The sequence below is a fragment of the Nicotiana tabacum genome, chromosome 16, assembly GCF_000715075.1.
Source record: "Nicotiana tabacum cultivar K326 chromosome 16, ASM71507v2, whole genome shotgun sequence".
NCBI lineage: Eukaryota > Viridiplantae > Streptophyta > Magnoliopsida > Solanales > Solanaceae > Nicotiana > Nicotiana tabacum.
Window position 1 is genome coordinate 94,376,051 of NC_134095.1, and position 72,089 is coordinate 94,448,139.

At 38.2% G+C, this 72,089-nt stretch overlaps 2 protein-coding genes across 2 annotated transcripts; both read left to right on the forward strand.

Annotated features, from left to right (window-relative positions):
* Positions 1–11,200: 11,200 nt before the first annotated feature.
* Positions 11,201–18,978, forward strand: LOC107814551 (E3 ubiquitin ligase BIG BROTHER-related). Its single transcript, XM_016639986.2, has 7 exons — positions 11,201–11,665; positions 13,905–14,226; positions 14,324–14,373; positions 17,037–17,078; positions 17,178–17,299; positions 17,375–17,483; positions 18,749–18,978. The coding sequence occupies exons 1-7, from the start codon at positions 11,399–11,401 to the stop codon at positions 18,794–18,796; spliced, it is 960 nt and encodes a 319-aa protein (XP_016495472.1). The 5' UTR covers positions 11,201–11,398; the 3' UTR covers positions 18,797–18,978.
* A 6,345-nt stretch (positions 18,979–25,323) lies between these two features.
* On the forward strand, positions 25,324–26,962 carry LOC107814550 (large ribosomal subunit protein P1). The gene is made up of 3 exons (XM_016639985.2): positions 25,324–25,488; positions 25,755–25,976; positions 26,763–26,962. The coding sequence occupies exons 1-3, from the start codon at positions 25,417–25,419 to the stop codon at positions 26,811–26,813; spliced, it is 345 nt and encodes a 114-aa protein (XP_016495471.1). The 5' UTR covers positions 25,324–25,416; the 3' UTR covers positions 26,814–26,962.
* The last annotated feature ends 45,127 nt before the right edge of the window (positions 26,963–72,089 follow it).

Genomic DNA, 72,089 nt, shown 5'->3' on the forward strand with positions numbered 1-72,089 from the left:
CCAGCTCGGGTAACCACGGAATCTTCGCATTTCACCATGAGATAGAGGGCTCTATTGTGCTCAGTGCCCTCCATGGGCAACTCATCATCAGAAAAAGTGACTCTGTTTACCTCAAATATCTTGTTAGCTATCTTTTCCAGGTGGTTTACTGAGATTTTGTCAGGAACGTGGACCTCATTCAGGATCTTCATCAAAGCCCGACGGTGCTCGTCTGAATGGATTAATAATGACAATAGTAAGATCTGAGTCGGTGTCTTCCTCAATTGCTCCACAATGGAATAGTCCTACACTTTCATCTTTCTCAAGAATTCCTCTGCTTCTTCTTTGGTCACAACTTTCTTCACCAGCACTGGGTTGTCTTTGGAGCTTTTAGCTTTTCTCAATTCTTCGGAGGCAAAGCATCTCCCCGATAGAGTCAAACCATGGGTCTCGCAAACTTCTTCTTTAACTTCTTTCCCCTTGTAAGTCACTGTCACTCGTTCATAATTCCACGGGACCGCCCTGTTGTTGACTATTGGTAATTGAGTTACCGGCTTGATAATGACAGGGTCTATGTAGGCACCTTCCACAATTACAACAGGCTTGTTCGCCCCTCCTGGCACAACCACTTTCGCTCTTTCATGTTTCCCTGCAATGTCACTTAAGGACCCATTCTTGACCACCACAGATGGTTCACTATTTGCCCCATTCAACTTGATCACAGACTTCTCACTTGTTGACTTTTCAAACGGCCTGGCTTCACTGGATCGAATCATCATGACAGTTTGCGAAGGCTTCTTAGGCTCCCCTTCCTTATGCACTATCCCAATCATATTTGTCTCATGATGGACTGGCAATGGGTTCTGGTTAATATTAGGTGCCTCCAGAGCTTGGACCTCAATCCGATTAGTATCAATGAGCTCTTGAATAGCTGTTTTCAATTGCCAGCATTTCTCTGTGTCATGCCCTGGAGCACCAGAACAATATTCGCAACTCACAGAGTGATCAAGATTCCTCGGGGGAGGATTTGGCAATTTCGGCTCGATCGAACTCAGCATACCAAACTGTCTCAACCTGTGGAACAAACTGGTATATAGGATTCTCCCAATGGAGTGAAGGTTTTCTTCTTTTGCAACTTCTGGTTCTTAAATGCTTGGTTGGGCCGGAAACCTGATCCAGGAGGGTTTCGATAGGCTCTTGGGGGTGGATAGGCATTTTGTGGAGTTGGGTATGTATTTTGTGGGACTGGTGCACGCCATTGTGCGTGGGCCAGAAGTTGGCTATATGTTTGGGCATGGTGGACAGAAAAATGGGGGACTGGTGGTGGGTAGTAGTGTTGTAGTGGGCTATATGGAGTATGAGGGTAGGTTTGGTGGTGGGGTCGAGGCTGGTTATAGTAATGTGATGGACCCTTGGGTCCGAACCAAGCTCCTGAATCAAGCGTTGCTACATCCTCTTTCTTCTTCTTTCCAATTACTCCCCCAGTTCTGCTTTGAATGGCCTGGGTGGTTTCCTTAATAGCCGACTAACTCATGATTTTGTTTGTCTTGAGCCCTTCTTCTACCATACTGCCCATCTTTACCACTTCATTAAAGGACTTGCCTACAGCTGATACCAGATGACCGTAATAAGTAGGTTCTAAGGCCTGCAGAAAATAATCCACCATTTCACTTTCTTTCATTGGAGGGTCAACCCTTGCTGCCTGCTCTCTCCACTGAAAACCATATTCCCTGAAACTTTCATTGTGTTTTTTCTCAAGTTTTGTCAAAGACAGACAATCCAGAATAATCTCGAGATTGTACTGGAAGTGGCAAGAAAATGCCTGGGCTAGATCATCCCATGTGTACCATCTTCCGTGATCCTGCCGAGTATACCATTCTAGCGCTGATCCACTCAGACTCTGACTGAAATACGCCATTAGTAGCTCGTCTTTCCCGCCAGCTCCCCTCATTTTGCTACAAAAACCTCTCAAATGCGCCACTAGATCACCGTGCCCATCATACAAATCAAACTCGGACATCTTAAATCCTGCTGGCAATTGCACATCTGGAAATAGACATAGATCTTTGTAAGCCACACTTACTTGACCTCCCAACCCCCGCATGTACCTGAATGACTGTTCTAGGCTTTTAACTTTCCTGAACATCTCCTCCTATTCGGGATTTTTAGATGGTTTTTCAGTTTTCGCAGGGAGGTCAAAATGAGGAGTGTATGAATAGGGTTCGGGAACCTTGAAAGTGGGCTCCGGGGGGTAATACTCGTTGTCGTGAGTCTGGAACAGAGGCTCACTGGAGGATCGGTGTAATGCAGCAGGTGGAGGTACCACAAAAACAGGAGTGACTGGTGGACAAGGGTACGGGACTTGTTTGGGTGGTAGAGCTTGTGATGTATGGGAAGTGGTGCCATAGCACTGTTGGTAGAGAGGAAAGGCCAGAGATGAGTTCACAATGGGAGGTTCCTGGGTTTGAGCCAATGGAGGGATAAAAGCAGGGTTGGCGGGGTAAACTGGAGGTGGGTGCCCTTTTGCCCATGCTTGGTACATTTCAGCCATCTGCTGCTTCAGCTTATACAACTCATCTTTCAGATTAACCTCTGATTCTTCCACCTCTTTTGACGGATTGACAATACTTGCCTCAAGTTCCTAGTTGGCCATGTTCAGCTTGTTTTTAGATCGGGTGTTGTAGGAGTGAGTTGCCAGAATGCCAATCAAACTAACCACCTGCCTGACTGGAATCTCATCAATAATAAACTTGTTAGCGATTAGGGCTTTAACAGATAGGCAACCACACGTTTGAGGAGTGAATGCACCTAAGCAGTTAACCGTTTCTATTATGCATTTGATCGGTTGCTTGCGTCATTCCGGCTTTTCCTTATTTCCATTTGCAACTTCTCTTTTCTCTCTTTTTTTCTCTTCTCTTTTTCTTTTCTCTTTTTTTTATCTTTTTCTTTCTTTTCCTTCCTTTGCTTGATTTCCTTTTTACTCTCTCATTTCCCTCTCTTGTTTTGTCATTGTTTCCTTCTCACGGTTTCTTTTTCTCTCTTCCTTTTCTTTTCGCACTTATTTTTTCTCTCATTTTCTTTTCTTCATCTTTTTACTTATCGCTTTTTTCTTTCTTTTGGGTTATGGTCGAATCCTATAGAGATTGCCTATGTATCATGACCTCGCATGAATCAGACCAAGCGTAGTTCTGGAGAAATAAATAACCAAATATTTAAGGATTTTCAATTTTCATAAAAAGCAAATGTTTTGATTACAAAGACTCAAAACTAACAGACTCCAAAAGCAACTAACAGACTCTGATGAAAAGACGCAATACAGACTCCAAAAATAAACTATTATAATCCAACAAAAGAAAATACAAACTCGAAAACAACTGACGGACTCCAGCAGAAAGAAAATACAGACTCAAAACAACTGACAAACTCTAGCGGAAAAGGAAATACAGACTCAAATGAAAATCATGAATACATTAATGCTCCTGGTGCCCGCGGGACATCATTAGGTCTCGTCGCGGGCCTATATGCAAGATCCCTTTGAAGTCTATCCAAGTCACTCATTATCTGTTTAACAAATGTCATCACTGCCGCGAAGAAGGTAGTGCGAGTCATATCCTCACAGGCTTGGAACTTCCCAACAATGTAATCGGCGGTGGTTCTAATTCTCTCTCTTTTGACACCTTTTTTCTTGCAACAAACGCCCGATCTGCTGAGCCATAGCTTCCAAAGTTTGCTCGGCCACATGATTTTGCTCCTGAAGTTGTTGCAAATCTATTTCTAATTGTGCCAATGCTGTATAACAATGTTCTCTTTCAGCCTTGAACTCTTTCGCCTGTTTGATCATTTTGTTCTCCGCGGTACTGACCTTCTTTTTTAACCCTGCAACCTCATTGTCATACTTTTCTTTCAATTGCTTAATCAGGCACGCTCACTCATTCGCGTTCTTAGCCAATTGCTTTCGAGCCCTGACTAGTTCATTTTCTGCTTTGTTGAGATCAAAACTGTATTCGCCCACTTTCTACCTCAGGTTATCTATAAGTTTTTCATCTTTGGCACTTCGAGCGGGGTTTTCTGCCGCTATTTTCATTTTCTGAATTTGGGCTCGAAGGGCCTTGTTTTCTTTGGCTAGCTTTTTCTTTTCACATTCGTCCACCGCGGCTTGCAAGCTATTCTCAAATTGAAGTTCTTTGACTTGTCTTTCCAACTTTCCGATTGTGGCCCTGTACTCATTCTCCTTGGCCAACCAAGCCCACTGTTCTTGCGACGCCTCAGCGAATTCCTGAATGTGAGGCTTTTTGGCTTGTCTTTCTGGTTTGGCCTTTGCAGTGTTCTTCTTTCTATACCAGGCAAGATAGGTAGGTAAGACTTCGCCTCTAGATAGGTCACGCACTCGAGTGTTCACCGTCAAATACTGGCATTCGTTCCAAATAGAACGATTTGTTTCTTCATGAAATTGGCCGTCGGAACTAACCTCGACCGCATAAACACTAAGATCTTCATCTGGGTGCATCACCTGACACCTTCCCAACTGTCTCATCACCCGGTAAGGAGCGTAGGGCTGAATACCTCACAGACCCATTAGGAGGAAGTAAGGACCAATGGCGGGCATATACACAATTTCAACAGGAAGCCAACCCAGTGTCCATTCTATTTGTCCCGCAGTGATGGAACGAAGGTGGGATACCCAATCTCCAAACCCCTCTGGCAGCTTGAACCCTGAAATCCTTGTGTCAAACTCTTCAATGCAACTTTTCTCTGTGGATCTGTAACTCATATACTGAGGGAGATGACACAGGTGCTCGATCATCCACATCTGTAATAGCAAATTGCATCCCTCGAAGAAATCTGCCCCGGATTTACAAGCTATGAGAGCTCGATATATCTCAGACACTATCATAGGGGCAAGAGTGCTCTTGGCGTTGCAATTAGGACCTTGACGACTCCAGCCACCCGCAAATTGATATTCCCGTCTTTTTGGGGAAACACCACAAGGCCTAAGAAAGCTACCATGAAGGCGAAATGCCTATGCTCATCCCATTTTGTTTGGTTCCCTTTGCTACAAACCCCGCTTTCCAGATCGTTGAACCCTCCTACATGCCCGTACCTCTGGTATATAAAATGTAGAGTGGAAAAACCACCCTCCAACTCGGAGTACGGGACTCCCTTGCTTATCTTTAGCAAATCCATGAATTTGTGAGAGTTAACGGCTCTTGGAGCGATCAGATACTTATGCCTCAACCCTTCAGTACTTTCCATGTAACCTGCTATCTCTTCCAAGGTTGGGGCGAGTTCAAAATCCGAGAAGTGAAAGACGTTATGGGCCGGGTCCCAAAAAGTAACCAAAGCCTTTATGATATCTCCTCTAGGTCTGATCTTTAACAACCCGGTGAGACCTCCCAAATGTAGACTGACCTTATCTTGCTCCGATTTTCCCAGATCCTCCCACCACATATGCAACTCCAAAGGGATCTTGTTCCTAACTGTTATCGGCAAACTTGGACTCATGCTCATTCTGCACATTTATTAGGGTGATTAAGAAAAAATCAAGACTCATTTGACTCAAAGACAAAGTTGACACACTTTTTTCCTTTTTTTTCTTTTTTCCCAAATTAAAAATAAAATCCGGTTTTGCAAATACGGCCTTTCAGCACCTCGAAGACGAAGATTTTAAGGTTGTGTTGGCTAATCGGCGAACACCTTGAAAAATGACCACATGCGGCTGTTCTTGCAAAAGTAGCCTTCCGGCGCCCTTTTAAGGACATTCGGCTATTTTTGACAAGAATGACATCACCCTAATTATTTTCAAATAAAAGAAGTTTTTATGTTCTTTTGGGCTATTTTTGCAAAAGGGAAGTTGGACACGATGAGGGTTGCCTACGTATCCCACACCTTGTGAGAATCAAACTGACGTAGTTCGGGAAATTTTGACAAAAACCAACTTTCTTTTTTTTCTTTTTTTTCAAAACAAAACAAAATTCTTTTTTTCAAAATTTCGGCAGAGTTTCAGTATATTTTGGGACATTGGTTTTTCAAAAAAAAAAAAAAAGGTGATTATCTCACTTAGCTCTCACACTGCTATTTTCTTTTTTTCAACTTTCTCCTATTATTCAAAAGTCGGTCAGCATGCAAATCCGAAGCAAATAAATGCACAAGTAGCAAGTAAGATGCATCAGGATGGTCTTTTTCATTTTTGGTACACCTGTCCTAGACAGACCCAACCCCTGTGTTGAGTCTCTAAAGTCAAAATGCACATGATGCAAACAAACGTTCCTACTATGGATCCGGCATGAGGTATTGTTATACTAGGTTTAAAAACCTAGGTTTATTTATTCTAGACTTGGCTTACCCGAGCGGACAACTCGAGCCGGGGGGGGGGGTGCGTACCGGTAACCAAAAGATCATCCGGCTTTGCAACTTGTCCGAACCTCATCCTATTTGGGATATGAAACTAATATAAAGAAGTCACAACCAGCGTGCACTCCTCAGGAGAGAGAAGAGAGGGGTTTCGTAGCAGTTTATGTACAGTTCAAATAGTATCAAAGCGGTAAAAGCAGCATTTAGCCAAAACATGTAATAAAATCAGATAATAAACATAGCCAAATATAACAATTATTCTAAGCTCGAATTCTTGAACCCTGAACCAGAGATTCTGGGTTCGATCCCCAACAGAGTCGCCAGAGCTGTCACACCTCCTTTTTTACCTACCACACTCGGAAGGGAGTATAAGGGAGTTTTTTTTCCAACTTAAAGTGACAATCGAAACAGGATTATTTATTTATCAGATTCAGAGTTGCCACTTGGGATAATTTTATGGTGTCCCAAGTCACCGGTTCAAATCCCGAATCGAGGAAAATATTGACTCTGTTTTACAGTCCGCGAACACAGAAATCCAGGTAAGGAATTCTGTTAACCCAGGAGAAGGTGTTAGGCATTTCCGAGTTCCGTGGTTCTAGCACGGTCGCTCAACTATTATAATTGGCCTATTATCTGATTTTAATACATGTTTAACCTATGGTTCAATTTTATAGCTGCTTTTATTCATTTTTAGGAAGATTGCATCGTCACTTAAAATATGTCTTGAACCACGTCACATAAATGCACCCGTAGTCTGCAACACATTTTATATAACATTGTTGAGATTTGGATTTGGGTCACATAAATGCGCACCCGAGTTTAGGAAGGTAAATTACTAAAATAACGCGTCTAAAGCAACTACGCGTTTGCAACTTTGTGAGGGCCACAAAAAATTCGCTAAATGGCATGCCTCGATTTCTAAGGATAAAAATATTAATTAAATGAGGGCCATGCATTTGAAGACTTTTGTTTGGCACGACACGCCTCGAATTTTCAAGAGGTTTCTAAATCAAATTATGAGGGCTATAAACTATTTTTATTATGGCACGCCCCGAAGCTAAATTAATCCTAGTGTTTCTAGCCCCTTTTTTAATTCTAGTGTTTATATTAACTAAACGGGAAACCTTGTGTAAAAGAGAATAAAACAGAAGGAAACAGATTCATTTGTTAACTGGGTCATGCCATTTCAACTATGCGGAGGAGATCTGAAGCAGGCAAGTCCAGTTGCTATTTGAAAGCACTTATGCGTCCACATATACAAGAAGGAATGGGCTCATGCAAAGCCCACACCAAATAAAACAACATTTTTGCAACTAGGCCTGAAACTGCACCCCAGTAACATGGACTAAAGTTAATAAATGGTGCAATTATATTTCCTCATGGAATTCTGAAAAATTAAAGTGATTACTTGATACACTTACAACTTTAAACAAATACAATGCACATTCATGGTGTTAAATTTGGTTCCTAGAACAAATATAACATTGATGCTATGACCATTCTCAAACAATAAACCTATCTCTTGAAGTCTAGCAAAATCCATAGTAGCAAACATAATTACCAAATAAGAAAAAAACACAGTCCTGATTTCATGCTTAACCATGTTACTTTAACAAATTCAAACCATCCCCTAAAAAAACACTGACTCTCATAATTTTATAGAGATATGAAGCAATCATATGTAGCCTACACCTGAACTTCTATTACAATAAACTCATGACACATATATGTCAGAATAACTATTTCAACGACTTTGCAATCCATACGCTCAGAACTTCAATTTACTTGAATCCAACTTCATACTCATACACTCCCAGAATCAAACCAACGAGCACACATAGATTTACTCTACAAGATTTTAACAACATGATAAAGAGCTAGGCTATCATGCAGAATTTAGGTTTTACATAAATAACAATACAAAAATAAAAAAACAACAGATGAAATAGACTTGAGATACAACTTGTATCCAAAGTATTTCACATTCAAAGCTTAGATTCACATGTTTACATGTTGTATATGGTTCCAAAAGGTACCTGAAAAGTAAAGAAAGTGAGAAGAATGAGGGGCCAGCAACAGCAAACAGTATCAGTAGTAATGCAACAGTATTAGCAGCTGAAATGAACCCAGACTTCTAAAGAAAAACCAACTCCAAGCGATTCAAACTAGACCTCTAACCCTCACTCAAGCCATTTCTTCACCCAGATACAACTTTGGAATTTTTTAGAAAATTGTAACTTAACAACAGATTCAAAGAACTAAAAACCAAAATCAAAACTAGTTCAAGCAATTTTCAGCATTTTTTCGGAATTTCAAAATGAGATTAGTTGTTTCTAAAACTCAGTCTTTATTTTAGCTTTCTCAGTCAGCCGTTCTTGAATTTTTGCAGAACTTTTTTTCTCCTAAAACCCTTGCCTTGAATGCCAAGTTAAAGAGCCTTTATAGGCAAGTTATTTAGGGCTGCTTCAAAGTATCAGTTTTGCACCTTGCCCCTTTCAATATTTTCATTTTAGCTTAGCAAACCTTAGTCAATTTTTAATTTTGCTTAACTACTCTTAGTTCAAATGTCAGAATTTCAGAATAGTCCCCCTCCCCAACTTCCCAGAAGCTTCCCATTCAGTTACACAATATTTCCCTAGCCTAGAATTCCCAAATTGCCCCCATGAGCCCCTGTTGTTACCCCTGAAACCAAAACCAATATGAATCAAAGTTGACCCTAGGTTGAATTAATTCAAAACCCAGCCCAAACCATGAGCCTGTACTAACAGCCCACTCTGAACTTAATAGAAATCTTCCAAACATACCAACCCCTTGAAACTCAGCAGAAAACAAAAGTTCACTTAGAGATGCTCGGAAAGCAGTTATTTAGCTATTAAGATGACTGATTAATCACATTATACCCAGGATATTGATATGCCAACCCGTTTGATTGAACTTAAAGTTATACTTAAACTAAAGGGGAATAAGGCTTAGAACCATGGCTTTAAACATTAACAAGAATAAAAAGAAAAGAAACGGAAGAAGGCCGGTTCAAACATGAAGCAGACGATAGAGACGAAAGAACAAAGAACAAATACCTCGATGGCCATACGGACAGGGCTTGACAAACTCAACGATTCCGACTTGACTCGAAACTGGTATTAACCTTATGTTCCTTTTGAGAACAAACGAGTGATACTCGTTTCAAGCCCAATCGTTCATCAGAACTCGAGGACTTGAGATGTTTTCTTCTCCTTCGATTTCAGATTTGAAACAGGTCCGATTTGGTGAGGATTTTGGGAAAAATGGTGATGGATTAGGATGCAGGGAGGGGTGATGGTTGCATGGCCAAATTTTGGTGGTGATTAAAGCTATTTCGCCAGCGATAATGGCAGACTTGCTTGGAGATGGCGTTATCTGATGAGGGAGGTGAGGGGAGGGTTTGTTTGGTCTTAGGTCTCAATGGGGAATCTCGAACAGTCTTATTCGAGATGGGGAAAGTTTCAAGGCCGTTGGATGAAACGAAATCATCGGTTCAGATAAAGGGATGGCAAAATGTCGTCGTTTAGTTTATGCACGGGTTTGGACCAGATTGAGGATGGATCTAGGCTGGAGTTGGGCGGGTATTTGGGAAAAAGAACGATTTGGGCTTGTGGATTTTGAAATAAAACAGGCCCAAAATCAAATCCCCTCTAATCCTTCTTTTCTCCTTTTGTTTTTCTTTTCAAATTCAAATCTTTTTTCTAATTTCTTTTAAATTATAATTAAAAATAAAACCTAAATTAATTCCTAATCAAATTATGCTATCAAAGTATATTAACTAACTCTAAATAACAATTACCACAAATAATTAAGAACAAAATTAAAGGGAAAACTACCAAAATTCAAAATTTAAATTAAAAGTGCAAAAATAACTTTTTTTGTGATTTTTCCAATTCTTATAAAACAAATAATTTACTACTTGATTCAAAAATGTAAAATTAAATCCTAAATGCAAATGCAGCATATTTGTATTTTTCATGAATTAAAACAGGATAAGCGTGCACAGACAAATGCAAACAATTTAACAAAAAATGCTACAAAAATCTACGAACTTACAGATAATGGAAAAATTTATTTTGTTTTGAATTTGTGGGAGTAATTCATATAGGGCAAAAATCACGTGCTCACAATTATTTTGGAGTGTTACATACTTTTCTAGCCAATATATATAGATCATACCTTAATTATACATAGTTATATACTTATTATGTATAATTATACGTATAGTATACATCAACCAGTTATTTTTAGTTTAAAAAATTAGATAGACGACAATTTGGGTTAATTATTTTATTATTATTTTGGTAAAGAAAAGGAAATATCATCAAAGTTTTATGAGAGTGTTTGGATTGGCTTAAAAGCGGGTCAAACCAGCTTAAAAGCATTTTTGGGTTTATTTGAGTGTTTGGATAGACCATAAATTTTTTTAAGTCAAATACTTTTAAGCTAAAACACGCAAAACCAGCCTTTGATACCGCCTTAAATGTGTTCCCCCGTTTAACATCGAAGACACCTAATTAAAATGAGCGAACGACAACCAACAAATTTGATTTTCCAGACCAACACAAGAACAACGTGTTAGTATGGTCAGCTTCAAAGTTTCAAATTAAATGAGTTACATTTTTTTAGTCTGTTTTAAAATAAATGACATATTTTTAAATTTAAAAATAATTCAACTTTAAATTATTTAAAGTTTTTACGTTTGAACTTTTAAGTCTACAAGTCTAGTTAAACTATCCCATCTCAATTAAACGGGAGGGAGTATTTTAGTTTGGAAAAGGGGAGACTGCCCTGGCACGTCAAATTCCCAATTCAAAAGAAATACTAATGCTTTCCCTATTTCTTCCGTATTTATTCTCTAATCATTCATCCCTCCGTCACCAAACCCACACACCATCCGCTTTCATCTACGCTTAAGATTTCTTCTTCTATATAACTTCACCAAAAATCCGAATATCCCCCTTCCAATTCCCCTCTTTACCCTTCTCCCAAACCCTATTAAATACCTATTCACGCTTTCTCTCTGGACCTTTTCCGTCGCCCATAAATGGAGAATTCAAAAAGTAATAACAACAACAACGAAGCAGCATCAGCAGCAGCTAAAAGCACAACCGTCATCGCGGCGGCGGCTGATGCCAACAACCAACAACGAGTAAACCCCGATGGCGGCAATAGGCCAGATGGGGATAGTAGTTTGCAAGTTGTGGAAATCAATGCAAATGGGGAATCGGGTGTTTCTGCTGGGAGAACTCCGTTCACCAACCTTAGTCAGGAGGATGCTGATCTTGCTCTCGCCCGCACTTTACAAGAGCAGGTTTTTGCCCTATCCACATTACTTGGCGTGAATACTGATTAGGTTTCAGCTTTGAACTGAAGGAGTTTTTTCTTTTTTATTTTCTTCCTTATTCCCATAGACTAAGGGTGCGTTTCTAAACAATGGGTTTAATTTCAACTCCAACATGTTTTGCTTTGTATTTTTAAATTAGGATTGGGGTTATTTTACATCTTAAAGATTCAGCTTTTGTGACCCTAGATGAGCATGTTGTGTATATCAGGATCTTGGATGATGTGATTTGCTATATACAACCTATAACTATATTACATCATGTGTTTCGTACCTTCCTATATTTAGAAATAATCTAACTTTAAATTTCTCATGTTACTTTTAATGAGATGATTTATAGCCGCATAAATGTGTATGCCTTATTTTAGACCATAAGTTTCAAACACTTTCTTTTTTTTTAAACTCCGTCCCAAGTCAAATAATGCCACACAAATCAGGATGGAGGGAGTATAAGATTCTGAATAGAAGTTTGGTGCACATGGGAAAAGAGTACTTTCTATAGTATCTGAGAAGTATCTGAAGTCATTATGCTTTTATTTGAATCAAGTTTGGTGCCAAGTCATTATGCTTTTATTTGAATCAAAGCTTATAACTTTTATTTGAGGTAAAGATAATCTAAATACTAAAAGCCCTTTGTAGAATGATGGTAGCTCACACTTGATTGAAGTGACTTATATAACATACTTAAGAGTCAAATTTCTAAAGCATTAAAAGAAAATAAGTTGTTCACTGATAGCTATCATCATCCCAGATATCAGGCCTGTGAAAATTTTGGTCAGTTTGGTGTCAAAATTATTGGCTTCTATATTCGTTAACCTGAGGTAAACTTGCAGCTAATTTTGAATGAAAAAATAAATGTCGAATATTTCAACTAGCATTCTTGATTTTTAATCCTTAACTGAAGCATCAGTGTTGCGATGCCTAGAAGAGTAGTGATTGAACAAGAGGCTTTGGCGAGATGATTGTGTGTGGGGGGGGGGGGGTTGGGGGGGGGAGTTGCCTGTGTAGAGCATCCTTGGTTTTAAAAAACTGGTGCAGTTTGCCATTGTGATTGCTGAGATTCCAGACAATCATGGTTATTTAGAGGAACAAGATGGCAGACAGATTATAGGCTCGTGGGCTGAGACAAGCCCATGAAAGTATTCTGGCTGGGAAAATAAGTTGAAGACAAAGCCGGAGAGCAAATAAAAGGAGAAACTGAGAGTTAACAGGAGGGGTTTGGAAAAGCCAAAAAGAAAGAGGATCAAGAAAAATAAAGAAATGCGAAAAAGGAAAGCGAAAATGAGAAAAGAGTAAGAGGGAGGGGAATATGGGGAGAGGAAAATGAGAAAGAGTAAAAGAGAGGGGAATACGGGAAAAGGAAAAAGAAGCTATATAGGAGAGAGGTTAAATTTACTACTATATGACAAGAGATCACATTACATGCAACAGACTTAATATAACATCATAACTCCAGTTTTTTTGGTTGGTTGAATCGCTCTTTTGGGAACCACAACCGAATCGAATAACTGAGTAATGCTTATACACACTCCAGTCAAATATGCCCAAGCAGTGTTATCAAAGGCGCGCTTAAAGCACACTTAATCCCGGAAGTAAGGCTCAAAACATGTTGAGCGCTTCGTCTCGCATATCAGGTGCTTTAGTGTTGTCATCAAGGCTCTAAAGCATACTTTTCCTTGCCAATGAGCGTAATCGTGAAGAGGCGACACTAAGCAGTTGATATTTCACTTTATCGTAAATTTTCTTCAATTTCTTTGTCCGTATATTTGGTATTCATGCTTATAGATATTAGTCTTGGATTATACATATATATTTGTAGTTTTTCTCCATTTGTGCATTTCTTTGTTAAAGCTGCGTTTTGCGCTTAAAGCTCCAACAGACTTTAGAAGCTTTTTGCGCTTTTTCGCCTTTGATAATATTCGGCCCAAGTTATATTTTGACCAAATTCAGAACGCTGAAGCTTTTTATCTGCAGCAGTACTCTTCATGCCGAACTATATTACTAAGATGTTTCCTGACTTGTTGCTTTCTGGTTGTGATCTTGAAATATAAAAATGTAAAGGTTCATTTAACCTCCTTTGGAACTTGATAGGGATCAAATGAAACTGGATTTTCTCTTGAGTTAGGGAATGAAATCTTCTGTGACTTGTTTGTCCTTTTCAGTCTTTGCTTATAATTATGAGGTGACGCCCTTATGTTTAATCTTATAGGAAAGGGCTTATATGATGCTTAGCATGAACAGTGACGGGATTGATTTCGGGAGTTGGGATGGTGGGAGCTATGACCATGATGAGGAGGATGATGAAGATTTTGATGATCCAAGCGAAGAAGAAGATGATAGTAATGTAGATGAGGATGAAGAAGATGCATTCGATGTGCATGCTCATGATGAAGCTGGCGAGGATGAGAACCAAGGGATTGAGTTAGACCCATCGGCTTTTTCTAGTGATGAGGCCTATGCCAGAGCATTACAAGATGCCGAAGAGAGGGACATGGCAGCAAGATTATTGGCCCTTGCCGGGATAAATGAAAGTTAGTCTTTTTGTTGAAACTTATTCTTACAGTTGTTGTTAGCCCTTTCATTCCGTTCTGTTATCTTGTAAAATATTGACAAATCTATGACTTTTAGTGTATGTTGGACAAGCTCAAGATGGAGAGGATCGTGGTATTAATTCCCAGGTAACAATCTGTTATAGAATTCTAATGGCTCTAATTAGCATTTCTGGCCAGCGTAACAGTATTGCTTCTGAATATTAAATTTATAGTATCTTTATATGCGTCAATTCATCAGAATTTTCATATTCTTGCATCTTGAACTCTTTGAGCTTCCTTTTTCATAAGTTCAGGAAAGATCAACGTTGATAAATTTTGAGATTGGTAATACGTTGAATTCATATAATCTTCATCTTGGATAATTGCATCCACCTGTTCCATTGAAGGGACAACCCCGTGCAGAATATGTGTATGACAGTTTTTGGTATTAGTGTAACAACAACAACAAAAAACCAAGTGTAATCCCACAAGTGGGGTCTAAGGAGGATAGTGTGTTTGCAGACCTTACCCCTACCTTGTGGAGATAGAGAGGTTGTTTCCGATAGACCCGCGACCCAAGGACAGATGAATCTGGTATTAGAGTGATACTTAAAAATAAAAATAAGTTGGGAAGTTAAAAGATTTGGTACACACACAGAGTCACACATACTTATATTTGTTTTTCTTTGTGATGCATGCACATATATTTATGGAATTACGTTTTATCATAACATTAAGTGTATTGCAGTAGTTCTATTCTATTAGTCTAGATATTGCCAGTACAACCAGTCATCACCAACATTGTCACCACTGCAATAGCCCAATAAAGTTCTACTCCTTCCTTCTATGGATCGTATAACAACACTATTGCATATACTAAAAATTTTGTTACTTAAAGCATGCCAATAGGGCATTACTGATGAGAGAGGATTTCCTGTCAGAGAAGCATAAGGTAAGCCTGTTCCCAAGTAAGAAAACAAAATTTTGATTTTCGATTTAGAATTTTTGAATCTTCGTTTGAAAATATTTAAATGTTTTCAAGATGCCACTAATAACCGGTGATTTGCAAGTGCTTTTCCTTTAAATGATTCAATTTAGATAGTTGCTTGTGGCTCCGGTAGAGACCAGATTAACAGGTATTACTTCTACAGAATCCTCCATTGCCAATAAAGTCATGAGCAACTAGGTCAAGTCTTACTGTAACAACTTTAAATGCATTTGGAAATATTCTTTATAGAAAGGGTATAGATCTAAATTTTCGCACAGTCTAAAGACGAAAGGTGTTAGAAAATAGAGAGAATGATGATTTGATGAGATAATGAAATGCAAAATACTGCTATTGTAGGTCGGAGATTCATAATCTTATATAACCAATGAGAACTTAAAACTAAACCTAACATGCTAACACCCTAATACGCTAATGCTTGACATTCTAACACGACCCCTCAAACTTAAGATTGAGAAAATCTGAGTTTTCCTTATTTGAAAAGTTAGGAAAGTAAATAGTCTTTAGAAGGCTTGGCAGAAAGTCACCTTAAGCTTCTGATCCACCAACATTGTGCCAGGACTAAGATAGATGTGTGAGTATACAAGATTAGATAAGATTAGAAATGATCACATTCTCTAGAAGGTTCAAGGAGCACACATTGAGGATAAAATCTTAGAAGGTTGCTTGGGATGGTTTGGTCATGTCCTGCGACGCACTAGCCTGTAGGTGTAAAACTATGGTGATTATAGGTGTTAAAATAGGACGAGGTAGGCCTAAAATCACTTGGAATAAAGTTATCTCAAAGAACCTGAATTCCGAGGGATTTATTAACACTTAGCAAAAGATTGGGTACAATGAAAAAAAAGGATATATATTTGCGATACATATTCGTTGAGAATATGTTTTTAGACGTTAGCACTTTTACTTTAGGTCTTATACTCATTAGTAGTGGTTTGACCTTTTAGAAATTTATACATTCAGCAAATATACAATACTTCTAATACTTTTTATTTTTATTCGCTTAATATTGGCATGAGATGATTTAAATGGAGTAGCATGGGCAGTGAGGATTCGTATAGCTGACCCTTACCTGTTTGAGACTGAGTACTACTCCCTCCGTTTCATATTAGATGAGGTAGTTTGACTCGGCACGAAGTTTAAGAAAAAAGAAGAAGATTTTTGAAACTTGTGGTCTTAAAAGCTTAAGGGGTAAAAAGTTTGTGGGTCCATGATATTTGTGTGGCTATAAAAGCTTTTCATTAAGGGTAAATGAGTAAAATGAAAGAGTTTAAAGTTGAATTATTTTCAAATTTAGAAATGTGTCATTTATTTTGGAACAGACTAAAAAGGAAAGTACCTCATCTAATATGAAACGGAGGGAGTATTTGTTATTGTTGTATGGTTTAGTAAAAATTGTGGTAGATCTGCAAATTTCATATAGCAACTGATAGGTCAGATGTGGTATATCTTATGCGAAATCTTATCTCATGTTTACTTTAGTTGTCCCCAATGAGTATCAATGATTGCTATTTTGATGCATTTTTGAAATCGAATTGACGGATTCTTTCAGCAACTGCCAACAGAAGCAAAATTAAATCCCATAGGCTGAAGATTTCTTCTATCATGTTTTGCTTTCTTCAGATATAGACAGGATAAACATGTATATTTCTTCATGTTTACTTAAGGTTATCTCAGTCTGTTCATCTACGACGCCATCATTTTCTAGGCATAGAATTTCTGCATAATGGAGCGTGAGACGAACTTTGTGATTTCGTATTAAGTTTGTGTAGTTAACCATACATGTCTATTTTGTTGCTTTTAGGATGCATGGGAGGATGTCGATCCTGATGAGCTTTCTTATGAGGTACTTCAGTTTGTTGGATTTGTTGTTTTCTCTTTTAGACATCTTTCATATATTTTACTTCACATGCTTGGTATTGTTCATTTGTCTGTACTCATGCAGGAACTTATAGCACTGGGTGAAGTTGTTGGAACTGAGAGCAGGGGTCTTTCTGCTGATACAATTGCCTCTTTGCCTTCAGTGAACTATAAGGCACAAACTGCATCAGACGGGACCACTGATTCGTAAGCTAACTTATCCTATGCTGAACTATTTTCTATATGTGAAGGTGCTCACAACTTGACACTTTTGCGCTCCAGGTGTGTTATATGTAGATTGGAATATGAAGATGGTGACCAATTGACTGTGCTATCCTGCAAACATTCTTATCATTCTGAATGTCTGAACAATTGGTTACAAATAAACAAGGTATTGCAGCCCCTTCTCTCCCTCTTTCTTCCCCACTTACAATCCTTGAACTGTGAATGAGACTCATATATTGCAAATGGATATTGCAATCTTAGCAGTCCTGTGTGCTTGCTATATGATATCTTTGCTAAGCCATTGACTATCTTTGCTTTGTAGTGTTTGAGTCAAAATGTCATGTCTTCCTATTTTTTCTGTTTTGTTGTTTGTAGGTCAAGTCTCCTCTACCTTCTGGACCTTCTTTTAGAAACTACACCAGTTTTGTCTGATATGTGGCTCAAGCCAAGTCTTAAATTTTTTTGCTTTAGCTCCATCATGGTCTGCTGGTATATGTCAAGTTACTTGAACTCGTTTGCTGAATGTTAGCTGTGCTTCTTTTACAAATGCAGTTCACAGTGAGCTAGATTGTCCTCTCATTTTATAGAATTTGGGTAACCTTTCTATGTTGGATGGTGATAGCTGGTTGCTCTACTCCTCTTCTCTTTCCCTTTTTTTTAAAGACTCTTGCAGTGACTTAGATCCTGGGCTTGAATTACTTCACTTTCTAGCTACGTGCCAGACCAAATAGGAATTAGACTTCTTATCCCATTTTGTGTGACACATTGGAATGGATATGATGATTAAGATGTTGGATTCCCTTGCACATTGCATCGTTTTGTGTATTAGTTGAAAAAAAATGTTAATAACTGGTAGTATATTCACTGCATTAAATAGAATTAAATCATGGTTTTGACTTTTGATTTCAGCTTCAGCTTAAATGAATTTAAATTGTTGAATTTTATGTTTATCAAATTATTATGATGCATCAGAATAGGGATAACTGCCATATGTTTTGCTCTCAAGCTTACTATGAGTTTCTCTAGTCAAGTAATAGAACCTGCTTTTATGTGATAACCACTTGCAGAAAAGGGGGTAAAAGGTGTAATATATGTAATATAGAAGTAGTAGTTGTTTCCTGCCTCAGCCTCTCTCTCACATGGTTCCTTCATCCTGTGTGGTCTATTAGTTAAAGTTGTGCTTAATGATCGCAATAGCAGGATAATACTAGCTATGTCCGCACACAACTTACTCACTGGGTAAAAGTCGTGTGATCAGCCCATGCATCCTTTTGTTCTAACCTATATTTACAGATTGTTCACATATTCCCTGTCCTACTTGTTGAATAATAACATAGTGTTACTTTTTAGTGCTCATTTTTTAGATTTCTATATAAGATTGTTATTTCCAGGGCTGCAGTTGATTGTTGTACATGATTTTTGTGCATGCAGGTCTGTCCAATGTGTAGCACTGAGGTCTCCACCTCCGGAAACAGCTAGCGTTATTGTGCTACTGAATTGAAGTTAGTAACTTAGTTCAATACAGTCATTGATAGTAACACAGAGACTAATATCTGCTTGTTTGACCAAGTCTTTGATCACTCTTGGCTGGCTTCTTTTGTTCTCTGTTTCTCATATATCATGAATGTACCAAGTTCTAATAATTCCCTTTCTTCTTTTTCCCTTTTGCCTTTTAATTTTTTCCCCCACACCCATCTCATCTGGCAGTTGATGGTATTTGAGTTTTACATCACTACCTTCTTCATTCTCTCTATTGAAAAGTATGCTTTTAAGTTTTATTTTGGAGGTTTGGTGCGGTTAATATGAGCGGACCTAACATCAAAAGCTTGACAAATTCGAGTCTTCGCGAAAGCCTTTTAGTTTTGATATTTCATATGTTTTTATATTTTCTTCTGTGCTATTTTAGTCTCTTTACGCCTTATTCATTAAGATATTTGTCGTCACTCAATGCATTCGTTACATTTATTTCGTTGTGGTTTTGTAGAAATGATCCCGGGGTGTCAACTGTGGGCGGGCTGGGTTAATTTTGGTGGGTTAAGGTAGGTGAGTCAATAAATGGGTGGGTCATTGACCCGTATAAAAGTTACTTGGGTTAAGATGGGTTGGATCTAGGGGTGTAAGTGATTTGGTTCAACCGGTTATTTTGTAAAATTTGTACCATACTAATTTTTTGGTTATTCTATTATGTATAACCAAAATTGGACTTTTCGAAACCGTCCCAATTATATCGGTTTCTTTTTGGTACGGTTCGGTTAATTTTCGGTATTTTTTTAAAAATGTCATGTAAAAGTCACTAGTAGGAGTAGAATACAATAACATACGTACGTTTATAAGGCATAGCAAAACTTCCTTGACATTTTTACATTTGAAAGAGTGATGAATTATGAAAATATGAAAGATGGCTAGAGTATAGATCCATCAACTATTCTACAATGGCGTAAAAGAATTAAACTAAGCAAATTAATAAATAAAATAAATCACACTTGGAAAGATAGTAACCAAGCTGGGATTGAGACTCAAGCATAAAGTCTATAGAAGATTGAATATTCAAATAGGTAAATCTAAATCATACCAAAGGAACCATATTCAATACTTTGTAGTTTGCTACTCATAATCGCTACAATACCTTATGTCTTAATTTGCTAGTGAATATATATGTTGGAAATAATTTAGTTTCAATTGGAGTAGCATAATAGGTTTGGGAATTAGGATTTTGAGTTTAATTACTTGTTGGCTTGTAACTGTTTTCACAATTCCAAGACCAAGGAATAATTTAATGCTTTATTATTTTTAAAATTAATATATAAATATATTTTTCACATGTAAATTTATTATTTATTTTCATAAAATAAAAAGCCTACCCTTATTATCGGTACAGTTATAGATTTATATAAAAACTTACGGTTTTATTAAAAGAAACTTAAAAATCGGTTCGGTACGGTACATTTCAGCCGGTTTAGTCGATTTTTAAATATCCATTGACACCCCTAGTTGGATAATGACCCGCCTAAAATTTGTTTGGCTAAAATGGGTAAGATTTAAGATATGCTAAAATTTGGATGACAGGTTCAAATGAAGGAATAACGTGAGCAAAGCATTGGTAACAATATGTACATCTATATCTATCTATCTATATTTATCTATCTATTTATATCTATATTATTATAAAAGCATGAATAAAATGTTGGATTACAAAAATATTCTTTTAATATTAAGCATGATAACTCATAATAAAAGGACATACTCGGAATTCTAGACATTAGCCTTGTAATCCTATTAGTTTTAGGACATAATACTACACGTTAGGAATCCTATATGATTACCTTTAGGAATCGTATTACTATAATTATTTTCAGGCATAAATATATAATACCATGGGCGGATCCACGCTGAAACACCCATTGTCTCAGAGTTCGAGATTATATATTTTACATGAAATTCTAGGAAATTTGCTATATAATGAGAATGAGCACCCACAAGCAAAACTTGGGTCTGGGTGCTTTGGTTTTAAGAAAGAGTTAAGGTCACTCTTAGCTCTATGTCGGGCAATTCAAACTCGACCGAAGCACTTTATTCACTATCCTTTCTTTTCCATTCTTTTGTCTTCTTTGCTTCTTATTTATTTTCAAGAAGCATGTGAATTTATTCTGTTTTACTTTATCATCAGACAATTGATTTTGAAAGATTGAGCTCTTTTTGGGGAAGGGGTGGTTGGTTAATAAGTGAAATGATCATTATTTAAATGAACAATTCAGTCAAAGATTTGAAGACGAACTATATCGTCGATATTAAAACTTCGTTTTTTTTGGATACAAAGACAAAAAATTTTGCTCATTAAAACTAATCTTGCACTGTGATTTTGATTCTTAGAGTTTGCAATTAGACTTATTCTAAACTGAAAATACACTATTTATTTTCCTTCCTTGAGTATCATAGAATTTGTAACTTTATAAAAGAATGAATAATTATTTTTGAAGAGAATGCACATGAAAGTTACTTTCAACAAAGTGAGTGTAAGTAATTTTTTTTACTAAGATGTATCAAAACATTTAAAAAATAAATACAAGGAGAAATTTTGGGTGCGACGATTGTTGAAGTGTGCATTCATTGTCTAAAAGTAAAATTCTTATTCAAGTTAAAAAAAATCTTAGGGTACATAAATTTATTCCATTAAAAAAGCGTTAGAACACAAAATAAAAAGGTTAGTATATTATTAAGAATCAAAATGCTATAGAAGTGTCCGAGGAAGCACAATCAAAACCAAATTCTAAACAATAACAAGTTTTCAAGACTATATTATAAAGAGTTGACTCTGGTATAACGAGATTATTCTTTGTAGATGCCTCCGGCAGAGTCGAAATAATATTTCTATATCATGCATTACTCGCAAATATCATATCAAGAGGCATGACAATGCTAGCAATAATAGCAAGTGGTGTACCAACAACGATTTTATTGTGAGGCCACCCACTTTAGATTTGATATACCTCTTCAAACAACTTAAATAACTATCACAAATATATCAAAGTAGAGCAATGATGCTAAATTTATAAGGAAAGCAAAATTGATAATATAGGATAAAGCACTTACGGCTAAGTGTCAAACAATCAAAATAATTGCCCAGAGTTCTATAGATATATTGGATATTAATGAACCGTTTGGTGAAAAATTAGTGGTTTGAGAGGTGATTTCTGTCAAGTACTACCAGTAGTTCATTGACAAGAAATATAAAGTAAGAACAAATCCAGTATTCAGTGTCTTCTAACTTCGTATCGGGAACGAAGAAGAGCATCTAATAAAAGATGATTTGGTTCATCCTCAACACTTGGTTATCAATCCTAATGGTAATAGTAGTGCATTTAATAAGAAAAATATTCTATCATTAGTTTAAAACGCAATTTGTGCAAATCGCATGATAGAACTAAAAAAATATCTTAGCTAAGAGAAATGAATATGTTGATCAACTAAATAAAAACAAAATATTTTTCAGTTTGACTCAGCAGAAAATGATACCAATAGTTACTACCAAGAAGAATACTTAAATACTTTAATATTAAATGGCCTTCTACCATACATGTTTGTTGTCAAGTTTCTTATTTCTTATGTATGTTATTGTCACCGTATATATAATAGACTAAGTTGAAATAGTTCTTTCATTGTATATAAGTTAGTTTTGAAGAAAAATATGTCCGTCATGCTACTGAAAAATTCAGATACCACCGAATAGCTTATGTAATACCACACAGATTGTATATAGAAGTTTTGACAATAACGTTATATATGCATAAATTATGATACTGGTTAATGTGCTTCTAAGTATATTCCTATCCCTGACTTCAACTTTCGTCTTCCGCAATTAAGGAATATCCTTTTAAATTTGTGTGAAAATATTTTTTAGTATGTTTATGTTTTTCAAATATAACAAATAAAGCATAAGGACAAACATCATAAATATTGGACTATATTTACTGCAATATATTTTCTTGCACAAACATTGTATGTTGTACTTTCAAGAGGGATACCAAGATCGACAACAAGAGGTTTGGTTAAGGCAAAACAGCCAACGCATTAGGAGGAAACATGCACAAAAAAATATTGTCCACAAAGAAATATTCGCTAAGATACCATCACATTAAATACTTTTATATTATAATGTCTAATTATCTAGCTAACATGACCATATCATTTGTGTAAGTTTTGATGATATCCTTTTAATTTAAATTCATGTATTATATTAATATATTTCTGCATTTAGATGATTGTTGTATTATTATACATAAAATTTTTCTCATTAATTAAATTTTATTATTCCTTCACATAAATAAATATTTAAATCATTACGTGCCATTATTAACGTGCAACGCACGTTCATAGATACTAGTACTATATTAAAAGCACGAAGACCCTTAGAAAAATGTTGTTCGCATTTTTTATCCTTTAAAAATTAATATTATGTTGGACAAAATTGTAATTTAAATTATTTTCCTAATATCTAGGACAATAGAATCAACTAAAAGTTTAATTATTATATCTTTCCTTATGGGACTAAGTAAGAAATCCTAACATTTAGGTTAAAATTAATTAAAAAGTTACCAAAAAAATCCAACTTCTAAGATTCTGGAAATAACGTGATGGATAAGTGGTGGAAGATATCTGTTTTTTTAACTTTTTTCTACTTCTTACATTTAATATTCTTTTTGGTAAGTAAAAGAATTTAATTTACCAAGTAATATTTACAAAGTATAAAAAGACTTTACAACCTGGACATAAATCCCCGCATGCCGTATTCTCTAAATCTTTAGCTGTAACTATAAATCTATCCTGCTTTGCAAACAAACTAAATTGTACAATTAATGTTATTCTTATCTTTTAATAATATATTATAGTAAATAAAAAGTTAATTTTGGGAGGAAAAAAAGAACTAACAAAAAGCTGAGAGCCCCTAATTATAATTTAGTTTAATGGTATTATATTTTTTTGTAAAATCTTGTATCATTTTCAAGTACTTCGGTGGTATTTTTATTGGCTAGAGACCTGCAATTCACTTGAAAACTTATTTACTTTTTACTGAGTTAGTTAAATTGGATAAATAGTTTTTAGAAATTTTAAAAAAAATTTCTTAATTTTTATTTTGTAACTCAAAATATATTTTTAATAATATTTAAGTGATATTCAAAATTTTACGCTCATTAATTCTAAGTGCAAATGTACTCTTAATGAATTATCATTAATTATTTTTTCTTTTAAAATATGTATTCTAAATGAGTTGTCCTTCATTATTATTCTTTTTTGAATTTATTTTGACGAAGGACAACTCCCTACATTGTTCATATTTTAAGTTATTTATCACAAAATATTAACTCAACATTAATCAATTTTAAGTATTTTACATTTTCATTATTAATATTTAGGAGGTACAAGGCCAATCTTTTCATTCTCAAACTCTAAAAGATCAAAAGATTAATCTAAGAATCGTGAAAAAAGTATTTTTCATATTTTGCTTTAGTATTAATCACAAAAATAACAATAATTTTCATAAAATATTTCCGCATAAGTCCTCATAGATCACAATAAGACATTTGAAAACTTCAATTGGACATGATTTCATTATCTATTGAGCTAGATAAATACAAAAATATCCATTATTTTTTAAAAAAAAACTTTAACTTTTATTTTATAATTTTATATAAATATCTAATAATATTTATATAATTTTCAGTTTATATTCATTAATATGAGTACAAGCACAAAACACGTACATTAAGACTAGTCAAATAAAAGGAGGCAATATGACATCTATGTATATTGAGAATCTCGATTTTATTCCCCTTAATTTCTTCTTAAAAAGGTAAAACCTAAAGAAATTAATTATTTAAAAACTATATATGAACTAATTGATATAGTAAAAGTAATCTATTAGCCATAAACTCAAAAAAAGGTGGTACTAAGATCCTGTTTAAGAAACTTAGGATATTTATATATTAGAAAAATACTCTAGTTGTCAAGTGCCGAGAAGAATAATTAAGTGCTTTCACCTAAAAGTATGTTAATTAAAGAGAATAATCATTTGAAGGATGCATATGATGTAACTTTTCATTTATGTGCATACAGAAATAGGAATATATCCAATATCATGCGTGGAAGTAGAATAGATAGATATTAATAATCAAAGAACTGTGTATTAATATAGGGAGTAGGGACATATGTGAGATTTATAGAATTTATTTTTGTTAAAGTGTACAGGTTAGCTTTGCAAGTCGTAGCAGCGATAAACAACATTTTAGTGCTAAGGAAATCTAGCTTTCCTAAAAGAAGGGAAGAAGTAAAAACTTTTGTGGACCCATACGGAATAATAGGTACTAGTATTTCTGTCGCTCCGAGTCTCTAGCCCAATTGAAATAGGAATAGGACTGAAAAACTTGCGTCCCAAGAAATCCGCCGATAAATATCCCTACAAAACCGAAAACTTGCGCCCCAAGAAATCCGCCGATAAATATCCCCACAAAACCCTATTTCACACTCAAAACTCGGCCCCCAAATTTCCGAGTAATATACATTAGGGTTTGGAGAATCCAAAAGAGAAATCAGAGAAATTAAACATGTCTTCCACCGGTGAACTCGCTTGCACTTATGCTTGTTTGATCCTTCACGATGATGACATTCCTGTTACTGTAATTATTAACTCTTCTCCTCCTTCTCTCATAATACTCTTTCTTCAAGTTTTTCTTTTCTTTTTTGTCAAATTTTTTCATCTCATTATTCTCATTCTGTAATAATCTCTTGCTTCTTTTTTTTTTTTTGGTCAAAAGGTTACTTCTCTAATAAATAGTTGCTTTATTGTGAGGAATTTTATGTTTAAAGAAAATTTTCTATTTATGTTTTTTTTTTCAAAAAAAATAGTTGAACTAAATTTAGTGTATTTTTTGTACTGTATCAGGCGGAGAAAATTGGCACACTGGTGAAAGCTGCAAACTTGAAGGTGGAATCATATTGGCCCAGCCTTTTTGCGAAGCTTTGTCAGAAGATGAATGTAGATGATCTTGTCATGAACGTTGGCGCTGGTGGAGCCACCGCTGCTACCGTCGCTGTTGCTGCTCCTCCTCCTCCTAATACCGGTGACGACATTGCAACTGCACCTTCCGCCAGTGACAAGAAGAAGGTACGTACTTGTATTTTTATTTATTTATGTTAACTTTTCATCTTCCGTAATTAATGTGCACGTACTATTCTCTCTCAAGTTATTATGTACTGTCTTTCAGATATCAACTTTTACCATTTTATCAAGTTAACTAAGTTTTGTGGTCATAATTATTTATTATGTGTTGAAACTCCAATGATAAATACTTTATGCTTATAATGATTTATTTCCTTTTCTATTAAGTTACACGACGAGAATCCCCCCTTTTATGAGGGAATGCAATCAACGTAATAAGTTGGAAAAACGTATTTTCAAGCATAAAATGTTATGTAATGGTCAGTGAGAGAATTTATATAATCAAACCCAACTTAATGAGACTAATAGCCTGTTTGGCCAACCTTTTTTTGGGGCCAAGGTGTTTTTTTTTGCCAAAAGCACTTGTTGCCAAAAATTGAGGTGTTTGGCTAAACTTTTGGAAGGAAAAAAGTATTTTTGAGGAGAAACAAAGCAGTTTTTGAGAAGTAGATTACAGTTCAAAAGTGCTTTTCTAATTAATTAATCAACACAAACTGCTTCTCACCAAAAGTATTTTTTTAAAAAGTAATTTTGAGAAACTTCTCAAAATAAGCTGAATTTAGAAGCTTGGCCAAACATACTATAAGTATATGTATTAATTGACTCTCGAACAGTGAGATTGAGCAGGTTGTGCTTTTTTTTAAAAAAAATTATAAGATTGGGTTTTGACTCGTTTTTCTTTTCTATTTTCTGTTAACCTAAGCTGAATTTTTTCTTCTTTGTAAATTACAGGAAGAAAAGGAAGAGAGTGATGATGAGTTGATGTTTAGCTTGTTTGATTAGAGCCGCGGAATGGGATAATTCTAAGCATGTTGATCTGTTTTGGGCTTTTTAGGTTGTCTCGAATTATGATAGAATAATATTGAGTATTGGTACAGTGTGTGTGAAGTATCGAGTTCTTTTATTACATACAATTCCTAGTATTTTCCATATTTCCTTGTAAATTAAATTTTCGGTACGAATTTTGACCAATTATAGTATCCAAAGTAAATCCCATCTGCAAACCCAACTTGGGGAAAAATTACAAAAAAGTCTTAAATGTATTTCAAAGCAGGATAGAAGCATCAAAGGGATCAGTCTAACCCAATCTGAGCACAAGAAATCAATCTCTCAAATAGTCGAATGATAATATAACACGTGAAATTGAAGATAGACAAAGGACAATTTAGGCAATAACCAATATTGGATACAACAAATGCAATTGACATCAGGTAAATCCCGAGGAAGCATAGTCAACAGGAGACTGTCACACCTCCTTTTTGCGCGCCCCCCGCCCCGAAGGGTTAGATGCGCGGGTGGAGTTTTTTCAATTTAAGTGACAATATTCGAAATGAGATTATTTATTTAATTCAGAGTCGCCACTCGGGAAAGGTTTGATTTTTGGTGTCCCAAGTCACCGGTTTATCTTGAATCCCAAATCGAGGAAATTTTTGACTTTTCCAAATGAAGTCTGCGAACCAGAAATTCTAAGTAAGGAATTCTGTTGACCCGAGGGAAGGTGTTAGGCACCCTCGAATCCCGTGGTTCTAGCACGGTCGCTTAAATTGTTATAATGGCTAAATAACTGATTTAAATACATGTTGTGATTTATATGCTTCTTATTAGATTTATACCGCTTTTATTATTATCATTTATTTTTATAGAATTGCAACGTCGTGAAAATGCATGTCGAACCACGTCACAATCAATGCACCCGTGATCGTCGACACATTCGGACTTCGTTGAGATTCGGATTTGGGACACATCAATGTGCACCCGAATTTAAGAATATGATTTAATTAAGCCGTGCCTGAAAAGTCTAGCGCGTTATTATTTTTGAGAAGGCCATGAGATTCACTAAATGGCCTAGCCCGAATTCTAAATATTATGATTAGTTGTTGAGGGCCCCGCAATTTGCATTTTTTATTAGGCGAGGCTCGTCTCATTATTTTTAGAAGGGTATCCTACAGTGACTACATTTCTATTATTTTATTTCCAGAGATAGAAGAAAGAAAAATGCATGATAATTGAAATATATACTTTGGCCTAAACCAAACTCCTATCAGTTTCTGGTTAATTACTTTTAAAGTAAAAGACGTCATGCCTTACGAAAATGCCCTGGTCGGACAAAAGATCACATATGAGATAGATGAAATGCAATACTTAATCCGAACATTTCTTAATTTGAACTTAACTGAACTTATTTGGACTAGATTAAAGGATTTAGTTACTGGATATTGTTACTAATGGGACTTTGAGCGTGACCCTATGTACTGCCTAACGGAACCAAAAAAAAGATTAAATGAAACATAAACAGCATTGTATAAGATTGGAGTATACATACCCCGTATTAACAAACAACTACCAAATTAAAACACAAAGGGGCTAAACCCAGTCAAGTACCAGTACATGCTTTCAAACTATTGAATTATGAACTAATCAAAATTTTTTACAGACCCGTTAGTGTACCATGAATATCACAACAAATACTTGAACTTCTTCAACCCTTTTCATTTCATGCTTTCGAATTGTTTCAGTTACATCAATACGGGATTCGAAATGTGTACCTGGAAGGCTGAAATGCAAAGAAGAAGAGGAGAATAACAGGGAAAATCAGCAGCAACAGGAATCAGAGTAACAGCAGCAGCAAACAAATGAAACAATTGGGGTAGAATCTAGATCCCAGCTAGACCAAATCTCAGAATAGACCAACAAACGAACAACAGACCCAGTTGGATTTAGAAGGAATCAGTGTTGGACAACATATCAAGGCCAGTGAAATCAAAACAGCAACTAAGAATGCAATTTCTAGTTTTTGTCTGTCTGTGCTATCAAACAGAGTTCTTTCCCAACTTTTCTGTTTGTGTGTGTATATCTATCTCTCAATGTGTATTCCAGCTCTCTCTTTCAAAGAATTCCTCACAGTCTATCTATTTTCCTTTTCCCTTCTCCTTCTGTCCTCCTTTTGTGTGTGTGTGTGTATTTCTATCTCTCAATCCTGTATCTCTCCTTCCCTTCAGATGGGATCCCCTTTTATAAGCCTAAACCTCAGCCCTTTTAACAGCCTGTTTTAGAATATCACCATACCCCTCCCATGTGCTGCCCCTTTTCAGTTCCACTTAGCTACTTAAGTATTAGAAAGTCCCCATCATATTCTCTTGGCAGGCTTACCTTTTGTGATGTTTATTATTTCTGAAACTAAAGTAGGGTATGGGCAATAGAATATATCTGACAACATATGCTGTCAAACCATTTTTAAATCAAAAGCCCTTTATACAGGGACCAGGCTATGCACAATGCACATGCTGTGCACAAGTGCACATGCCATCAATTCAGATTTCAATTACAGACCAAGCCTCAGGTTTCTAAATTAACAACTATAAGTAACTGAACTTAGTTCTTAATTGATTAAGGCAATGTTCAACAGAAGCAAATCGATTTATTCTTGTTCAGACAGTTGAAACTAATTGACGACATATGTCGACTCGATTATATTAGCATTAACACATACAATCGTAGCCAGAAATCAGACGTTTAATCAGTATCACATAAGGGGTTCATATTGCAATGTTAACACAGAAAGGCCCTAGGAACTAAATGAATGACCAATTACGAATTCAATAGAACATACATTTTATACACACGCATTATGAAGAAAGATTTGACTGAATACAGAGGTCCGACCAAGGTGGACAATAGCAGTTCAAAAACATAAAACAAAAAGTTTGGCCATGCGGACAGGCCTTTAACAACACACAAACATACGAACTGAAATAAAGAAAAGAAAATTAACTCACCTTAAAGCTTTTTAAGGAACAAATCAGAAAAATCCACTGGTGTTTGAACGGACCTTCTTTAAGGTTGAATGGACTTTTAAACGAAATGTTTCTCGGATGAGAAACACCTCGATTAAGGTCCATTAGACCTTAATCTCTTCAGTTTGAACAAAGCACGGAACATGCACAGGGAAAACTAGAGTTCAAAAACTTAGATCTGGGATTCGTGTTTCCCTGGTTAGATTCGGACCAAACCAAGTATGGTTTGGTCACGAGGGGGGTCTGGTATGAATTTAGGACAGATCGGTGTAGATTGGGTTCCGACTCGAATCTTCAAATGAAGATTCGAGAAGGTGGGATAGGATTCGAGGTGTGTGGTTGATGGATTTGGGTTCAGGACGTCAAGGGGGTTCTATGGTGTTAAGGGGAAGGTCACCGGCGTTCATGCCGCCGGTTTTCATGGTGGGGGATACTAGGGCGGCTCTAGGGTTTGGGGGGTTGTGGTGAGGACGACGAAGGCTGGGGTTTGGATAGGGGGGTAGGGTAGTGTTAGGAGTTTATATAGTTAGTGAGCAAATGGATCCTGGCCGTTGGATGAGATGAGATGAAGGGCCAGGATCCTTTGGCTAACCAGGGACGACGTCGTTTCAAGGATAAAGGTTTGGGGTCGGTCCGGGTGAGACGGGTCGGGTTTGTTGGTGGGTTACGGGGGATTGATCTTGGCCGTTGATCAATCTGAGATCAACGGCCCAGATCAACCTGTATCAATACGACGTCGTTTGGATTCTCTGGGCATCAGATGGTCTGGACCGGGCAGGCCTGGGTTTTGGACTGAGTTTGTTGGGCCAATTTTAACAAATTGGCCCAAGTCCGGAAGGGGTCTTTTCCTTTCTTTCTTTTTTTTTATTATAAAAATACAAAACTAAGTAAAATCAAATTAAAATAAACACCTAATACAATTATTTGCACACACATTAAAATGATTCAAAATAGGTAAAAATTAAACAAAACAAAATCACGGGCAAAGATGCATGTTCATGCTTTTTCTATTTAACAACCATGTTACGGTTCAGATCATGCATGACACGTACATTTTTGTATTTTGTTTTAATAAAGTAAAAATGGGCCAAAGTCATAAACAATTAACGAAGTGCCATGTAAAAATCTCAAAATTGTACAACGGGATCAATTGTTGTTATTTTTTATTTCTTTTGGAGCGATTGTCTCGTGCAACAAAAATCACGTGCTCACAGCTGCCCCTCTTTGTTCGGAAACACGAAGAGTTTTCGTGCAAAGATAAAGTGAGCGTGCATGAGCGATTTTTGCCTATGGACTACTCCGTGTGGAGCATGTTTTTTGAAAGATCTGACCGAATCTTGCTTCAAAGATTTCCTACATATCCTGGGCTAAACAGGAATCAGGTCAATGTAGTTCGGGAAGTTTTGGTAGCTGGGACTACCATGGGTTTGCAATGCTTGCTGCTACTTCTGTTGCTGTTGTCACTGCTACGTCACTGACCGCCTTATTACAACCAAACGAAAATTAGAAACTGAACTAACTACTTATATGTATGTCAACTGCTAGTTACGAGATTCCTATCTATGATTCTTTTACGACTTGATCTTGGGTCTTAGCTGATTTTGCTTGTAGACTCCGATCTGAATCTTGATGCTTGCGAGTTGTGGCGACTTGTTTTAATCTCCGGGATACTGAGCGAGACGCGATTGGTAGGGTTCTGGACCTTAGTCAAATGTTGGAGTCAATCTGCTCTCCATTCACTCTGATATCTCAGGATGTCTTCTTTTGTCTTTTTCTTCTTTGATTCTGAGTTGAGACTCATCTCATGGGCCATTTCGATCCGTGTGGCTCGAGGTTAGACCTGCGGGAAAAAACAAACAAACGAACGAAATTTTCTGCCCCAGTTTCACTAGGAAAATTTCGTTAATTATTTACCAGGAAGTTCATAAAATTTATGAAAGAGGATATGCATGCTTAGTTCAGGGTTGGAGCCCTAATACCGGCTAGCTAGGGAAAGGTTCGGTTTGGGGTTTAAAACCCTAACGCCGAACAAAGGAAGAATTCAGTTTAGGGTTTAAAACCCTAATGCTGATTGCATGGAAAAGCTCAGTTTAGGGTTTAAAACCCTAATGCTGGCTGAAAGGAAAAGTTCAGTTTAGGGTTTAAAACCCTAATGCTGATTACATGGAAAAAAGTTCTCGGGTTATGCCGAAAAGATTCATCGAGTCGTGCTGGGAGGATTCATCGGGTTATGCCGGAAAATTTATCGGGTTATGCCGGGAAGATTTATCGGATTATGCCGAAAAGATTCATCGGGTTATGCCGAAAAGATTCATCGGGTTATGCCGGAAAATTCATCGGGTTATGCCGGGGAAATTCATCGGGTTATGCCGGGAAGGTTCATCGGGTTATGCCGGGAAGATTTATCGGATTATGCCGAAAGGATTCGTCGGGTTATGCCAGGAAGATTCATCGGGTTATGCCGGAAAGATTCATCGGGTTATGCCGGGAAGATTCATCGGGTTATGCCGGGAGGATTCATCGGGTTATGCCGGGAAGATTCATCGGGTTATGCCGGGAGGATTCATCGGGTTATGCCGGGAAGATTCATCGGGTTATGCCGGGAGGATTCATCGGGTTATGCCGGGAAGATTCGTCGGGTTATGCCGGGAAGATTCATCGGGTTATGCCGGGAAGATTCATCGGGTTATGCCGAAGAGATTTGGGTAGATAAAGCCCCTTGGGTTATGCCAGGGAGATCCATGGTTTTTAATCAAAATGCATGAAAATATTATGGGAAACTTACCTTTGGCCGTTTTCTGCTGCAAGGTTGTTTCAATTCTTGCGCGCTTCATCTCTTTTGGGCTACACCTGCTTCTTGCACAACTGCTTTGTGTCGCACCTGTCTCAATTTTCCTAAACAAAGAAAGATTATTAGTTTGAAAACGGCGGTTGGTTTGGGGGCCTTGACTGTTCCAATTGCTTTGTCTTGGCCCAATTCTTGTTGAGAAACTCTGCAATTGATTGGATTTCACATGCGAAAACCCTTGGACTACTCAGACTTGCGTTTCCAGATTTTGTGATGATTTGTCTTATAAGGCTTTGGCTTTTCTGTCCCTTTCTGCTTGAGGATTTTGGTGGGGATTTTATCAGGGAGACTCTGTGGGGATTTTTTTTTTGTAGCAAACTTGCTGGGGATGTGCTGGGGTGGACTTCTTTGGGGAATTGTACCAGGGATAGCCTGTGGGGATTTGTCAGTTTTGGAAGCAAATCAACTATCATGTCCAGTCGGGATGGGACTGACGTGCCACCGAGGTTGTACATTTTATTCGACTCTCGCCAAACGGAGCCCTGTAAAACCGGTCCTGCCACCTTTCTTTGCGATTACTACGGAATTAAGAGTTGGATCAAAAAGAACTCAAAGAAAACTATGTAAAGGAGAACATATGAGTTTAAAGAGAAACGCCCCTTTCGGGGAGAAAAGAGGGACTTATCTGGAGTGTATGCCAGTTTCAAACTGACATGACATGCCCTTTGGACTGGATGCCCGACCTCCGAGAACTTGCATTTCCTCATGAATCAAAACAGATCTATATTTTTTCAAAAACCCGGGAACCTTGCCAGGACTTTCCGAGGTGGAATCATCTTTTTGGCCGACAACGCCCTTTGCGGGTTTTCGCTAGTCGACCTCTCTCATTTCTCTTCTTACTGTCGCCTACTAGTACTCCTTGCGAGTTTTTACTAAACAAGCTCTCTCATTTCAATTTCTCTTCTCTCGTCGCCTTACGGTGCCCAAAGGTTTTCACCGACAAGACTCTCTCATCTTTATTCTCCTCATTTTGTTGTATCGGACCCAAACAATCCCATCTTCCTTTTTTGAAATGCTTTGCTGATTGATCAGAAGGACTTAAAAAAGGTTTGGGGTGAAAAGAATTTGGATTGAACTACAACTTTGGAACTTTCTGGGTGGGATCATTATAAATTCTGCCCCAGTTTTACTTTCCGGGGTGACTGGGATTTTATTGTTGGTGTGACTGAACCCCAAGGAGAGGTTGCCTACGTATCCTTTCGGAATCAAGTCAAACGTAGTTCAGGCACTTTTGTTTTTGGATTTTTGTTTTTGCTTTTGTTTTTGGATTTTTGTTTTGTTTTTTTTTTTGGATTTTTGTTTTTGTTTTTTTTTTCAAAAATATTTTCAAGTTCCAAAAAGGGTAATCAAAGAAGAGTAACCAGCTCAAAAAGGGTTTTGCAAAGGGTTGATAGTGTTTGGATAGCGAGAATGAAAGCCTTCGTCATCTCAAACTGTGCAAAGATATCGCCAGAGTGATTTAGACATATCACTGCACCTGCTTTCCAAGCAAGGCTGACGTCGTTTCTTCCGACGTCGCCCAGATACAAATGTTCCATTTGGTAACGTTTTTCGATGGCGTATGGACCCTTCTTTCTTTTTGGTACAATTGCTCGTGACAAACCGCAGTTGTTAAGGTTATCATTCTGTAAGGGTCTAAACCCCTTTACTGCTCTCAAACTCTGTTTTAGTGACGGACATTCTCCAAACCAATGAACCAATTTTCTTTAGTTGTTCCTATTTTTCAAATTCTTTATATCTCAAATTTTGACTCATTATTTGAAATCTGATTGGAGTTCTCGGGATCCGGGCATGAAGTCCGCAAACATGTCATGTTATTTAAAGCTGCATTTATCAGAATTGAAGAGAACACAAAAAGAAAACATAGAAGAAGAAAGTGAGTAATCAAGCATGATTTCATTTCTTGGCATTTTGGGGAAGACAAGGAAAAAGGTTGACATTCAGGAAATTAAAAAACATGAAACTGAAGAAAAACATCTGAGTCACCCTCTGGGGTTACTCGTGATGCAGAGAAAGTGGCAAGACAGGTTCATTAGGACCTCCGGTTGATAAAGAATGGCGTAGCCTTCTAGTTTTGAACTAGGTGCTTGGTCCCATATACGATACTTCAACGGTGCTAGTGCCCTCTCCTGGCTGGACCATGTGTATTTCGCATAGCTTTTCCCTTGTCGCCTCACATATTCCCTTGCTCTCGTCGAGCGGGGACACCTTATCATCTCCTTCTTTGTTGCATTTTGGTTCCTGTGGTATGCGTCCGACAAACACTGGCTCGTTCGGCCGAGGTTGTTTGATCGTCCCCCATACCATGGAGGCCTGCTTGAATACATCACTTATTCCTTTTTCTGGCTCCGGAGTTACCCTGGGTCCTTTTTCTGTATCAGCAATGGCGATTATGGCTTTAAGTGCTGGATCAACTTCCTCGTCTTCACCAATCATCCCAACTATCGGCCCGTTGTTGTGGGCGGGCAACGGATTATTGGTCACATTTGGGATATCCTCATCTCTCAACACAATCTTCCCTTGGTCTAACAAATTCTCCACAGCTTGTTTCAATGTCCAACAGTCGTTGGTGTCGTGCCCTTCTACCCCTGAATGGTATGCACATCTGACACCCCGCCGATATGATGGTGATCCCGGGTTCTGCCCGTTCGGTGGTATGGGCTGCAACAAATTCATTTGGACAAGCTTAGGGAATAGGGTGGAATAGGGTTCACCGATTGGTGTGTAGTTGGGTCTCCTGGGTGGTTCCCGAAGGCGGAAATTATTTTGAGGAGGTCGAGGATTGTAGTGGTTTCGGTGAGGAGGCTGATTCCTAGGATGTGGGGCCTACCCCCGATTGACTGGTTGTGTCCGCTGTATATAAGGCTGGGTGCTCATGACCATGTAGGGCTGAGGAGCGTAGGTCGCATTTTGGTGGGGGAAATACTGTTGCGAGGTTCTTTCCGAAGAACAAAGCTCGGGATTATGATATTCTCCCATCTCTGCCACTGTCATGGACGTTTCCTCTTTTTTCTTCCCTCTTGCCATTCCTCCAGACCCGCTTTGGACGGCTTGGGAGGTTTCCCTTATGGCTGCCTGACTCAAAATTCTTCCCGTTTTCAAACCGTTCTCCACCATCTCTCCAATCTTAATCGCTTCTGCGAAAGGCTTTCCCATGGCCGACATCATGTTTTGGAAATAGTCGGACTCTTGAGCTTGGAGAAAAGTAGTGACCATCTCTATCTCTTCCATGGAAGATTTTACCTTTGACGCTTGCTCACGCCATTTGATGGCGTATTCTCTGAAACTTTCCGAGGGTTTCTTCTTTAAGTTTGACAAAGCATTTCTGTCTGGTGCGATGTCGATATTATATTGAAACTGCCCTACGAAATCTCTGGCAAGATCATCCCATATATGCCAGCGAGATACGTCCTGGTCCATATACCATTCCGAAGCGACTCCCACCAAACTTTCTCCAAAATATGCCATTAGCAGCTCTTCTTTTCCGCCGGCTCCCCGCAATTGATTGCAGTATTTTTTAAGATGTGCAATGGGGTCACCGTGCCCATCGTATTTCTCAAACTTTGGGGTCTTGAAACCCGCTGGCAGGTGCACGTGAGGGAACATGCATAGGTCGGCGTAAGAGACGCTCTTCTGTCCGCTCAATCCTTGCATATTCTTCAGACATTGTTCAAGGCTTCTCATTCTCTTGGCAATCTCATTTTGTTCTACAACTTTAGGGTTCTGATCCTGCCCTGGTGTGAGCTCGCACTGAGGCGGTAGAGGATTAGTACTGGTAGCGAACCTAGTTGGTTCCATTGAGAACGATGGTGCTTGGAATGTAAAAGAAGAGGAGTCAAAGCTTGGCTTGTATATGGCAGGCTGTGCCGTAGCCGGGCAAGGCGATGCAGTAAAGATGTTCATGCTTGCATCGGGGGCTGACATTCGGGGATGAGGGTCAGAAGGCGATCCAGCAGAGAAGGCTGAGGTGGCTGGGTACCCGAATGGGGTAGCAGGATAATCTATGGGAACATTTGAAGTCCCACTTGACCTGGAGAATAATTCAGGGAATCCGGGGACGACACTTGGCGGCTCTTTCCCATTATTCCAATCGTCCAGCATTTCCAGCATGCGGAGCCGTAGGATTCTATTTTCTTCCGCAGTTGCGGACTCAGATGTGAGGACGGCTGAGATCGAGCTTTCCTCAGAAACAGGGATTGTTTGCAATGGAATTTCTGAAGACATTTCCACACTGCCTTTTGACCTGGTGAAGTAAGTGTGAGTACTACTCCTGGTCCTAACAACAGGTAGTTGAACACTTCTCCTCGACCTCGTGAAGTATGAGTGCGAGGCCAGACTTTCACCAAACCAACCGTCTTTCCAAAAGCCCTGGATATACTCATCGACAAGCGCACGGTTAATTTGCAGCAAATAACAGATAGTTAATCTCACGTTGGGCATGATGCACCTATACAGTTAAGTGGATTACTATATGTTTGCTACGAGAGCATGCGTCATTCCGGCATTTTTCCTCTTATCAGTTCTTCCCCCTTTTTATTATTATTATTATTATTATTTTTCTTTTATTTTGCAGTAAAAGAAATGCGACCGGATCCGATGAGGATTGCCTACGTATCACGATGCCTACGTGAATCAGATCATTACGTAGTTCGAAACTAACAAAAACAAAGAAGCAAGTGCTCATTTAGCATAGGGCTCAAAAGATTTGGCTATTCTTTGTTCATTTACTTATGTTTTGTTTTTTCTTTTCTACGGAAGAAAGAATGTATATGATGTTGCCCCTTAAATTTCGAAAAAGGGATTTTTAAGAAAATGATGTGAAATTCTGAGTTTTATTTATTTACAAAATCACTTCTAAAGAAAAATCCTAATATTTCGAAATTCAAATTTTCAAATATATATATATTTTTTATATATATATTTTTTTATATATTTTTTTAAAAAAAAAACATTTTACAAAAGCGAGACTAAAGCAAAGAGTATTTTTTTTAGATTTTTATTGCTGGTTTTTAATTCTTATTACATTATTTTATATGAAAGGCTTCAGAAAGAAAGAGACCTTTTGTTTTTATTTGGGTTTAAGAAAACCTTTATATTATATATATATATATATATATACTTTTTTTTTATATTTTCTAAAGAAAGAACTAAAGGGAATTTTTTTTGATTTTTGGAAATTTGGGCCGGAACCGATGAGGTTTGCCTACGTATCTCACATTCGGTGAGAATCAGACCCGCGTAGTTCGGTCCAATTAACCGAATTATTTTAGAACAAAACTCTTTCCTTTTCAACAAACAACTTTCCAAAAAGACTATTTTTCTATCTTTTGTTGTTTTTTTCTTAGTAAATAAAACATTTTCACCTTTTATTATTGCAAAATTTCGACAGAGTTTTGACAGTAATTGGGTATTGCTATTTTTTCAAAGTAGAAAATTAGTCCTATATACTGATATATTTTTTTTTATTTTCAAATACTCCAAAGTCAGGCAGCATGCATGTCCGAGACAAATAAATGCGCGGAAACAAATAGGATGCAACAAGATGGTCTTTTCATTTCAGGTTGCTAGTCCTAGACGGACCCAACCCCTGTGTTGAGTCCCCTAAGTCAAATGCAACATGATGCAAATAAGCGTTCCTACTAGGGATCCGGCATGAAGTCGAGTTATACTAGGTTTAAACCTTGGTATTTGTTCTAGACTGTGTACCCGAGCGGACAACTCGAGTCGAGGAGGGGCAACTTACCGGGAACCAAAAGGCCGTCCGGCTTCGTAACTTATCCGTCCTCTTTCTTATTCCAGGTATCGACACTAACAGAATAAGGAGTCTCGACCAGCGAGCTTCTCCCCGGAGGTGAAGAGAGAAGGGTTCGGCACAGTTTATGTGCAGTTCAGATAATATCAAAGTGGTAAAAGACAACATTTAGTATGTTATGTCAAAACATGTAATATATATCAGATAGTGAGGCCAAATACAACAATTATTCTAAGCTTGAATTCTTGAACCCTGAACCAGCGGTTCTGGGTCTAATTCTCCAGCAGCGGTTTTGTTATACTGGGTTTATAACCTGGGTATACGTTCTAGACTGTGTACCCGAGCAGACAACTCGAGCCGAGGAGGGGGCTACGTACCGAGGACCCGCGAGATCGTCCGGCTTTGTAACTTGTCCGACCTCTTTCTTATTTCAGGTATTGATACTAACAGAATAGGGAGTCTCGACCAGCGAGCTTCTCCCCGGAGGTAAGAAGAGAAGAGTTTCAGCACAGTTTATATACAGTTCAGATAATATCAAAGCGGTAAAAGACAACATTTAGCACATTATGCAAAAACATGTAATAAAGATCAGATAATAAAGCCAAATATAACAATTATTCTAAGCTCGAATTCTTGAACCCTGAACCAGTGGTTCTGGGTTCAATGTCCCCAGCGGAGTCGCCAGAGCTGTCACACCTCCTTTTTGCGCGCCCCCCGCCCCGAAGGGTTAGATGCGCGGGTGGAGTTTTTCCAATTTAAGTGACAATATTCGAAATGGGATTATTTATTTAATTCAGAGTCGCCACTTGGGAAAGGTTTGATTTTTGGTGTCCCAAGTCACCGGTTTATCTTGAATCCCAAATCGAGGAAATTTTTGACTTTTCCAAATGAAGTCTGCGAACCAGAAATTCTAAGTAAGGAATTCTGTTGACCCGAGGGAAGGTGTTAGACACCCTCGAATCCCGTGGTTCTAGCACGGTCGCTTAAATTGTTATAATGGCTAAATAACTGATTTAAATACATGTTGTGATTTATATGCTTCTTATTAGATTTATACCGCTTTTATTATTATCATTTATTTTTATAGAATTGCAACGTCGTGAAAATGCATGTCGAACCACGTCACAATCAATGCACCCGTGATCGTCGACACATTCGGACTTCGTTGAGATTCGGATTTGGGTCACATCAATGTGCACCCGAATTTAAGAATATGATTTAATTAAGCCGTGCCTGAAAAGTCTAGCGCGTTATTATTTTTGAGAAGGCCATGAGATTCACTAAATGGCCTAGCCCGAATTCTAAATATTATGATTAGTTGTTGAGGGCCCCGCAATTTGCATTTTTTATTAGGCGAGGCTCGTCTCATTATTTTTAGAAGGGTATCCTACAGTGACTACATTTCTATTATTTTATTTCCAGAGATAGAAGAAAGAAAAATGCATGATAATTGAAATATATACTTTGGCCTAAACCAAACTCCTATCAGTTTCTGGTTAATTACTTTTAAAGTAAAAGACGTCATGCCTTACGAAAATGCCCTGGTCGGGCAAAAGATCACATATGAGATAGATGAAATGCAATACTTAATCCGAACATTTCTTAATTTGAACTTAACTGAACTTATTTGGACTAGATTAAAGGATTTAGTTACTGGATATTGTTACTAATGGGACTTTGAGCGTGACCCTATGTACTGCCTAACGGAACCAAAAAAAGATTAAATGAAACATAAACAGCATTGTATAAGATTGGAGTATACATACCCCGTATTAACAAACAACTACCAAATTAAAACACAAAGGGGCTAAACCCAGTCAAGTACCAGTACATGCTTTCAAACTATTGAATTATGAACTAATCAAAATTTTTTACAGACCCGTTAGTGTACCATGAATATCACAACAAATACTTGAACTTCTTCAACCCTTTCATTTCATGCTTTCGAATTGTTTCAGTTACATCAATACGGGATTCGAAATGTGTACCTGGAAGGCTGAAATGCAAAGAAGAAGAGGAGAATAACAGGGAAAATCAGCAGCAACAGGAATCAGAGTAACAGCAGCAGCAAACAAATGAAACAATTGGGGTAGAATCTAGATCCCAGCTAGACCAAATCTCAGAATAGACCAACAAACGAACAACAGACCCAGTTGGATTTAGAAGGAATCAGTGTTGGACAACATATCAAGGCCAGTGAAATCAAAACAGCAACTAAGAATGCAATTTCTAGTTTTTGTCTGTCTGTGCTATCAAACAGAGTTCTTTCCCAACTTTTCTGTTTGTGTGTGTATATCTATCTCTCAATGTGTATTCCAGCTCTCTCTTTCAAAGAATTCCTCACAGTCTATCTATTTTCCTTTTCCCTTCTCCTTCTGTCCTCCTTTTGTGTGTGTATGTATTTCTATCTCTCAATCCTGTATCTCTCCTTCCCTTCAGATGGGATCCCCTTTTATAAGCCTAAACCTCAGCCCTTTTAACAGCCTGTTTTAGAATATCACCATACCCCTCCCATGTGCTGCCCCTTTTCAGTTCCACTTAGCTACTTAAGTATTAGAAAGTCCCCATCATATTCTCTTGGCAGGCTTACCTTTTGTGATGTTTATTATTTCTGAAACTAAAGTAGGGTATGGGCAATAGAATATATCTGACAACATATGCTGTCAAACCATTTTTAAATCAAAAGCCCTTTATACAGGGACCGGGCTATGCACAATGCACATGCTGTGCACAAGTGCACATGCCATCAATTCAGATTTCAATTACAGACCAAGCCTCAGGTTTCTAAATTAACAACTATAAGTAACTGAACTTAGTTCTTAATTGATTAAGGCAATGTTCAACAGAAGCAAATCGATTTATTCTTGTTCAGACAGTTGAAACTAATTGACGACATATGTCGACTCGATTATATTAGCATTAACACATACAATCGTAGCCAGAAATCAGACGTTTAATCAGTATCACATAAGGGGTTCATATTGCAATGTTAACACAGAAAGGCCCTAGGAACTAAATGAATGACCAATTACGAATTCAATAGAACATACATTTTATACACACGCATTATGAAGAAAGATTTGACTGAATACAGAGGTCCGACCAAGGTGGACAATAGCAGTTCAAAAACATAAAACAAAAAGTTTGGCCATGCGGACAGGCCTTTAACAACACACAAACATACGAACTGAAATAAAGAAAAGAAAATTAACTCACCTTAAAGCTTTTTAAGGAACAAATCAGAAAAATCCACTGGTGTTTGAACGGACCTTCTTTAAGGTTGAATGGACTTTTAAACGAAATGTTTCTCGGATGAGAAACACCTCGATTAAGTTCCATTAGACCTTAATCTCTTCAGTTTGAACAAAGCACGGAACATGCACAGGGAAAACTAGAGTTCAAAAACTTAGATCTGGGATTCGTGTTTCCCTGGTTAGATTCGGACCAAACCAAGTATGGTTTGGTCACGAGGGGGGTCTGGTATGAATTTAGGACAGATCGGTGTAGATTGGGTTCCGACTCGAATCTTCAAATGAAGATTCGAGAAGGTGGGATAGGATTCGAGGTGTGTGGTTGATGGATTTGGGTTCAGGACGTCAAGGGGGTTCTATGGTGTTAAGGGGAAGGTCACCGGCGTTCATGCCGCCGGTTTTCATGGTGGGGGATACTAGGGCGGCTCTAGGGTTTGGGGGGTTGTGGTGAGGACGACGAAGGCTGGGGTTTGGATAGGGGGGTAGGGTAGTGTTAGGAGTTTATATAGTTAGTGAGCAAATGGATCCTGGCCGTTGGATGAGATGAGATGAAGGGCCAGGATCCTTTGGCTAACCAGGGACGACGTCGTTTCAAGGATAAAGGTTTGGGGTCGGTCCGGGTGAGACGGGTCGGGTTTGTTGGTGGGTTACGGGGGATTGATCTTGGCCGTTGATCAATCTGAGATCAACGGCCCAGATCAACCTGTATCAATACGACGTCGTTTGGATTCTCTGGGCATCAGATGGTCTGGACCGGGCAGGCCTGGGTTTTGGACTGAGTTTGTTGGGCCAATTTTAACAAATTGGCCCAAGTCCGGAAGGGGTCTTTTCCTTTCTTTCTTTTTTTTTATTATAAAAACACAAAACTAAGTAAAATCAAATTAAAATAAACACCTAATACAATTATTTGCACACACATTAAAATGATTCAAAACAGGTAAAAATTAAACAAAACAAAATCACGGGCAAAGATGCCTGTTCATGCTTTTTCTATTTAACAACCATGTTACGGTTCAGATCATGCATGACACGTACATTTTTGTATTTTGTTTTAATAAAGTAAAAATGGGCCAAAGTCATAAACAATTAACGAAGTGCCATGTAAAAATCTCAAAATTGTACAACGGGATCAATTGTTGTTATTTTTTATTTCTTTTGGAGCGATTGTCTCGTGCAACAAAAATCACGTGCTCACAGAGACGATCAAGGGTTTGCCATCAGATAGCATTCAATAAGAGAATATTCTTTAAAAAAACGAGCGACTGTTACAAAGAATATTTGCATTCATGGCTTGTCGTTACATGTTCATCAATAACTCTTTTATTATCATTTAAGAGGAGTTTGATCCTAGGATCTTGTTTCTCTAGGGAATGCTATAAATAGCAGGCTCAACAACCATTGTAAAGACACGAAATACTTTCTGCATACTAAAGCTTTCTTTTACTACTTTTGCTCTCCATTTAAGAACGTTACTTATATTTCGTCGTTATTCTCATTCTTTCTCTCGAAGACATTGTATTCGGATCCAGGCTTGCTATCTTCTTCAATTTCAATTGCTAATCTTAATATTATCTTTTCTCTTTATTATTTTTGGATCAAATCAATTCGCTTGTCTATTAACCATGTAACAAATTCAATTGTACCATTTTGCGGGTAAATTGTTTGGCGCCCACCATGGGGCAGAGACAACTACGCGATTGCTTTGATTCATTCGACTATTACTAACTTGTTTTGGTTCTTTCCTTAGTAAGAAACCAGATGTGGCAGCTAATGATGTCAACATCACGCACAACATTGAGGAACACAAAGATTTACGTGAACATGGTGACTCAATCAGCAACAACCGTAACGAAGGTGATGAAACAACTCCGGTTTGTGAAGGACAATACCCTTGGCATGTGCGGGAGCCAACTCTCGATGATGCGGAGGAGGAAAACGTCGTGGAAACGGTAAAAATCTTGAGATAACAACAGAAAGCAATCATGAGTCACATCTCAAGGTAGGATCGGGTAATGACGGAGTTAAAACAAGCATTGTCATGTACCTCCAATAATGCAAACGGAAGGGGCCCGGTTCCTCCCAATACTCCTGCAAATCAAACGATTCAGAGAGTCGATAATAACACACCAAGGGGTAAAGTCGGTTTCGACGGTGCGGGAGGGACCGGTAGCGTATCTAGGAATAACAATGGGAATGATCCTTTCAAAACGAGCTCATGAGGTTTATAAGGGAAATGGACGAACAAATGGATCAAAATGTGAAGGAGTTTCACGCTTGGATAGGTCAAATTCTGGATGCATCACCAGTACTAAAAGGCCCAGATTCGAAAAAGTACACGTGTTTTCCGTTTAAGCCAAGCGCAACACTAGAGTTAATTCCAAAAAGGTTCAAAATGCTAGACATACCAAAATAAGATGGGACTTCGGACCGATAGGAACACATCACAACCTACACCACGACTGTGAAAGGGAACGATTAGGCTCAACATGGGATCGAGTCGGTCTTGCTGAAGAAGTTGTTGAAACCCTCACAAAGGGGGATCTGACATGGTATTCTCTTTTACTCGAGCATTCAATTGACTCTCTTGAGATACTTGAAGACTCGTTCATTAAGGCCCATGTCGGAGCAGGGAAGGTTTAAGCCAGAAAGACAGACATATTCAGGATTGCGCAGGGTGAGTTTGAACTGCTGCGGGAAATTGTGATCCGATTCCAGAAAGAGAGGATGCTGCTACCAGCGGTACCAATATCCACGGGGCTCCGACGCCTCCTACAAGCAGAATAAAAGCCTGTTTGAGTTTCAAGCAACCACATTGGTGGATGTCCATAACCGTTACAAGTTAAAAATAAAGGACGAGACCAAGACAAAACCAAGACAAGTTTAAAAGTGACTTTGATGCGGATCGGCGGTCCTTTCAAGGTCATTTTCTACCGTATGAAAGAAATGAAGGTCGTAACAGAAAATGGTTCCACTCATAGGAAAAGTTTGCCCCTATAGAAGAACTGATTGGGGCTGGAATAGCAGGTCGTTACATGAGAAGGAGATGCCAGGGGCCCGTGACTCCATATATCCCAGGTTATCATATTACAAATTTAACATTAGCTTAGTAGAGTTGGTATCGGCTATGAGGAATATCAAAGAAGCACGGTTTTTGAAGCCAATTAGATCAGATCCTAGCCAGAGGGATCCTAATTTGTGGTGTGAATACTATGGGACTCACGGCCATAGAACTGTGGACTACCGATATCTTCGTAAAGAGGTGGCGACATTGCTGAAGAATGGCCATCTTAGGGAATTTCTAAGTGATCGATCCAAGAACTACTATGTTCGATATCGGGACAATGCAAAACCTTCGAAGGTGGCAGAAGGTTCCCCTCGATTGATTATCAATATGATTTTCGGCGGAAATAAAGTTAATAGTGTAACCTTCTCAGCAGCCAAGAAAACAAAGATATCGGTGACTCAGAACAAGAGAATCTGAGAAGTTGTGGAAGATCATATCACCTTCACAGAGGAAGACACTGACGGACTTCTCCTGCCACACAATGATGCTTCGGTAATCTCTCTAAATGTTTTAGATTTCAAAATTAAATGTGTTTTGGTTCACCTAGAAAGCTCAACCAACATCATCCAATGGAGAGTACTGGAGCAATCAAAGTTGATCGGAAGCATCATTCAGACAACAACACTGTTAGCTGGATTCAACTTGACAAGTGTGACAACCTGATGAGAGATATTTCTGCCCACTAACGCCGAAGGATTGATCAAAACCACTCTATTCGAGGTGGTAGATGGAGATATGATTTAAAATGTAATCCTTGAAAGGTCGTGAATAGACGAAATGAAGGCAGTACCCTCAACATATCACCAATTATTGAAATTTCCAATATCGGGAGGAATCAAGAAACTAAGAGGACACCAACCAGCGGGAAGAGATATGAATACGGTAACTGTTTCTAGTAGCAAAGTGAAAGAGTCTAGCAAATAACAATTATAGGAACCGATACCTTCTCTCTTTCCGAAGGAAGATGATAAGAGCAAGAGTCATCAGAATCGTATCAGGTTCCAAGATATTTTCAAGTACCGGATGAGACAGATGCGACCAAGTCAACTGCAGAGGAAATTGAGCAAGTGGCTTTATCCGAAGAGTTTTTTGAGAGGAAGTTTCACTTAGGAACATGACTCAATCCCGAACTCATGTTAGAATTTATGATTTTCTTAAATCTAACGTAGATTGCTTTGCATGGTCGCACTCGGATATGACATGTATCCCGTTAGAGGTGGTCGTTCACAAACTAAGTTTGGACCTAAACTTCCCACCAGTAAGGTAGAAGAAGCGTCCAATAGCCAAGATCAGGAACAAGTTTGTTAAAGAAAAGGTAACCCGATTACTCAACATTAGTTCAATCCTGGAGGTAAAGTTTTCATAATGGTTAGCCAATGTAGTTGTAATTCTAAAAAATAATAACAAGTTTAGGATGTGCATGGATTATAAGGATTCAATAAGGCGTTCCCTAAGGACTCCTTTATATTGCCACATTGATTAAATGATTGGTGATACAACCAGACACTAATTATTGAGTTTCCTTGATGCTTACTCTGTGTACAATCAAATTAAGATGAACCTAAAGGATCAGGAAAAAAATTCTTTCATAACAAACTTTGGCACATATTGCTATAATATGATGCCATTTGGGCTTTAAAATGCAGGAGCCACTTACTAGAGGCTCGTTAACAAAATGTTTGAAAATCAAATAGGCAAAATAATGGAGGTATACATTGATGACATATTAGTCAAGTCTTCGAATGCAAGAGATCATTTGAGACACCTCCAAGAGATTTTTGATGTCCTGAGGAAGCATAAAATGAAACTCAACTCGGAAAAATATGCTTTTGGGGTTGGCTTTGGTAAGTTCTTGGGGTTTTCGTCTCGCAAAGAGGGATCGAGGTGAATCCCAATAAAATCAAATCTATTGAAGACATTCCGGAAAGAAGGTATGAGGGTCCGATCGCGGGATAGTTCTAGTCACGCCCTCCGGGGAAACCCTAAGGCAGGCTATTAAAACCGCTCCGTTAACTAACAATGAAGTTGAGTATGAGGCTTGGTTGCGGGACTTGAATTAGCTCGGGGACTAGGCTCAGAGGACATCAAAGTAAAATATGACTCCCAGCTGGTGGTAAACCAAGTAAATGGGATTTTCGTCGCAAAGAAGAGCACATAACAATATTTGAATAAGGTTCAAGCATTGCTTGCACGTTTTAAGGAATGGTCAATCATACACATTCCAAGGGAAGAAAATGCGGAAGCAGACACTTTGGCCAATTTGGGGTAATCCACGGAGATGAAATGATCTGACTCTGGTACGACCATCAACTTCTACACTCGGTATTGGATGTGGATATTTTCTATGAGGTCAATTCAACCAACCTAGTCTAGGACTAGAGGAATGAGTTCGTCGAGTATCTTTGGCATGGCGAGTTACTAGAAGACCCGAAGGCATCCCGGGCATTACGAACCAAAGCAGCTCATTACTTCCTTGTAGATGGGCAGTTATACAGGTGTTTGGGGGCATCAGAGGCAGACTATGTGATGAGGGACGCCCACGAAGAAGTATGCAGGAATCACTCTAGTGCAGATTCGCTAGTTCTAAAGTTGACTAGGGCTGGTTACTGTTGGCCTCTGATGGAACTGTATGCAAAGACGTTTGTTCGGAAGTGCAACAAATGCCAATGCCATGCAACTTGGTGCACCAACCAGTAGAATTCCTACATTCGGTGTTGACCCTATGGTCGTTCATGAAATGGGGGATGGACATAGTTGGTCCATTACCACCGGTCCCGGAAAGGTAATATTTCTTTTAGTTTTAACTAAATACTTCACTAAATGGGTTGAAACGGGTCCTTACCAAAAGATCGGTGAACGCGATATGGTGGACTTCATATGGGACCACATAATTTGTCGATTTGGAATATCAAAAGAGATTGCTTATGATAACGGGCCGCAATTTATAGGCTCAAAAGTCACAAAATTTTTGGAAGGATTGAAAATCAAAAGAAACACCTTCTATGGGCATGATGAGCTACCAGGAGTGCCCATAGAAAATCAAAAGCAAATGGCTTGATGAGCTACCAGGAGTACTTTGGGCATATCGGACAACGTTAAGCCGAGCACGGGAGAAACACCTTCTCTCTCATATATAGCACAGAAGCTCTGATACCTGTAGAAGTGGGGGAGCCGACTTTATGGTTTTAACGAACAGACTAATAAGCAAACAATGAAGCATTGCTGGTGAAGCTGGACTTGCTCGAGGAACATAAGGACTTGGCATACGTGAGGATAGTGGCTTAGAAGAAAAGAATAGAAGATTTTATAATTGCAGGGCCAATCTCCGCTACTTCAAAGTAGGAGACTTGGTCTTGAGAAAGGTGACTCAAAGCACTCGGGAAGTCAATGCCTGGAAGTTGAGACCAACATATGAAGGTCGTTATCGGATTTCGGCTATCACTAGTAAATGGTCATACGGGTTGGAAAATCAAGACGGAGGCAAATTAGCCAGCAATTGAAATGTGTCTTACCTCAAAAGATATTATTGATGATGGATCCCACCAATACTGAAAGTATGTGCAACACTCTTTTTCTCTTCTCCCATTTTTCGCCCCAATCGAGTTTTTCTAGCAAGGTTTTTAACAAGGAAGCAACAAAAAGTATACTACGAAGGGGGCATCATTGGCAAAGGAAAGACATTTAGATATCAAGGCACGAAGACTCTCACATCGATAGTAAACAACTATGTGGAAAGTTAAGTAATCTTTGGTACAATGGCAAGCTTTGCCTTCCATCACTGAAATAGAGATTGATTAACCATTCACAAGTTGTTTCCACTGAAGAAGCAAGACTTTCAGTGTTCGCATTCACATGTTTCGCATTCGAACACTGGGGGGGGGATAATATCTGATACAGCACCAAAAGTGCCCCGAAAATCGGGGACTGTTAGAACTGAGATCAATAATGTCTCATCTGGAGCGGGGACTGCATGATCAGTCCCATAGAAATAAGTTGTACAAGTTAGCCACATGTATTTGTAGTTTTCACTTTAGCAAATGAATGCTTATGTACTTTTAAAGATAGAAGGAATAAAATAAAGTTCTTTTTATTTTTATCTTATTTCTTGTCCAGATGATGAGTTAATTTTATCGTTTGAAAGTTAATAAAAACTTCAAATGTGTGTGCCGGAATGAACGGGAGACGTCCTCTTCAAGAGCACAGTAAACATAAGGGCCCTCTCTTATAAAACCCTCATAAAAAAAGGGTGGATTCCGGAAGAATTTATGCCCGTAATCAAAAGGTATCGGATGAAAATATACCCAAAGCTTTAATCAATTAAGCACAAAGAGAATATTTTTGCACAACACTTAAGCAAAATATACTTTATTTATCAAAGTGCCAAACTCGGTGAAAAGTTTGGCATAATTACAAGAAACACAAAAAAAAAACACTATGCATCATTGCCATCGGATCCCGAAGGGAGAGAGGGATCTACATTTCCCCCGATAGAGGAAGGTGGATCCACTACCAGTTCAGGGTCTTTATCTTTATCTTCTTTAATCTCTCGTTCGATTCCCGAGGACTCAAAACTAGTACTCGAGGAGTCAGTTGCAGCGGGCCGAGCGGGAATATTTTCACGAGTAGTTAGCTCCAGCTCTCAGGCCTTGACAATACATTCATCAATATCAACGATGCTCGCTTTGGCCTCTTCCAAGGTTTTCCTCCTTATATAGCATACAACATACGTCTTCTCAAATACGAGGGAATCTTCTTGGTCCTGGAGCTTTGCTTGGAGTCTATCAATTTCGGGCTTAAGGCCGTCCCTTTCAGATCCGATGGCTCTGAGGCGAGAGTCGAGCTCAACATTTATAATTGAGTGAATCCGGTTCTGATCCATTTCCCTCTTGAGCCTCTCTTCCATTTTGGCCATCTTCTCCTCGACAACATTGGCTTCCTCGGTTTTTGTTACACCTTGTGCGTCCCAAGGTGACGTATCATGAATATCACTTCTTAATCATGATTTAAATGAGTTTAAATTCATAATATGACTATATATGATGTTTGGATATAAAATATAAAGTTTGAGGAAAATCATATTTAAGTTGCGGAAAACAGACTAAGGATTTGCCTTGTAACGAAGCTTTTTGAGCAATATATTTCGTGTGTTATATGAGGTCTTTTTGGGACACATTATATACCAAATTTATAGTCTTGTAATGTAGTTTCCAACACTCTTAACCATTCATTCATATAACTTCCGGATAAAAAGATATAAGCATCTGAAGATGGCCCAATGTTAGGGTGCCAAGCTAGCACCTCTTTGACTTTTCAAATGTGGATATATATGCCTTAAGTCTACTTTTTCTTCATTTTTACATAGACCACGAACAGAGAAGATCCATAAACTTACCCTTAAACTTTCTAAAAGGGTTTCAAAAAGGATTAACATATCGGGTACGAAATCAAGAGGCGATAACATTAGAACGATCCCTATGACGTAAGTATCATTATATCGCCTCTCTTTTTCTTTGTAGTTTGAGTTTTGAAGGTACTTCATGGTTAATAAAACACCTACTTACTGTATTTAATCTTTTTAAATGTCAAGGAAGGTTGATAAATTTATTTCCTAATAGTTAGAACTCACGGGACGGTGATCGAAAGCCGTGATTTCAATTTATTCCACTTGTAGTGGACTATTTTGTAATTCACTTGTGTTGGCCTCTTGTGTTGCTGATTTATGGAGTTTGGAAGGATAAAAGGCGTGGAGAAATGCCACATGTGGTAGGGTAGTGGACTGGTCTCTCGTCGTTGCAATTTCAGGCTGAATGATAATTTGTTGATTGGGTGTTATGGGATATTTGGCGGTTTTATTGTATTAAAGGTCTCGAATTGTAGTTAGGTTGTTTTTGAGTTGATTATTGTATTGTGTTGTTGTCTCGCCTATATTAGGCTTAAGGAAGCGGTAAAATCAGGGGAAATGCTGTTTTTTTTTATAGATTAAGTTACTCTTGTTATATAAATGAGAGTCATTTGTTGCTTGACAATAGCTTCAATGTCATTATTGTAGATTAAGTGTAGTGAGATGAGTTTAGCATTGTTATTGGATGGATTTCTATAAGGTATGTTGAGTCTATCCCTTCTTTCCTTTTGGCATGATTCATATGATGTAATGCGACGATCAAACATGCAACTTTCACAAATGGCTCTATTCTTAGAAGTACTAGGGTTGCCTATGTTCTTGATTCACCATATGTCCTATTATTATATTGTTTATTCATGGATCTCAGAAAATACATAAGTGATAAGGTTTATTTCGTGATATTAATCAAAGGCATATTGATCTTATGACATCCCGAGAGATCCTATTGACTTGCTTCTTATGCATTGCATTGATTTATACATGTACATTGACCCATGATCAGATGCCGTTGCATATGCGTATATTATATGTACATGGGGTAAAGGGAAAGGTTACGATGTTATATTCGCACCACCACCTGATCAGTTGGTATACGTTGATGATTTCGCCCACTGAGGCCGAGATGATATGATGGAATGTCCTCAGAGGCTTGATGATATTATGTATGCATATCCTTATGCATGATATGAAATTTATACGCATATGCATGACATTATAATTGTTTCATGATTCATAGAGCTATTCAGACTTACAAGTTGAGTCCTTTACTCCATGTGTCTTTCATGTCTTTTATATATTGATTTTTATGCCTTACATATTCGGTACATTAATTCGCACTGAAGCTCCTATTGCCTGGGGGCCTGCGTTTCATGCCCGCAGGTGCAGGTAGACAGGTTGAAGGTCTCTTTTCTTAGGATCCTTGGTCAGCAAGAGTTGGTGTACTCCATTTGATCCAAAGCTACTATTGGGTTTTGATACGATATTTTTGTATACATATATGGGTATGACGGGTCCAAGTCCCATCCTTTAAACAGTTGTACACTCTATTAGAGGTTTGTAGGCAATCATGTATAGTAGGATAATATGTGGCCTTATCGGCTTCTATTTTGATATATAGTTGTCCATAGCAGCCTTATCGGCTTGCCCTACTGTATTCTGGTTGTCACACATTGTCACACACATACACACACATACACACACATACACACACACACACACACACACACACAATATATATATATATATATATATATATATATATGTATATATGTATGCATATATATTTATATATTGGGCATGTTTCCTCACGTATGCTATTCATATGATTCAGTAGTTTAATGACAGATGTTATTAAAGCCTTTTCATGTTTTTATCTTAGATGTATGCTTAGGGGTGTTCGACAGGTAGGAGTAGGTCACTCGTCATGGCCTATCAGTTTAGGTAGTGACAAGAGTGGTATTAGAGTAGTTCTGTCCTAAGGTTGTCTACAGACCGTGTCTCGTAGAGTCTTGTTTATTAGTGTATTGTGCACCACACTTATAAACAGGAGGCTACAGGACATATATGATATTATCCTCCCTTCTTATCTTAGATCATGTGATATAAGGATTCGTTTTCCTAATGATATGTTATGTTTTTAGTGATGCCTAAGAAGGCTACAACCACCTAGAATGGAAAGTTTGTGGCTGATGAGAGACAAGTCGAGCACCACGAGTTACCTTGGCTCGGGGAGAGTCGCATAGTGAGACTCGATCTCAGACTTCACATACCCTGCCCTCTACTTAGGAGATCCAGGGGGCACCAATTCTAGCACCCCCAGTACCCCCAGCTCCTCAGCTATATGCACCGGGTTAGAAGATGAGAGATGCTATTCAACTATTGACTCGATTAATGGCCGCCCAGGCTCGGTGCTAAGAGGTAGGTATTGGTCATGCAGATAAGGCCATCAATGCGAGGGTTTGTGATTTCATTAATTTAGACCCTCCGGTATTCACTAGAGTAGATCCAAACGAGGACCCTCAGGTATTTATCGATAGGATGTAGAGGACTTTGAGGGTAATGAAGGCCACTACAACTGAGTTATTTGAGCTAACTTCCTATAGATTTCAAGATGTTGCAATTAATTGGTACCAGTCTTGGGAGTTGTCCATAAGTGAGGATGCTCTTTCAGCAGTATGGCATGAGTTTATAGAGGCTTTTCTTCATAATTATTTCCCACCAGAGCTTAGACGGGCCAGAGTTAATAGGTTCTTGGCCCTTCAGAAGGGTAATATGAGTGTTCGAGAGTACAACCTTCAGTTTGATACTTAAGCTAGGTATGCTCCCACTATTGTAACTAAGATAGAGGATCAGGTTCACCAGTTTGTGATGGGGTTGGAACCGCACCAGCTTAATGACTATATGTTGGTCTCACTTTAGCTAGGAATTGATATTTCTCATATTCATGCATATGCTCAGGGTGTAAAGGAGGGTAAGCAGAACCAAAGGGCTGATCATGAGCATGATAGGGGCCAGAGTAAAAGAGCGAGATGTTCAGGTCCTTCTGGTGAGTTTCGAGTTATAAGAGATAATAGTACCCATGGTATCTAGCCCAACCACAGGCTAGTGCACCCTCTCAGTTTACAGGTAGGAGGTTTGATCGCTCCACATATTCAGGGCCTAGTCAGAGTTTCAAGGCCTCTAGTTCTCAATATAGGGGTGAGTCAAGTCAGATGAGGTTGTCCTTACCACGATGTGCTCAGTGTGGTAAGCAGCATGGCGGGTAGTGCCTTGTGGGGTTGGGTGTTTGTTCTACTTGTGGTTATCCAGGCCATGTTATGAAAGATTTTCCAATGAGAGGTGGTGCATGTATAGTTCAACCAGCAAGATCTGTAGTTGGTTCGTCATCATCAGTATGCCCCCTAGGCAAGGTTCACAGGCACTAGTTGATCGTGGTAGAGGCAAAAGTGGAGCATCTAGCTCGAGCAGTCCTCAAAACCGCATTTATGCATTAGCGGTCGACAGGATCAGGAGTCGTCACTTGATGTTGTTATATGTATATTATCAATCTCCTCATATGATGTATATGGATTAATTGATCTTGCTTCCACCTTATTGTACGTCACTCCGTTGGTTTCTAGTAAGTTTGGGATAGAACCTGAGACTTTTGAAGTGTCTACACCTGTTGGGGATCCAGTGGTAGCTAGACGAGTATATAGAGATTATATAGTAGTAATTCATATTCGTTCTATAGTAGCAGACCTGATTGGGTTAGATATGGTAGAATTTGATGTTATAATGGTATGGATTGGTTGGCTTCTTATTGTGTTAACATTGATTATAGATCAAAGATAGTTCAACTCCAGTTTCTAGGGGAGCCAGTTCCAAAGTGGAAAGGCAATACTACATCGTCAAGAGGTAGGTTTATTTCCTATCTCAAGGCAAGGAATATGATAAAAAAGGTCTATATCTATCACTTAGTTCGGGTACAGGATATGAAAGTAGAGTCACCGACTCTTTAGTCTATCCTGGTGGTTAAAGAGTTTCCTGATGTTTTTACTGATGAGCTTCCAGGCCTTCCGGTAGACTGGGAGATTGAGTTTGCTATGACATATTACCAGATACTCAGCCGATATTTATCCTCTTTATAGAATGGCACCTACAGAGCTGAGAGAGTTGAAAGAACAACTGAGGGAGTTGCTTGAAAAAAGCTTTATCAGACCTAGTACAACAACTTGGGGATCACCTGTGTTATTTGTGAGAAAGAAAGATGGTTCCTTGTGGATGTATTGGTTATATGTAGTTGAATAAGGTGACGATCAAGAATAAGTACCCACTCTCGAGGATTGATGATTTATTTGATTTGTTGTAGGGTGCTATGTGTTTCTTAAAGATTGGCTTGAGGTCTGGGTATCATTGGGTAAGGGTTAAAGAGAAAGATATTTCAAAGACAACATTCAGGACCAAATACGAGCACTTTGAGTTTCGTGTTATGTTGTTCGGTTTGACCAATGCCCTAACAATATTCATGGACTTGATGAATCGTGTGTTCAGACCCTTTCTAGATATGTTCGTGATTGTATTTATAGATGTTATATTGGTTTACTCTTGTTCAGAGGCTGAGCATGCAAATCATTTGCGTATTGTGCTCAGAGTTCTACAAGAAAGGAAGTTGTACGCAAAATTCTCTAAATGTGAGTTCTTTTCACGTCCCAAACCTGGGGGAGAGACCATCACCCGGTGCCTCACCTAACCTAGCATACCAACTTGCGACTGAGGGACTCTGAGCACATAATGTTATACTTTGTCCATGGGGCCACATTGTAAGACAATTTGCGATGCAAAATATAAAACTAAATGAAAACTAGCACTGACTAAACATCAATATCAAGCAGAGCCGATAAGGCCATCATGACTACTACAACTGACAAACCAACAAAATATACATCCAAGGCCTATAAGCCCAATATACTGTACTAAGTGACAGGATATGTCTACAAGGCTCTACTGATGGATGTATTGTGATCGGAACAGAGCCTTGACCTACTTATAACATATATACATATATACACAAAATTCAAGATGCACACAGAATTCTAGACCCGGCAACTCTGAAGGACGTGGAGCTTGCCGATCAAGCTGAACTCGGGCAACACCTATTGAGGAGGTCTACCCGTCTGTCTGTTTGAATCTGCACGCACGAAATGCAACGTCCCTAGAAAAAGGGACGTCAGTACGAAATTATGTACTGAGTATGTAAGGCAATAACCTGAAAGTTGAAACTGAACTAATAATATAATAACTAAAAGTAACTAGGAGTCAAAGATGATCTAGAGATATACTTACCTGTTGATACTGACTCAACTCTCTCAATATAGTAAGTAAAATAAATGTTCGGCCCTGTAAGGCTCGGAACGTGTAACTGCTCCGCCGTAGTAGGCTCGCTCATAGTTACTCAGCAATACTAGGCTTTGTATCTCGGCTATTTTGGTCTCACTCATAGGTGCTCGGTCACAATAGGCTCGGTATATAACTTACCATCTGATCAGAGGTTGCCAATAGGGGCCTGCCCACCAATTATAACTCAATGGTGGTGAAATACTATAATACTGTATATATATAGGCCCTCCGCTCTCTTTACTGGAAGAGACAATACTCAATTGAATATGAAGTCTCGATAACGGAGAATACTGTAACTTATGAGACTAGGATAATGTATATAAGTTCGGGAGTATGAACTTCTCTTTATGACTCGTTATCAAACACATGTAATTGCGAGATCATACCAAAATGAAGGAAGGGCTTAGCCTTAACATGCCTAAAATGATTCTCTTGAAAATCCCTCTAATACACGTCAATTGCGACAAAACACATATCGGGAGATCGAAGTAGGGAAGAATCCATATGATATTCTTGAGATAGATTGCACCGTACTTCCTTAGAATCGCAAATATCACATTGCTGTAGCATTATGAAATTTCATATGAATTCATGTTGAGAATCTGATTTCTGAGAGTTAAAGTCCATTGTTGTGAATTAAAGTCCATTCCTAGCACATACATCCCATTGTAGGAAATAATGATGTAGGAAGATTGTCTTATGACTTTTGGTTGTGGGCCCCACTTTAGGGGATGACTAAGCCACAAATATTCTCTTAAAATGCCACCTTGTAATGAGAGTTAAGAGTCATTATTAATGCCTCTTTGGGCTGCCACATAAATGCTTATCCACTCCAACAATAGAAGGAAAGATTGCAATCTCCTTTCTATCTCTCAAATTGCCAAAGAATAACATGAAAGCTTAAGGCTTGCCTTTCACGTGTAAGCAAAGCACATCAAGTGCTATGACTCATGTGCACATTGGTGCCACCCTTGGCCTAACTTAATGACACTAGTCTGTAAATACGGGATATTATAGCTTGAACCGTATTTTATCCCCAAATTGCCAAACTTCGACGAAACTCATTTTCTTCGATTTGCTTACCCTCTCTCCTTTATGAATTCAATCATCACTTGTTGAAATAGCATAATGCTTATAATCTCAAAATAACCTTATTCCCGAACTTACATCGATTAACTTATGACAAAACTTTAACGTACGAAAATGCAGGATGTAACATCTCATTTTCCGAGCTTCCATCAATTTCCTTATGGTGTAATTTCACGTACGAAAACATGGGGTGTAACATCATTCCCCCCTTTGGAACATTCTTCCTCGAATGTTGACTGATACACTTATCATTTTCATAAGTTATGTCTTCCAAATACTTTAGTACTCTCCTTCCTATCTAGGCAACTGTTCTGTGAATACTTCTAAAGGCCAGGGCATTTCCCCCCTTTAGGCCTCTTTCTCACACCACGACTTGTGGTTGGAATCCTTCCAATCTCGTAATTGTTTCTACCTTTTATCATGCAACCCATACGACTCTGACTTTGTAAATGCGCCTATGCGACTCTTCTCTCCTTTCTCCTCCAGCCTTTAGCCAATCTCTAGGCCTCACTTTATAAACATATACAGATCTTGATAAGATGTCCCTCTTGGCATCTACAGGTATATCGAAGTTCTTCGCTCATTACTTTTTTGAACTCACGAATACTGCTATACCTTATATTTTTGATCCGTTTATGCATCCGTATGACTTTACTTCACCTAGGTAGGTCATACTATACCATAACTCTTACTTCAATTTATCATTACTGAGGTTTGCTACCAAAATCTAGGTTACTCTCGTTGCTTATCCTCTAGGTATAAATATGAGTCCTTTAAAGCTTCTTCATTACTATTCATCTTAAGACTGATGGCCTAATCTCATCTCATACTTTGTGACTTTTGTCCATCCATTGTTGATTCACCTCAATGTTGATCTACAATTTACCACTGATAACTTGAAACTTCTTAGTAATCACTTGGGCCCATGTTGTATCGAGGAACATTTGAAGTGATTTTACTGATCCACCTGGGGGCGATACGATACTATACTTCCATAACCGTATTTTATAGCATCCCAATGTAATTTACCCTATGTGGGTATTTTAATCTTGTACAATTCATGAAATCATTACTCAATCGAAGGCCCAAACACCATCTTTCATCTATCACAATTACACCCTCATTCTACTACTAGGGCAACATTCCATCTCTTCTAAATGCTATTAGTCTTAGACTCCTTTGAGTTCATTCAGGATACACTGAGCTTTCTATAACTTAGAGAACCCATCAGATCTCTTGTTTTCACGGGCTTAATCCCGAGGGTTTATCCACTTTCATCACTTTCTTACTTGCCTTTTCTTATCCTTACTCCTGTCTTCCTAAAACCTTGTCGCTCTACCACACTTTAGCTTGCGACCTACATACATCTTTTTATACTACTTGCAACCTTCCTTCAACTTGTTTGCACCATATATTTCCTTATGTTATTCTGGAACATCAAGCGAGACATCACATCATCTCTAAGTCCTCTTTACTCTCTTAACTAGACTTCTCGATACCTAGAACCCATAGGCTAGAAAATATGCCACTGATGACACCGCTATCATTCCTGGATACTGAATCCCAGTGATTCTAGCCTTTTGTCCGAAGTATGTACAATTCACAACCTTCTATATTTGAGTATCTCATATGTTGTTCACCTTTTTACCTTACTTACCTTAAAAATCTTGCATCACATCTTCTATCTCTTTCATGACCTCCCTTCCACATAGGTATAATTCACATTCACAACTCAAAGCTCTATTATAATACTTGCACCTCTGGTGCATACACAATCTGGTAAGAGTTTCATCCTGACTTCTTTTGAGGCTGGTACTATTCTAACTGCTTTATCGTAGGGCTATTATAGAATATTGCTATTGTACTATCTCTCTTGTACCTCTAATATTAAGAGTTATCCTGCAATGTCCTCAATCATTATTTCTATAATTTTCTGGGTCCAATAATCAGACTCCTGATTTATTTGGTTGATGTAACTTTTTATTTTCCTCTTCCTTTTGATCAGCCTTCATGTAGGCTTAAGCTATCTTCCGATCTGCGGCTCCTAGTATTAGTTATTACTTTAGTCTTTCATGGGTGCTATGGAATATCCATGACACAATCTTCTAACAATTCAATCCTTTGTCTATGACCTAGGCTCAATTCTTTCTTTTAACTTATACTGGAGTCTTCTACGGTTGTATGAATTCAATATATATGCTGCATGGATAATATTCCGAAATCTTAAGTGAGTTCATGACGTAACTAACTCTGGATCACTGATTGAATAATTCCTTTCGTTCTTTCTCAACTTTCTTTAAAAGTAGGCAATTACTTTTCCTGGTCTTTCTGCCCCCTTGTTGCGTGCATACTTATCTTAGTGCCCATACATATTGGAATTCCATACAACTCATATGATCTTGAATATCACTTCTGATTTTTACTTCTTGTCCATTAGCCATGGTAGGTGCCACTTTCTTATGGAGTGCATACAATGTTGTTGTGAGGTTGTTGTTACAAGACCATTTCATCTTTAGGTCACTGAGCTTAGGTTGAAGCCTTCTTCCTTATTTCCTCAGCTAGTCTTTCATTGTAGTATTTAGGGAGGACCCTCTGACTCTTATAAAGCTGCAAGCATATAATATCGAATACTCGGCGAAACTTTTGATGTTTTTCCTTGCCTATAATTATCCATAGTTACTTACCTCCACGCCGTTGTGCTTGTAGGGTTGCTTCTGAACTTATATTTTGGCTGTCTTCCTAGTGGCACTCTCTTTTATTTCCGTAACATTCATACGGTACCTTTAACTACCCCAACTCCTATCTTAATATTTCTCAAGGGTCACTTTGCGAGACTGAATTCCCCATGTTGGGGTTTACTATGTTTATCTTACACGATCTGTTGATTTGTCTATATCTTCTTGTCTAGCCATAACTAGGCTCTTCCTGAATCAACTACTAACTGTCGCACCTCCTATTTACCGCGCCCGCGGGGCACGTGGGGAGTTTTCTCCAATTAAAGGACAGTCGAAACGGGATTTGTTTGTTTGTTTCAGAGTCGCCACCTGGGAATTTTAAGGCGTCCCAAGTCACCAATTTTAATCCCTAAATCGAGGAGAATATGACTCTGTTTATTATTCTGCGAACCAGAAATCCTGAGTAAGGAATTCTGTTAATCCGGAAGAAGGTGTTAGGCATTTCCGAATTCCGTGGTTCTAGCACGGTCGCTTAACTGTTTTTATTATTGGCTTAATTATCTTGATTTTATTAAATATATTTTTGTTACGTGATTTTACTACCGCTTTTACTTATTGTGATTAAGGATCCTTCTTTGAATCGAATTACGCGTACGTATATTCGTGTTATAAATTTAAAAATGCGGAATTGTGTCACGCGTACGTGTACACGATAACTTTTGATAATATATTTATTAAACAATCATTTTTTCGAAATTGTGTCGAATCAAGAATATTTGTTTTTCTTAAATAGTGAACCGCACATCTCGGGTTTTTATGAAATTAATTTAACGTCCTCGAAGAAATCCCTTATATTACATATTCACTCGAAATTGCGCGTACGCATAATTCGAATTGCTTTTATTGGTATAATCAGATTACGCGAACGTATCCCTAATTACACCAAATATTCTTAATGATATTATGAATTTTTCACAAAATTGTTTGTTATATCTACACATTTTATATGAAAATACTGAGAAATTCATATTCAAGGGATGTCTTTGAATTCTTTTAAAAGAAATTCACAATTTATTAAATGTTGCCCGTCGATTATAATTTCCGGATATAAATTATATTCAACCCAACTATTCAAGTTCAAAGAAAAAAATAAAAATATGATTCTAGCAACTACAACATATATATGCCAAAGGATGAATTGTATATGAAATTAACAAACATGATTTATGAAGGGAAGAAGTATTTTTGAACAATTTTTCATTATTTAATTAGTGCAAATCCTATTTCTAATTGTCATTGATATAAAGTGTTGCAATTTGTATATCTCATCTTATTCTCATATACTTGCTTTTAATCTAATAGGCCTAATTATTTATTTAAGATGGTAAATAGGCATCAATTTGATAAGAAAGGGAATTATAAATCGATTAATAATATTGCCTTACATGCAACATAGTTGTATGTCTAAAACATTCATAGCATTTTAACATCATAATGAGATACATCAACTCATCATCCCTTAATGGTTATATATATACCTATTATCACGCCATATATGAACGTATAACTCACATCATTCAATCCATAACTAAATCAGGTAAAACTAGCAATATAGTTTTTGACATTTTTATATTACTCTTTATTCAACTATCAACATCTAACCTTAATCCACAACCAAACAATCGAAATACACTAACCATGCAATTTCTTGATATTTCAGAATACTCTATACCTGACTAACAATGTCATAGGACTTAACTAATAACCAACTTCATGCCATGTTCCCTATCTTAACAATTCAATCATAACTATACTTTAATGAAAATTTAGAATGGAAAACATTATTACAAAGTTTTACATGAATTTCAAATAAAGACAATTAACTCATAACTATCAAATTGAATTCACTACTAGTTAACTAACTTGAAACAAAAAATGAAGTTTAAACTAATGAACTTGGACAAATGAAAAATAGAATTTTTGCAATTCAAGCTTCATTGATTTGTCATGCTGAATCTTTTTTCCAACATAGAATTTAAGAGATAAGTACCTGGAAATGAAGGTAGAAGAAGTAAGTTTTCAGCAGTTGCAGCAGTAACAAAATCAGCAGAATAGCAGTCTTTCCACAGACTTAAACAATAATGAGACCCGAGAAACCCAGATGCACAGTAATAGTATTTTAAAGAAAACTTCAGATTTTAACTGAACTATGGATTCAAATAAATCCGAACAGATTCAACAAAGGGATAATATTTCAGATTTCAGTTTCTTTTCTGTTTCAAATTCCTGTTTTTGATTTTTTTTTCTGTTTCTTCTTTCTTCCAATCTGATTTTTCCCTTCTCGGATTTCTGTTTCTCTCAAATGTATATGTATTTCTGTGTGTATTTTCTATGCTTTAGAAATCAGCCTCTCTTTTCTTTCTTTTTCTTTCCTCTCTTTTCTTTCTTTTTCTCTGATCTTTTTTCTTTCTTCAATCTCCTAAAGTCTGCCCCTAAAAGTCTATCCAGCTCCCTGTATTTATACAGGGCTGGTCCTATCTTTTTTAAGTGCTTCTTGGACCCTTTTCTCCTTTTAAAATCAGAAAGTTTTCCATTAAAACTGCTTTTGAATACTTTAAATCTAAGTGCTCTTATCCTGATTTTTCAGCAGCCCCATTATCCCTTGTTCCCCATTATTATTTAAATTATAGCCACTATCATTCCATTATAAGCACACTATCACATTACCCTACTGTTTCAATCCAAAATAAACCTGAAATAATACTGTATTTACAGCCTTTAAACTAAAGTCAGAATCTGTTACAAAACAGATTTTAAAGTCTGTTTTAACAGTTATAACCATTCCTAGGATTAACCTCCTAATACAATTGTATTTAACCAACCTTTGTAAATTCGAATTCAAAACTAACATCACAACAATATTATACTGAATTCAGCCTAATAGTTCAACTGAATTTCAACATTGGACGAAAAATTAAACAAACACAGGAGCATTGTCAATATACTGACAATGCCCTGTTCAAAAAACAATATATACACATCATACATTTTAATTTACTGATTTGTAAACAAACATGATTTAATTGACGAGTATTAATCAGTTGACTATTTACAGCATTTGTCCATAATCAGTCTAAAATAATAGAAGCAGACTATTTCAATCAGCATTATCATAAATGAGAATTCATATTATAACTAATCGACGAACTTAATCGAGTCGATTACTTACATTGTAAATAATCACAACCAACAGAAATAATTTCATATTTGATCATATAGACGGGCATGAGACAAAGATGACAGAATTAATCAAATAAAATCATGAAAAATTAACAGGCTATTAAGACAAACAACAATACACGTAGAATACACAAAAGAAATAGAAAAATACCTCTGAATCTTCAAACTTCATACGGACTCGAACTCAACTTGGATTCGGACTTTGTTTGAAATCAAACAGACCTTAGTCGAAGTATTTTCCACTAAAAATACTTCGACTAAGGTCGATTAAACCTCAATCTTTATTTAATTTGGGCAGAATCCAAAAGTCTGGTATTTCTAGGTATTTTGAAGATTCGATTTGGGACTTAACCATTTCTGGTCAGATTCGAGGGGGACCAAATACGACACAAGGGTGAGGGTAACCTAGGGGTCATTTGGTGTCAATTTAGAACAGATCTGAGTTTGTTCTTGTTTGGTCCGAATCTTCAAAAGAAGATTCGAGAAGCTCGGAAGTGATTCGAGCCAAACAAGCAACAGATCCATACCTAGGGTGGTTAGGGGAAGCTATGGTGTTATTTTGGAAGCCATTGGAAAGGTAGGAGTTTTCAGACCCACCTTCGATTTAGTATTCGAAGAGTTGGGGTCTGATTCGAAGAAAACTAAGGTCAGATCTGTGTAGAAGATGTTCAGGGGGTTCTAGGGTGTTATTTTGGTGACCGGCGGCGTTGATGCCGCCGGGTTTCAGGCGGTGGGATCCTAGGGCGGCTAGGGTTAGGGGTGAGTTTCGGAAGGGATGATGAACAGGGAAGGGGGGGGGGGGTGTTTGGCTAGGGGCCGGGGTAGGGATTTGGGATTTATATAGGGGGAAGGTGAATTGATACTAACCGTTAGATCAAGTAGAATGAAGGGCCAGGATCAGTTCATTAAACCAAACGATGTCGTTTGGTTTAATGCCAGGGTCGGCTGAGTCGGGTCAATGGGTCGGGTTACGGGTTACGGGTAAGGGGGTGAGATCTTAACCGTTGGTTGGATTTGATCCAACGGTCCCTGAGAAGCTACGACCAAACGCTGTCGTTTTGGCTCGTCTGGATTGGACCGGACTTGGGGCTGCCTGGATTGGGCTAAGGGGGGTAATTTGGTTTTGGGCCTGGATTTTAATCCAGGTCCGATTTTCACATTCTATTTTATTTTATTTTATTTTTTATTTCAATTTTCTAATTTAAATTCCTAAATTTAATTATAAAACAATTTTAACTTCTAGACAATATTAATCACTTAGTGGAATATTTAAAATAGAACAAAAATGCATATTTTTGTGTTTTTATTTTGAATTAATGCATAATTAAATCCTAGATATGCATGCAACATGTATTTTATTTTATTTTTCATTTTATTATGACAACGTAAATATTTACGGACATAAAACAAATATTTAACAAACACCACGCAAATTCACAAATTGCATACTAACAGAAATTTATTTTATTTTTGATTTATTTTTGGAGTAGTTTTCGTAAGGCAAAAATCACGTGCTCACAGCTGCCCCTCTTTGTGCGGAAACTCGAAGAGTTTTCGTGCAAAGATAAAGTGAGCGGATACGAGCGATTTTTGCCCGTTCAAATACTCTGTGGGAAGCATTTCTTTTGAAAGATTTGACCGAACCTCTGCTTCAAAGGTTTCCTACATATCCTTGGCTATAAAGGAATCAGGTCAATGTAGTTCGGGAAGTTTTGGGGTAGCTGGGACTACCGTGGGACTGTGATGTTACTGCTGCTTCGTGCTGTTTTTACTGCTTGCTGACCTCCTTATTACACCTTACTTCCAAGGTAATACAAAAAGCTAAACTAGACTATGATACATGAATTATAAAAATCTTATCTAGATCATGCCCTTGCGTTTCTTGTTGTCTTGATATCTTGGTGACTCTTGGGCATTTGGCTTATTCTATATTCCTTTTCATTGTGTCCCGTATTTCTTTCATCTGTTTGGGACTCTTGTTGTTTCTTGCTGGGGATTTTGTTGGATTCCTCTGCTTTATTGATTCTAAGTGTGCTCCTTTTTCATATGAGCGGGCTTTTGATTTCAACACTTCAATTGCATTCCCTCGTTCTCCAGGTGGGTGCCTTGACTGCTTCTTTTCTTTCTTCATCCTCATTCTCCAGGTGGACGCCTGACTTCTTTTTAACTTCTTCATCCTCATTCTCCAGGTAGACGCCTGACTTCTTTAATTCTTATCCTCGTTCTCCAGGTGGACGCCTGACTTCTTCAATTCTCCATCCTCATTCTCTAGGTAGACGCCTGATTTCTTCAATTCTTCATCTTCATTCTCCAGGTGGACGCCTGACTTCTTCTTTTCTCATCCTCATTCTCCAGGTGGACGTCTGACTTCTTTAATTCTCATCCTCATTCACCAGGTGGACGCCTGACTTCTTTAATTCTCATCCTCATTCTCCAGGTGGACGCCTGACTTCTTTAATTCTCATCCTCATTCTCCAGGTGGGCGCCTGACTTCTTCTTTTCTCATCCTCATTCTCCAGGTGGACGCCTGACTTTTTTAATTCTCATCCTCATTCTCCAGGTGGACGCCTGACTTCTTCTTCTTTACCAGGTATTTCCTGACACAAATATTGTCTTTGCCCCTGTTTTAAATCAAAGAAAACTTCGTTAGTTTAAAGCAGGGTGGTTAACTGGGGTATTCTTGCCGATGGTGAGGCTTCTCTTCGTCTCTTTTTTATTGCCTTGGAATGGTTGAAAAAGACCGTTTTGTCATTGTAATTGATCCTTGACTATAGGATTTCCCTCTGTATGTTTTCCTTCAAATCCTTTTAACTGTAATCATATGTCCCTTCTGACTTTGCTGATCCACTTTTGATTTCACTTTTCTTACACCAATATCTTTTTATCTCCCGCCTTTCATGGCCGTATTTTGCATCATGTAACCTTGAATCTTGGTAGTATACCTTGACATTCCTTCTTATTTGTTTGGAATAAAACTTATCTCAAAGCTTTAGAAAAGTAAGATTATTAGTGACGAAACGCGCTGATTTCGACAATTATAGAATGAAAAGAAAAATCCAAATTTGGATGACTGTCGGAGAAGGAATAAAACTTATCTGATTGGAGTTACTGACGCCAATGATCAGGGTATGCATTTTGGATTAATCAACCCAGTCTTTTAATCAATCTCCTCTCAATTGTCTTATTTTCGTTTTCCCCAAAATTTCCATAATCCAACTTCATTTTTCATTTCACAGACCTGTTGGACTTGCAATATCTCAAAGAGTTTTCACCGATAAACCTTCCTCATTTGTTCATTTCTCACTTCCTTTTCGCCTTATGGTGCCTACGAAGGTTTTCACCAATAAGACTCTCTCATTTTTACTTTCTTTTCTTGTTTGTACCAGAGTGTTATGAACCATCTTCATTTGCTTGTCTCAGCATTTTTCTAAGATTGATCGAAAGGTCTTTTTGGTATGGGGTTAGAAATGGAAAAGGTATTAAAAGCTAAACAGTTCTTGGTATGGGTTAAAAATTACAACTCTTGGAATCTTTTTCTTATTTGCAATACAGTTTCTTTGCCCCAGTTTTTGATTGGGGTCGCTTGACATAACTTTTTGTGCACATTATGTATATTGTGCACCCTATGACCGAGCCGTGAGGCGCCTACGTATCCTTCTTTGAGGAATCAGGTCAAACGTAGTTCACTAAATAATAGTGATTTTCTCTTTTTATTATTATTATTATTATTATTATTATTATTATTGTTACTTCAATTTGATTTTCATCGATTCCAAGAGAGGGTAGGAACGAAAAAAATATGGCTCAAAAGGGGAAGCAAAGGGTATAGTGTTTGGATAGCAGAATAAATTGCCTTTGTCATTCCAATCTTCAAAATAATGCTAAATACAAACATTCAAAAGTTATGCGTAATATCTCTTTACCGCGTCAGAATTGATCGCCATGTCCATGCATTTGCCTTCAATATCTGTTAAGCATAGTGCACCATTCGACAATACTCTGGTCACAATGAATGGTCCTTGCCAATTCGGGGCAAATTTGCCTTTCGCCTCAACCTGATGTGGAAGAACACGTTTCAGCACATGCTGACCCACTTCAAACTTCCGTGGACGCACCTTTTTGTTGTATGCTCTTTCTATTCTTCTTTGATATAATTGACCATGACATACTGCGGCCAATCGTTTTTCATCAATCAAGTTTAACTGTTCCAGATGGGTTTTGACCCATTCATCATCATCAATCTTTGCTTCGGCGATGATCCGAAGGGAAGGAATCTCAACTTCTGCAGGAATTACTGCTTCAGTGCCATATACCAACAAATAAGGAGTTGCTCCTACTGAAGTGCGAACAGTAGTGCGATATCCCAATAATGCAAATGGTAATTTTTCATGCCATTGTTTTGAACCTTCTACCATTTTCCGAAGTATCTTCTTTATGTTTTTGTTGGCTGCCTCTACTGCTCCATTCGCCTTGGGCCGATATGGGGTAGAGTTGCGATGTGTAATCTTAAATTGTTGACATACTTCCTTCATTAAGTTGCTGTTAAGATTAGCACCGTTATCTGTGATGATCACCTTTGGGACTCCGAATCGACATATGATATTTGAGTGGACAAAATCGACCACAGCTTTCTTGGTCACTGATTTAAATGTTTTGGCCTCAACCCATTTGGTAAAATAATCAATGGCTACCAGAATGAACCTGTGCCCATTGGATGCTGCCGGCTCAATTGGTCCAATCACATCCATGCCCCAAGCAACGAAGGGCCATGGTGCCGACATTGTGTGCAATTCGGATGGTGAAGAATGAATCAAATCTCTATGTATTTGGAATTGATGACACTTGCGCACAAAACTGATACAATTTCGCTCCATGGTAAGCCAATAGTAACCAGCACGGAGGATCTTCTTTGCTAATACATATCCACTCATGTGGGGTCCGCAAACTCCCGAATGAATTTCAGACATGACAGATGTAGCTTGTCTGGCATCTATGCATCTTAATAATCCAAGATCTGGTGTTCTTTTATACAAAACTCCTCCGCTTAAGAAGAATCCATTTGCCAATCGTCTAATGGTCCTCTTTTGGTCTCATGTGGCTTGTGCGGGATATATCCCCATCCTGATATACTCCTTGATGTCGTGGAACCATGGTTCACCATCAAATTCTTCTTCGACCATATTGCAATAAACGTGCTGATCGTGGACTTGAATATGTATCGGATCTACATAAACTTTATCCGGATGATGCAACATTGATGCCAAGGTAGCCAATGCATCGGCAACCTCATTATGGATTCTTGGAATATGTTGGAACTCCACTGATTGAAACCGCTAACAAAGATCATGTAGACATTGTCGGTATGGTATGAGCTTCAAGTCTCGAGTTTCCCATTCTCCTTGAATTTGATGTACCAAAAGATCCAAATCTCCCATGACTAAGATTTCTCGGATACCCATGTCTGCGGCTAGCCTTAACCCCAAAATGCAAGCTTCATATTCAGCCATATTATTGGTGTAATAAAATCGCAATTGAGCCGTAACAGGATAGTGATGCCCTGTTTCAGAAATGATTACGGCTCCTATCCCGACTCCTTTCATGTTAGCGGCTCCATCAAAGAAAAGTTTCCAGCCAGGTTTTTCAATTCGCTCCACCTCGTCGATATGCATTGTTTCTTCATCAGGAAAATAGGTTTTCAACGGCTCGTATTCCTCATCGACCGGGTTTTCGGCTAAATGATCAGCCAGTGCTTGAGCCTTCATTGCAGTTCAAGTCACATAGATGATGTTAAATTCTGTGAGCAATATCTGCCACTTTGCAAGTCTTCCCGTTGGCATAGGCTTTTGAAAAATGTATTTCAATGGATCCAACCGAGAAATGAGGTAAGTAGTGTAGGATGACAAATAGTGTTTCAATTTTTGAGCTACCCATGTTAGGGCGCAACATGTCTTTTCCAGATGAGTATACTTAACCTCATAAACTGTGAACTTCTTGCTAAGGTAGTAGATGGCCTGTTCTTTTCTGCCAGTGAGGTCATGTTGCCCCAATACACAACCAAATGAATTTTCCAAAACTGTTAAGTAAAGAATCAAAGGTCTTCCTGGCTCTGGCGGGACCAACACGGGTGGGTTCGACAAATACCCTTTTATTTTATCGAACGCTTCTTGACACTCATCGGTCCATTTGACCGCAACATCCTTTTTCAACAATTTGAAAATTGGCTCACAAGTTGTTGTGAGCTGAGCAATAAACCTGCTGATATAATTTAACCTTCCCAACAAACTCATTACTTCAGTTTTGTTCCTGGGAGGTGGCAATTCTTGGATGGCTTTGATTTTTGATGGGTCTAGCTCGATGCCTCGTCGACTGACTATGAATCCTAGCAACTTTCCAGATGGAACTCCAAATGCACATTTGGCAGGGTTAAGCTTGAGGTTGTACCTGCAAAGTCTTAAGAAGAACTTCCTCAAATCCCCAACGTGGTCGGCCTGATGCTTTGATTTTATGATCACATCGTCCACGTATACCTCAATCTCCTTGTGTATCATATCATGAAACACTGTGGTCATTGCTCTCATATAGGTTGCTCCGGCGTTCTTTAAACCGAATGGCATTACCCGGTAGCAATAAGTTCCCCATGGTGTGATGAATGCCGTCTTTTCTGCGTCCTCTTCATCCATTAGAATTTGATGATACCCGGCATAACAATCCACGAAAGATCCTATATCATGCTTGGCACAATTGTCGATCAAAATATGGATATTGGGTAATGGGAAATTATCCTTCGGACTTGCTTTGTTGAGATTGCGGTAGTCGACGCATACTCTAATTTTGCCGTCTTTCTTTGGCACAGGAACGATATTAGCTAACCAAACAGGATATCGAGTGACTCGAATGACCTTTGCTTCCAACTGTTTGGTGATTTCTTCCTTAATTCTCACACTCATATCAGGCTTGAATTTTCTCAGCCTCTGCTTGACAGGAGGCACCGTTGGATCGGTGGGCAATTTGTGAACCACTAAATCAGTGCTCAGGCCCGGCATGTCGTCATATGACCATGCAAAAATATCTTTGAATTCTATGAGTGCTTTAATTAACTCTTCTCGGATCTTTGGTTCGAGATGGACACTTATTTTGGTTTCCCGGACATTACTCGTGTCCCCTATATTGATGTCTTCGGTATCACTCAAGTTAGGTTTGATTTTTTCCTCAAAGTGAATTAACTCTTTACTAATCTCTTCAAAAACCTCATCTTCATCATATTCTGATTCATAATCACAATATATTTCTTGAATTATTACTTCGGAACCAGATTGATTTTCATGCATGCCATATCACTAGAGCCAGCGTAAAAAGAACTGTACAGAAAAAAAGAAAAGAAAAGAAAACTATCAGGAATGATAATAAAAAGGAAACTGCTTTTTATTGGATGATGAAAGATAACAAGGTTTGCACACTTCAAACAAACTGTAAGATAAGCTTTGGGATTACAACCCTGAAGTAACCCAAACAAATTTGAAAGAAAATCAAAATAAACTACCAAGACTCCTTTCGAATGGGGAGAGGAGTGGCTTTCCAATTATTAAGCTTTGTTTCTGGCCCAACGAATTGAACTTCTGTGTCGCTACACCCTTCTCCATTTTCCAACATATTCACATCATCAAACAATTTCTCGAATCTTTCAATTAATTCTTTCTCAAGATTGACCCGGGATTTAGGAATTGTTGTTATCGGGCGGTTTTTAACACCGGTCTTGACAAAAGACTTTGATAGACGTGTGACTGGTTTTGGAAGAACCCATGCTTGGTGTTTCAACTTCCTGGCCTTTATTACGTCATTTACAGTGGGTGTGAACCCCAAACCGAATGTTCCCCAGTTCTCGGGGAGAGATACTGGTTGTATAATTCCTTGCAAAGATAAGCCCAGACCTTTGCCGGGTATAAAGCCATTCTTTAACATTTCATAAGCTACCATGACTGATGCAGAGGATATCTTTGGATTCGGAAGGTATTTTCCCTCTAGAATTTTCTCCACCGACACTGTGTCGGACACTTGGTATACCCATGGTCCCTGGTCATTTTCTGTTCCCTCGACTGGTACAATGGTACTGCTGCGAGCATTTAAACTTTCTTCCCCATGCACAACTATTTCTTGATGATCCCATTCAAACTTGACAACCTGATGTAGTGTTGACGGGACTGCTTTAGCAGCATGGATCCATGGTCGACCCAACAACAAGTTGTAAGAAACAGTTATGTCCAACACTTGAAATTCCATTGTGAATTCAACTGGCCCGATAGTTAGTTCCAACACTATGTCGCCAAATGAATCTCTGCTTCCACCGTCAAACCCCCGTACGCATATACTATTCTTCTGGATCCTCTCCTCTTTAATTTTTAATTTGCTTAAAGTGGAGAGAGGGCATATGTTTGCACTTGACCCATTGTCAACCAATACCCGGGTTACTACGGAGTTTTCACATTTCACGGTGAGGTAAAGAGCTCTGTTATGCTCGGTACCTTCCACAGGTAATTCATCATCAGCAAATGTAATTCTGTTTGTCTCAAAGATTCTGTTAGCTATTCTTCCCAAATGATTTACAGAGATCTTTTCAGGAACATGAGCCTCATTCAAGATTTTCATTAAAACCAGACGGTGCTCCTCTGAATGGATCAGTAATGACAACAATGAAATTTGAGCGGGCGTCTTCTTTAATTGATCCACAACAGAATAATCATGGAGTTTCATTTTTCTTAAAAACTCTTCCGCCTCTTCTTCCGTCACAGCTCTCTTTGTTGGTGTTGGATTATTTTTAGTTTTTCTTAACTCTTCGGGAGTAAAACATCTTCCCGAACGAGTCAAGCCTTGTACCTCACACACTTCTTCCTTGACTTCTTTTCCCTTGTACATTACAGTCATCCGTTCATAGTTCCATGGGATGGCTTTGTTGTTGATGACCGGCAGCTGGATTATAGGTGCGATAATAACCCGATCTGTACGGGCTCCTTCCACGAATACAATGGGTTTGTTAGCAACCCCTGGTACGATCACTTTCGGCCTTTCTTGTTTTGGAGCAACTTTGCTCGATGATCCCTCCTTGTCTACCACAGATGATTCATCGCCATTTCTGCTCTGTTTGGGTACCAGTTTCTCCTTTGTTAACTGCTTATCTGGTTTGGCTTCATGAGACTTGATCATCATGATAGTTTGTGACGGCTTCTTTGTCTCCCCATCAGCTTGTATGATTTCTATCATATTGGCCTCTTGATGGGCTGGCATTGGATTTCTATTGATATTTGGAGTTTCTGGGGTTTGAACCTCGATTTTATTAGTATTAATCAGTTCTTGTATTGCATTTTTCAAATGCCAGCATTTCTCCGTGTCATGGCCTGGTGTACCGGAGCAATACTCACAGCTAATGGTGTAATCCAGATTCTTTGGAGGAGGATTGGGTAGCTTGGATTGTATTGGTCTCAGCATGTCCAGCTGTCTCAGCCTGTGGAACAGACTAGTGTAAGACTCTCCCAATGGAGTGTAAGTTTTCTTTTTCTGTTCTCTTTCCCCCC

Coding starts and splice junctions, on each gene's coding strand:
- LOC107814551 (XM_016639986.2), top strand. CDS start 11,399: ATGGAGAATTCAAAAAGTAATAACAACAACAACGAAGCAGCATCAGCA. Junction 11,666..13,904: donor CCCGCACTTTACAAGAGCAG/GTTTTTGCCCTA, acceptor TTAATCTTATAG/GAAAGGGCTTATATGATGCT. Junction 14,374..17,036: donor ATCGTGGTATTAATTCCCAG/GTAACAATCTGT, acceptor TGTTGCTTTTAG/GATGCATGGGAGGATGTCGA.
- LOC107814550 (XM_016639985.2), top strand. CDS start 25,417: ATGTCTTCCACCGGTGAACTCGCTTGCACTTATGCTTGTTTGATCCTT. Junction 25,489..25,754: donor ATGATGACATTCCTGTTACT/GTAATTATTAAC, acceptor GTACTGTATCAG/GCGGAGAAAATTGGCACACT. Junction 25,977..26,762: donor CCGCCAGTGACAAGAAGAAG/GTACGTACTTGT, acceptor TGTAAATTACAG/GAAGAAAAGGAAGAGAGTGA.